The sequence below is a fragment of the Quercus robur genome, chromosome 3 (assembly GCF_932294415.1).
Source record: "Quercus robur chromosome 3, dhQueRobu3.1, whole genome shotgun sequence".
Lineage (NCBI taxonomy): Eukaryota > Viridiplantae > Streptophyta > Magnoliopsida > Fagales > Fagaceae > Quercus > Quercus robur.
The window spans coordinates 25,289,478-25,361,566 of NC_065536.1; the positions used below are offsets into that span (position 1 = coordinate 25,289,478).

Below are 72,089 nucleotides of genomic sequence, written 5' to 3' on the forward strand. Positions count from 1 at the left end.
TTTTTCAAAAAGATTTTCATGTTATGCTGTTTTCATTTTTTTCCTTTTCTAAAAAAGATTTTAGTTTGTACCTTTTTACGCTAAAATTGGGTTTCATCATGTACTTTTATTTTTGTCCAAAATACAAAAAGACTCTTGAGATTTGGTCAATTGCAAACATAGCCCTCTCTCTCTCTCTCTCTCTCTCTCTCTCTCTCTCTCTCTCTCTCTCTCTCTCTCTCTCTCTCTCTATATATATATATATATATATATTTATTTATATAATTTGACCATTGATATTGAAAGCAACTAAGATGAATTTCAAATGTTTACATGACTTGTAATTTGTAATTTGTATTACTGGCTTTCTCTCTTATAGTTTATGAACCATCCCTTTCATGGGTTGTTTACCCACGTTGTGTCGCATTCATCGATCGTAAATCATATTAATTCTCTTATATTTTATAATTTATGAACATTAGTAGCAAACTCATGCAATGTGTAGGAAAATATAATAATTTTTTTTTAAAGTTTTATATAATGAAACATATAATGTACTTTGTATTCAACAATAATAGATAGTGCATATATATGTGTATATATATATATATATATAAAGTAATTTAATAAAAGATTTAAATTGCATAATTATAGTATTGTTTTATTAAAATGGAGAAAATTTACTTGTTTTTTTGTAATATACTATAATTGATTGATTAATTTGAAAATATCCAAGATGTTTTTTTTTTAAATGTATATTGCTATTTCTTTTTTTTTTTTGGTCAACAAGATACATTAAAAGAAAGACTAAGGCAGAACAAAATTCCCAGGACACTGCCTGGCAACACTAATCCCATTGTGATCAGCCACCACAAGCTCACATAAATCCACAGGCGGATTTTCATACAAAACACAATTCAAAAACTGGTTAGCACCTTTCCTAGCAAGCTTATCCGCACACCTATTAGCCTCACGGTAATAGTGTTTAATCCTAACTTGAGGTATTTGAGAAAGAAGGAACCTGCAGTCCTCTAACAGAGGGGCAATAGCGATATTTGAATAGTGGGAATCACCTAACATATCCACCACAACCTTAGCGTCTGACTCCACCTCAACCATGGTCAATCTTCGGTCAATACAGAGCATCAATCCGTCCCGAATGGCCCACAGCTCCGCCACTAAACTCGTCGCTACACCAATCTTCCTAGAGAAACCAGCAACCCAATTTCCAGCCCAGTCCCGAATAACACCTCCTCCACCCGCAATTCCCGGATTTCCCAACGCCGACCCATCGGTGTTTAATTTCATCCAACCACACTCCAGCCTAACCCATTTAACAAAGTTTGTCACCTGATTCCGAATACCATTGGTTGGGCTAGCACAAAAGAAGAACTCCAAAGCATAATCGGAGATACTCTTTGCTAACCTTGGGTTCAAAGGACGCCTCTTGAACACAGCTTGATTCCTATTCTTCCAAATCAACCACACGGCAAAGCAAAAAGTTATTTTCCATGGAGGAAAATATTTGCTGTGAGCTGTATCTGATTTCCCATTGAGCACCATCCAATCTTCAAAATTTGATGAGAAGAAATCCCTGTCAAACCCCACTGCTCCCAACTCGTCCCAAACTGACCTTACCTTCTCACAATTCCGAAGAGCATGAATAATAGACTCAGGCTCCTTACGGCAAAGCGGACATAGCGGGTCTATGTTCATACCCCTGCCAACAAGACATTCATTGACTCCAATACTGTTATGGGCACATTTCCACAAGAAGAACTGAATCTTTGGAAGAACATTAAGCTTCCAAATCCAACCTCCATTAAAATTTGGTAGCCGGTCCACCCCCACTGCCATATTGTAAGCACTTTTCATATCAAAGTCACCCCTCGGCGAGCCCTTCCACATTAATCTATCCTTACTGCTAGCAGCGAGCGCATATGGAGTCGCTTGAATCTCCATTTTTATGTCTTGGGGAATGACAAAAGGAATACTATCCCAGCTCCACCCTTCCAAGGAGGCAATATCCTTTACTTTCCACTCGGCCACCCCCCTAGGAAGAGGGCCTTGAACCAGCTGTCTAAGAGGTCCCTTTTGGGTCCAATTATCAAACCAAAAACTCAAGTTGCTATCTCTGCCAATCACCCACCTAGAACCTAGCCGGAAAAATTCTGAGCCTTTTTTTATCCCTTTCCAAGTTGGAGAACAAGGAAGGCTGCTAGGATTCCTAGAATTAATTCTTCGAGACGAGCAATATTTTGCCTTAATCACACGAGCCCAAAGGCTTTCATTTTCGGTATGAAACCTCCAATTCAATTTAGTTAGCAAAGCAAAGTTTCTGCCTTTAGCACTTTGCAACCCAAGACCACTTACTTTCTTTGGAATAGTCACCTTATTCCACCCCACCCAGTGGATTTTTCTAGCTGATTCAGACGACCCCCATAAAAAATTCCGGCTGACCTGGTCAATACCCTCCAGAACCTTGTTAGAGAGAAGATTACATTGCATGACATAGGCGGGGATTGTTGAAGCCGATGCTTGAATGAGAACAGCACGACCCGCAGGAGATAGCAGATTGGCCTTCCAACCTGCCAATTTTTGCTTAACTCTATCCAGAATGAAACTGACATCCAAAGGAGAACCTGGGTGTTTAATGGGAATCCCGAGATATTTACCTAGATTTGAGGTTGATGAAAACCCCAAAACGTCGCAAAGCGACTCCCTACTATCTCTATCCACATTTGGAGAGAAGAAAACCCGAGTCTTCGCTTCACTAATAGTTTGGCCAGTTTTATTGCAGAAGGTATCAAGGGCATCTCTTATGGCCACACAATTGCCAACATCAGCTTTAGCAAAGAGCACCACATCATCAGCAAACATGAGGTGGGAGAAAGGTAACCCACCTTGCGAGGTTCTCACTGGATTCCAAAGCTTCTGGCTGCATTTCCCATCTATAAGATGACCAAGATACTCCATGCATAAAATAAAGAGGTAAGGAGACAAGGGGTCCCCTTGTCTAATTCCTCTTGAAGGAAAGAAAGGATCGAGCCGGCCACCATTAAAAAGCACAGATGAAGAAACCGAGCACACACAACTCATGATAAGATCAGTTAACTCTGTGGGCAAATTTATCTCCATAAGCCTTTCTCGAATGAAACTCCATTCTAACTTATCATAGGCTTTTTCGAGATCAATCTTAATTGCCATGTACCCTACGGCACCCTTCTTCCTACTTATCGAGTGGATTAACTCTTGGACAATAATGGCATTATCTACCCCTTTTCTACCAGGCACAAAAGCCGATTGGAGAGGGGAGACAAGCTTCTCCAAGTGAGGTCTAAGGCGAGCTACAATAATCTTTGTAACGATTTTATAAACTGTGCTACAAAGACTGATTGGCCTATAATTCCCAAGAGTTTCAGGCCCTTGAATTTTTGGAATAAGAACAATGTAAGTCTGGTTAAGATACTCTGGCATAGTCCTAGAGGAGAAAATTTGCTTAACTTCCCGGACTACCGAATCTCCCACTGTTGGCCAAAATAATTGGAAAAATCCCGCATGAAGCCCATCCGGGCCAGGAGCTTTATTCGCTTTCATTGACCATAACCCAGCCTTAATCTCTTCATCAGTTACCAAATCCCACAAACTATCTCTTTCCTCATCATTTAGGCTAACTTGCCCTGTATGGAATTGACTAATCTGCCAATTAGAAGAGGTATGGGAAGAAGCATAAATGTCACAAAACCCCCTACGAATAAACTCCATTACCTCCACCTCACTGTTTATCCATTCCCCCACACTGTTTTTAATGGCAGTAATCCTGTTTCTATTTCTCCTAACTAACGCAGAAACATGGTAAAACGCCGTGTTACGATCCCCTTGCACCATCCAATTCACCCGAGATTTAAGAGCCCACAAATCGTGCTCTTGGTTAAGAATCACTTCCAACTCTTGAATAAGCATCTTTTCAAGCTCTAAAAGGTAACTTGAAGGCCTGGTAGCAATAACCCTTTGAATTCCATTCAACCGAGCTCTAATCCGATTCTTCTTAGCAAAAATATTGCCAAAATGCTTCCTATTCCAGTCAGAGGCATTAACAGCAAATTTCTTAATGGCTTCATGAAGACGAGTGGGCTGCCCCCACGCTTGAACAACAATCTGGGGGAAAGAAAGATCTGAAAGCCAATACCTTTGGAACTTAAAAGGCCGGTCAAGATGGACCCTATTATGAGGCATTGTTTCCAATAACACAGGGCAATGATCGGAATGGCATCTGGTGAGATGCGTAACTCTAGCTTCCGGGAAATTTAGAAACCAGTCCGAATTCACAAAGAATCTGTCAATCCTCTCCTGAATGAGATCCTGAACTTCCCTACCATTCGTCCAAGTAAACGTCGGGCCAGAAAATCCTAAATCAACCATGTTGCATTTATCCAGACAATCCTTAAATAACAGAGCCCGATTTATGCTAACCATTCTACCACCAAACTTATCCGCACCAATAAGAGGTTCATTAAAATCACCCGCAATGACCCAGGGCATCTTATGAAGATCAGCTACGTTAGATAAATTATTCCACAAAATACATCTTTCAGCACTTCTAGGACTAGCATACACAGCAGAGAACAACCAGCTAAAGTTAGAAGAGCGTACCTTTACGGTAGAGTGAATTTCTTGCTCCGAGCTAGCTAGAAAGGACACCTCAACTCTCTCTGAATTCCATAAAAGCCACAGCCCCCCAGCTCGACCAATAGTTTCAGTATGAATTGCACCGTCAAACGGTAACCTATTTGTGATAGCCCGAGCTCTATCTCCACCAATGTGGGTTTCTGTAACCACAAAAATAGCAGGATCATGTTGACGAACAAGATCATGAACATAGTCTTGAAAATTGGGCTTCAAGGCACCCCTACAATTCCACACAATTATATTCATAACTAACAGAGAGACAAACCAACAGAATTCCTCAAAGGGAGGTATGACCCACTCCTCTGCCTTCTTCACAATCCATTTGCTCCGCCACACCATGGCCTGTACCCGGCCTCTCCACAACCCCCACATTATTTCCACACACAACTTGGTCTCTTGGAAAATTCTCTGTCCCTCCTGGATTAGCTTTAATAAGAGAAGACTCACTTTCTCCTTCCTCCACCGTAACAAAAGAAGCTTGAGCTTCCATGGCCGCTTGAACTTTAGGCTGGTACTTCTCTTGACAAAGGTGGCTCGGATGGCCATTTGGGCTAGAGCTCGACGGTTTCCCAAGAGAATCAGCTCTGAATTTGAAAGTCGCACTCCCATTAGCACTCTGTTTATTCAAGAAGGAGCTCCTCACAGCTGTAGCCGCACCTTTGACTGAATAATTCCCAGCCTCTTTATTCGTCCCAATTAAAGGAGCCCTGCTCCTTGCAATACCTTTCTTACCCCTGATGGATAGGCTTGACTTGGCAGTTGGATTATAAGACTCCACATGGGACAGTCCTGCACTCTGGCTTGTGTGATTTGGCCTATTTGAAATTGACCGAACCACATTGGCCATTTGGGCCTCAAATGGGCTAAGCTCCATTGCTACTTTCCTCTTACCTTCCCTCTGAACAACATCAGTTGGCCTAACATTATTTACCCCATGCGTCCTATGAGTGCTCAAATTAGTGGAGGCCAAATTTTTTGTCGCCTTGTTCCCATGCCTTCTACGTGTTACCATAATCCACGGACCATACACGTCCTTTTCACTGTCCACCATCACGGCCTTTTCACTGTCCACCAAGGACGTGCCCGACGTGCTACCTGTGTTGTCAGGAACATGCATTTCGTCTCCTTTGTTCGCCGGTACATCCTTCATCTCCCCGGTCTCCCTTGCCCGTGAATCATCATTCCGAACAACATATGGGCAGTTTTCACGATGGTGGCCAATCCTACCGCAAGCAAAACATAACCTCTGTATCCCTTCATAGCACACAGGTTGTTCCTTTCCTCCAATGAGAAGCGCTGTAGTAAGCGGTTTACCAACGTCCACTTGAATGCATAGACGAGCAAACCGTCCCCTGGATTCACTAGCTGTATGAGTATCAAGTCTTAACACCTTGCCTAACGCACTTCCAATGAGTTGAAGAGCTTCGACGTGGTAATATTCAATGGGAAGCTCGTTCAACCTAACCCAAACAGCCACCGACGAGATATTTGCTTCGGCAGGTTTAAAATTTGGTTCCCATGGCCTAATAGACAAAAAGTTTTCACCTATAAACCATGGACCATTCCTAAGCACCGCCTCACAATCCTCTTTGACGGAAAAAAGGACTAGAAAAAACTCCTGTCCAAGGTCTACGCAATCCAACTTACCCACTGGTTTCCAAAGCGACAACAGTCGGCCATGGAGGAATGAAAACCCAACAGCTCTACCATAAACTTTAACAATAAGACTTTTGCACCAAGGAGTCCGAATACGGGCTTTAAGCTCTTTCGAGAATGGAACGGCGACAAGGCCTTCTCGGAGACCAGACCTTTCTGAATCTGAGTCCTCGTCTGCCTCCATAAGTTCAGTGAAGTTAAAAGCTTGAACATAGGCCCCGGGTATCTCTCCCACGAGCTTATCTCTGAAAGACAGAGGATGTCTAGAAATCTCCGGTTTCAACGGAAGGGAGGTCTGGCCGTCCCTCAGATGGCCCTCGAAGTCGGCATGGGTTACGTCTTTCACTTTTTTGTTACTACGAGCTAACTCTGCTTCTTCCTCTCTAGAGAGAATAGGCGCACTCGTACTCATAGTTGTAGGACACGGATGCTGTATATATATATATATATATATATTGCTATTTCATGGAACACATGAAACATGCTACATTAAGTTTAGAATTGCAGTATTTGTTTTCTCAAATATAAGTATAATTCCTATATTATTATAGCATGCATGTTATATTAAGTTTATAATTTCTTATGTTATTGGGCCTTGTAGCCCAGTGGCACCCGGTGTTCCTGTATACCTTGAGCTCGGGGGTTTGAGCCCCTGCATATTTACCTAGCAAAAAAAAAAAAAAGTTTATAATTTCCTATATTAGTGTGTTTATTTGTTGCGGAATGCAAACTTTAAATAAATATACAACCCAACTGTAGGTACATTCTCAAGGTTCAGAGACACAATCATACAGACACACACATGCACAATACTTGGAACAACACGAACCAACTCATGTGATTAATTGGTTTGGGGGACTTAAGAAAATTTAATGTCAAATTGCAGATACTTCGGGCATAAATTTCTTCCTTCCAAAACTCACTGTCTGAAATGATCAAGTGCAGAGTTGCCGAGTCCTTTTGAGACATAGCAGAGAGCATATTCCTTCTCCGATGTTTCCCTGTATAAAGGAGGATTGTCATCTGATAACAACTCTTTTATTGGACCATAAAGCCGATTGAGCTGCATCTGCTTCTGCATATGATTGCTGAAGAAACATGCCACTGATATTCTAGGGCCTACTTGGTTGGCCAGGACTCTATGTGTCGCACTTATGAACTTGTCATTTGAGATAAGCTGCACCAAAACAATGCTGTTACATTCACATGTTTTATATTTGTATCAGATTTTGTCTTAGCTGCATTATCGAGAAGGTAAAGTAGATCCCAAATAAGGCAATGTAAGGGTCATAGAAGCTTCAAAAATTTTCATTCTTTACTTTTGCATGTTTCCTAAGCATTGGAACTTGTTTTTTTTTGTCAAAAAAGACAGATAGAAAGCGACAAAATTGTAGAATGATGTAACAGGTTTCTAGTGGATATTGTTAGTTTCCCTGTCCTTCAATGTCTCAGAACATCTTGGAAATCAAACAATATGTGGAAATTATGTGAGAAGTTCATTACATATAGGTGTCACATACAAAACTCATATTAATCATCTTTATTTGATAGGTAACGCATATTAATCAAATTCAAACGTCATAGCAAAGACAGTTTATGGGAGTAATTGGGAATCATTTGCAATATCACTTCTTAATAGATTGTTTCTTGTATGATGAGTAGCTGTACTTGCCTGAAAAAGGTCCCCAAGATTAACCACTAAAGCTCCTGTCACTGGAGGGATATCAACCCACTGATTTTGGTAAAGGGCTTGTAGGCCTCCAATTTGGTCTTGTAGAAGAATAGTGAAGAAATCAGGATCTGTGTGCTCACTGGTTCCCATTGTTCTGTTAGGCTCAGGGCATGCTGGATAGTAGTGACAGACAAGGCTGTGTCCTGCAGCACACTCCATCTCAGCCAGATGATTAGATCTGAGCCCCAGGCCCTCGGATAGTAACTCCAAGAGGGAAAGTCCCAGCCTCTTTACTTGCTGTGAATAACTGATTACAATGTCCCTGCAGTTTGTTTAATTAGAAAGCTATGCAATGGATAGATATCCAGACAATAATTCCACATCAAATTTTCACCATATGTGTTGTATCTGAAGGATGCCTTCTCAGGAAACACACATCAACTGCAATGTTATAATTATGTGGCTACTGCTGCACATCCTATTTCTTTTTATTTCAAAAAATCATCCATCTAAAATTGGAGAGCCCAATTTTGTACAAGGAAATATTGTTTAGTGATTGGAAAATTTTATGGATTAGACTAAGTGTCAATTTTTACACTTTTTATCAGAACAGAGGTTATAATATGATAATTTTTTATTGGCTAAAATGCAAATTGATACCTCTCAGTTTGATTGAAACTTATTTCAAACCTCTATCTTTACTTTCATTCAATTAAGTCCTCTAAATTTCAAATTTATTCAATTCAAGTCTTTTGTTCAATTCCGTTATAATTCCTTGGGAAGAAAAAACTGTCCGGGCAATTTATTTCTCAGAATTCTCACAGATTTTTGTTTTCTTCAAAATTCATCACTCACTTTTATCAAAAAAAAGTTGGAGTAAATCTTGGAAAAGGATCTCTTCGTCTCTTTTGTTGGGTTCTGGATATATTTTCTTCTAATGACACCTTATTGTTCCTCAATAAAATTTTATTTTAGGACCATATAGAGAATTTTTTTAATCTCTCAAAATGAAAGTTTTAACCATTCTATGAATCAAATATCCATCATCATATTTGGGAGCTATTTTTTATCATATTGCTGTTGCAAGTATTCAAAGCAAACTTGAAGCTCAAAGAAAGAGAACATGTTTATGCATATTACTCCACAAGGACTAGTAGTACCTGCAGACTGCTGGATATTCTTCAGGACTTGGAGCAACAGGAGCCATGGAAAAAGACAAAGTATCTCTCCAGTTAGCAAATTTTGCCTTATAAAGGTGATAATTACTCAAAAAATTCACGTTCTTTGGTACATCACGCGAGTAATACTCCCTTTTTACTTCAGTTTGTTGTTCATGAAATCTGCGAATTCCTTTGATCATATCATCCAGGACATCTTCAGGGATCCCATGATTCACAATCTGGAAGAGCCCCCATGTCTCTGAAGCATGCTGAATTTTCTCAACAACTTGTTTTCGTTGAACACCGCCTTCATGGATGTCTTTGAGGTCAATCACTGGAACCTGGAGGTGGGTTGATCCTGAATATGATTTCTCACATGAGAGTTCATCTGTTGGTATCACAAATATGGGAGGGATTTTCACTATCCCAGAGTCAACAAGTCCTTTAACACCTGCCTTAGTATCATCAAAGGCTTTCAGCTCTTTCTGTCTATCATAGTCCAAAACATCTTGGACTGAATTTTGGTTCAGATGGGTGTCCACCATTTTTTCTGGTAGTATTCTTTAGGTTCAAATTTTTGGAGTAAAAGAAACAATTTTGGAGTATAAAGGGACTCCAAAGTCCAAAATCTACAACCAACGTAAAACAGCTTTTGTTGACTACTTGATTTTTAGAGTGAATTTAATTGGCTTTACAGTTGAACACGTGGGGTACTGAGTCAAACCACATAAGGTGAGGTCTGAGGATAATGCCATTTTTTTTTGAGAAAAAGGACAATGCCATGTTTGTTGGGTCTTGGGTGGGTGAGGTGATATTTTTCTATATCTTTTTTTATTTGAGGCATATATTTTAATGGGTCTAGTTAAAGATTAAGTCATTCATTTTTGAAAATATTTTTTCAGAAATTGAAGAAATTGTCAATATTTTTATAATTTTCAAGAATTTTTTTTCAAAAATAGTTTGTTATTGTGTGCCTTTAGAATACACATTAGCAAAATCTTATTTTAATAAGCAAACATGTCATAATTAAATTGAATACAAAAATAAGTAATTAATAACACATTATATTATAGTCCTGTATTGGCAGTAATAGTTTTTGAATGCGCCTGTTGGTGCACTCCAGATTAAAAAAATCATCTTATTTTATTATTTAGTTTATTTTTGTTATTATTTATAGGTTTTATTGTATTTTTTAGTACTATTCATAAATTTTACTGTACTATTTTAAATAACTTTTACCTTTATCTACAGTACATTTAGCAAAAGTTTTTCAATTTCAACAAAATAAGCAGATCTCAAACAGACTCTAAGTCTACAATTAGTAACCTTAGTGGGGCCACTACATTTAATTTTAACTGACATACAAAAATAAATAAATAAATAAACTGCAATTAGATTTATTGAAGTAATTCTCCTTGTTCATGCTGTGAGAGCCAACAAATTGCTGAGATAGTTCAATTGTTGTCTTCATTATGCTAATGATCAATCATCACCATCAAAAAATCTTTCACAAGGATTAATATGTGCTCAAATCATTATATTCTGCATCATCAAGATGTAATCCAAACAGATTGAATACATTGACAAGAGAATCAACACCCAGAATGATCTAAGATGCTAATAGTGTCACCAATCGGAGATTATAAATTGAGTGATGGAGTTTATTTTCATGGTCAAGTTTTTCTTGAGCAGTAGATGAGGAGAGGAGTGAAGGTAAAGGTTATTAAGTAATGGCAGACAATAATTACCACTAATATATTAAGCGAATTCCTTTGTCCACTAATATACACTAATTTGTGGCAGCAAATGTCCACCTGTGTCTCAAATATTCAAAAAAAACGATTTATTACTATTGCAAGCATTAACTTTAATCTGAAAATTTTCTCAAAAAAAAAAAAACTTTAATATGAAAATCAATAATCTATTACAACATTGATGATAATTGCAATAGACTTTGACTAGTTCCTCAAACTATACATTCATAATACATTCATAAGAGCATCCACATCAATCCGTGGATAATCTTCCAAAATACAAAAAACTGCTCTTTTTACACATTTTGACCCAGAAATGCTCCACATCAGTACTGTTAAAATTGTGTAAAAATGTGTATATCTCTACACGAGCTACAGTAACTGTGTAAATATACACTGTTACTGTAGCTCGTCCATTTATTATTTTATTAATTTCCCGTTCGCTCCCTTTTTTTTCTCTCTCTTCTCCGTGCTCAACAAACTCAGTAACTTCCTCTCTCCTCATCTTCTTCTTTTTCCTCAGATGCACACAAACACACCCACACACAAACACATCTACACAGAAAAATCAACACAGAGATACACTTGCTTAAAAAAAAAAAAAAAAACAGAGATACACAAACACACCCACACACAAACAAACCCAAACGGAAAAACAAAAAAGAGACAGATCGGTGCTTATCGGAACGATCGGAGCTCGTGGGTTTCGCTTGATCGAAGCTCGTGGGTATGGGTCTTGCTTGATCGGAGCTAGGGAGATCGGTGCTTGTGGATCGGAGCTAGGGAGAACTGAGCTGTGGATCGGTGCTTATGATCGGAGCTGTGGATCAGTGCAGCTGTGGATCGGAGCTATGGATCGGTGTAGCTGTGGATCGAAGCTGTGGATCGGTGCAGCTGTGGATCGATGCTTGTGATCGGAGTTGTGATCGGAGTTGTGGATCAGAGCTGTGGATCGGTGCTATTGTGGATCGATGCTTGTGATCGGAGCTGTGGATCGTTGCTGTGGATCAGTGCTACTGTGAATCGATGCTTGTGATCGGAGCTGTGGATCGGTGTTGTGGATCGGTGCTTGTGACCAAGATGATGTGGATTGGTGCTTGTGACCGAGAGGGAGAGAGATGGGTATAGAGAGATAGACCGAGAGGGAGAGAGTGGGTATAGAGAGATAGAAGAGAGAGAGCAACAAATCAGAAAATATGGTAGAGAGAGAGAGAGAGTGCGCGTATAAAAATGGGTTAGTTGAGAGAAATAATAAAATAATTGAGAAATTGATTATTTAAATAAAAGAGGTGATAGAATAGATGAACTGATGTGGGTGTTTTGTAAAAGTGATGGTGTAAAATAGAAAAAGTAGGTTTTTCGTGTAAAATAGACGGAATCTTTTAGATGAGCTGATGTGAATGCTCTAACTCTATCATCAATGTAGAGAAGGTAAATATTTGATTAAAACCTTACATATTTTTTTGTATTGGTCCTCACCTGCCAGTTAATACAGATCAGATTCTAAGGAAAAGAACACACAAATTCACATCATTCAAAATCAGGATTACAACTGTCATCTTTTGATAGGTTCCTCTCTTCCTCCTTATTCTCTCTCTCTTATTTTTAGTTTCAAGGGATGGAAAGCTGCAAAGTATGGCTTAGCATCAGCATTGGTTAGTGTCAAAACTTTAGCAATTTGACACCATAAAAAATTATTTTATCTATTTTATCACTTTATTTTACAAAACACTTAACATCAATAATTTTATTTTAACATTCAACACAATAAAATAGTATAAACAATATAATAAAATTATATATTTACTACAATAAACAACAACCACCACTACCAACACAATAAAATAATATATCTTTTAATAATTTTTTTGTTAAACCATCTTAGCTATGGTGCACTGTAGCTCAGTAGCAAAAAATTATGCCTTTTGCTTCACTGATGCAGCCCAGTTTTGCTATATGTTGATGGTAAATTTAGTTTTTTAGCAAAATGCCTCCACCACTACTAATGTTTGGTTTCACATATCTGTCACATTTCTGATATGTTTTCACACATCTATCACCCTTCTTCTTCTCTTTCATTTCATTTCATATATAGTGTGTTTCTTTGTTGTGGAATGCATTCCAATTATTTTTTTTTATTCAAACAACCTCCCCAGGTATGTGAAAATGGAAAGAAAAATTATCATTAAAAATGCTAATCAAATCTATAAATACCCAAACAAAAAAAAAAAGTAGAATGATCACAATTCAAACAAGAGAATGCACGAGTTAGTGACTAGTTCTAAAGAAATCTTGGACTCACATGCTTTACAATACTAGCAGTGTGATAAAATATACAACCCAACTATAGGTACATTCTCAAGTTTCAGAAACGCAATCATACACACGCACACACAATACTTGGATTGTTATTGATTCTGTTTCGTTCCAGCTAGAACGGCCGGAATATTTCATACCAGCATGCAAACCGGTACCATAATACCCCCTATTCCACCTCGGGTCAAATTTCGGCCTATTTCAGGGCGTTCCGGCCATTCCAGCCGATTTCAGCCAATTTCGGCAAAAATACAAATTTCGGCCGGTACTGGATTTTGGCTTTAAAAAAAAAAAAAAAAAAATCCTACCATCTTCTTCTTTTTGGTTACGGACCCTTCTTCATCATTTTTTTTTTCTTCTTCTTCTGGGTTTCAAACCCTTCTTCTTCTTCTGGTGGGTTTGGGACGCTTCTTCTTCTCTTTTTGATTTTTTCTTCTGGTGGGTTTCGATCCTGTTGCCAATCTGCCTTTCCTTTTTTATTTGTGTGTTGTACAGGTAATGTATGTGACTATTTGTCAGCCTCCTTACTATTCCTTAAATGCTGTCTTTTTTTTTTAGGAAGTATGCTATGTACTTTGTTTTAAATTTTTATTTGTTCTGTTTTTGCCGGCCCACTACTCTTCTATTTTGTCATTTGTGTTTTAAAATTTGAATTTTTTCTTTGTTTTGTTTTTGTGAGCCCCACGTGACTAACAATAAAAATGAATGTGCCAGCCTTAACCCTCTTCCACTGTTCCAATTACTAATATTAACATCAAGTTTTTTTTTTTTTTTTTTTTTTTTTTTTTTTTTTTTTTCATATTATTACTCTTATTATATTAAATAAATGATTGAATTGATACTTATTATTATTTGGGCTTAAAGATTACATATTAGTTGAAATATGTACTTATAACTTCTTTAAAACCCTTAATAATTTATATAGGTTTTTTTTATTAATAATATATATTTTTTTATTATAAAATATATTTTTTTATTATAAAATAACGTAACTTCGAAACACCCTAAAACGGTACGCCGAAATAGGCTAGTATTGAAATATTCCGTTCTAAAGGGCAAACCGAAATGGTACCGAAACGGTATTCATAACATTGCTTGGAACAACACAAACTAACACGTGATTGATTGGTTTGGAGGACTTCTAAAAATTTAATGTCATATTGTAGATACTTTAGGCATATATTTCTTGATGTGGGAGATGCAAGAAGATTATTATTTAATATTATTTATGTTTGCAAGCCAATTGTATTTTTATATTTTAGGTCCTATTAGTTTATTGGGCTATTAGTATTTTAATTTAGAAGCAATGTTATTTTTGTAATAAGGCAATTAGGGTTTTCTAGCCAATTAAAACTAGGATTTAGCAATCCTTTATAAGCAACCTATTATACTCCTTGGGAGATAGTTGATATTTTGACGAATGAAAAAAATGGCCGTTTGGTCTCTCTTTTGGTTTGGTGCTGACTCCAGGTCTACCCTAGGTGCTGACTCCTAGTTGTTTCCCTGCTTGGTGTTGACTCCAAGTCAAGCCTAGGTGTTGACTCCTAGGTCATATCCCTTTATTTTATTGTTGTTTCAGTTTTGTTCATGTTGACTCCTAGGTCATATCCCTTTATTTTATTGTTGTTTCAGTTTTGTTCTGGTTGTCCTGCATCATATTTGGTATCAGAGCAAACACCAATCTGTTTGAAGCATCGTCGCAGTCAATCCAGATCCCAAAAAAAAAAAAAACCTCTATTCACTGATTTTTTTTTTTTGCCACTAGAAGGTTACCCAACAAACCCCACGGCCAGACCTGGTCAGGTTCTTTCAAGAAGTTTCTTCGCATGCCACCACCCATTAGAAAGCCAAAGCTGCCATCCCTCGTCTATCAGATCGCACCTTAGTAAGCCCCACCACCATCCTCTTCTTGATATTGCGCCACCATGACCCTCAATTGCCCAGCACCATGCCTCCGCAATCCCTCCATAAACTAGCGATTCCATCTCAAAGGTAACAATGACTAGCCTTTTATTTAATTTTAAAAAAAAAAAAAAAAAACCAGCACCTTATTTTTTGTTCAAACTCTTCCGGATCATTTTTAATTTGCAACCCCACAGTGTTTTCCCACTAAGAACAACTTGACCCAGCCCATCTAAAATAAAGAACTCAAATTGAAACCCATTAAACTACCTGACCCAGCCTAAACAACAAACTCATTGTACACTATCACACAAGCCATATCGCCACTAGTAACATAAACAAACCCTTGCCTGACCCATTTGTTAACAAGCCCAAAGCCCACATTTTACAATACCAGTTTTCTTTTAAAAAAAAAAAAAAATACAAGACCCAACCCACGAAATCCATACCTATCAACCAGCCCAATCCCAGCAAATATCCGTCCAGAGAACATCACAGCAACTCAAGTTCTTGTTCCAAGTGCCAACTATTTGTTGAAGCACTATTTTAGAGAATCATGGTAATATTAGAAGCACCTTATTTTGATGGTTGTAATACTTATCCACGAGCTTTTGTCAATTGGATGAATGGGATGAAGCAATTCTTTGAGCAAGCAAATTTTGCAGATAACAAAAAGGTTAGGTATGCCAAGTTGAAGTTAAGAGGTAAGGCACAAAGGTTTTGGGAGAATCTTGAATATTTCTACTATATGAGGTATGAACCTGCCACTAGTGTGTGGGAAGATATTAAAGAAAAGCTTTGTGATGGGTATTTGTCACCATACTTTCGAGCTAAGTATCTACCCCAATCTCAATGTGGTACCTTTTCAAGTTGAAGCAAATACAATGAATCCTTATCCCATTTCATGTCCTCAATGCACTTTTGAACAATCTATCAAGGAATTATCTACCAAGGAATTAAAGAATTATCTGTAAGCTCATGAAAGATGTTCAAGACAGGATTACTCAGATGAAGCAAATGAAGACTCAAACTGATTCAATTGGGAAACCAAGGATAATTGATCACAATGAACTTATTGCTGCCCCCATAGAAGACAACATTGATGATGATATCTTTTGTCGTGGAGAATCCTCAAACAACACCAAAGCCTAATGTTGACATAGACGTACATGCCTCGACAAGTGTTGCTTTAACATGCGTGCAAAGAAATGAATTTATTGAAGAGCAACAAGGTGAAGAGATGGTTTCTAAGGAGAGTATTATGTTAGAGGGTGCACATGATGTGATATTGGAAGCTAATGAATCTGCTTTTGATCATCCTTCCATGGTACATGAAGACAAACAGTTTGCTAAAGTGGAGAAAATGGATAACATAGTACTTCTAATGGTTCAAGATAAGATTATGTTAATTCCACACATTGATTTTGTTATTTCAGAAGAGTTCGCAATGATGGAATTCAAGGTTTTTCTTTTCCCTGTGCTCCCTAGGGTGATTCCAGACTTGAAGCAAGTGTTACTTGTCAACATCCTAATCCTTCAACGCTTTAGAACTAATTAGGGTTTCTTAGCCAATTAGAATTAGGGTTTAGCAATCCTTTATAATCAACCTATTGTACTTCTTGGGAGATAGTTGATATTTTGATGAATGAAAAAAATGGTCATTTGGTCTTTCTTTAGTCTTGTGCTGACTCCAGGTCTACCCTAGGTGCTGACTCCTAGTGGTTTCTCCGCTTGGTGCTGACTCCAAGCAAAGTTTAGGTGCTGACTCCTAGGTCATATTCTTTTATTTTATTATTGTTTCAATTTTGTTCTGGTTGTTCTGCGTCATTTCTTATCTCCCTACTTTAGTTTTCTTCCATCCAAAATTCAAAGTCTGAAGAGAGCAAGTGCAGCGTTGCCAAGTCCTTTCAAGGCATAAGAGAAAGCATATTCCCTCACCAGAGTTTCCCTGTATAAAGGAGGATTGTCATCTGATAACAATTCTTTTATTGGACCATAAAGCCGATTGACTGGCTGCTGATGAGTGCTGAAGAAGCATGCCACTGAAATTCTAGGGCCTACTTGGTTTGCCAGGACTCTGTGTACAGCACTCTTGAAATTGTCATTTGAGATAAGCAGCGCCATAAACAATGCCAACATTCACATGTTTTCTACCTGTATAAGATTTTGTCTTAGCTGCATTATATAGATAATAGAGTAGATCCCAGACATGCTAATATATTTTCCTGCCCACTCTCATGTTAGGAACATATATATATCAACATTGGGAAGTTTGAACTCCTTTTTGTTCACGAAAAAGACAGATTTGGAGTGGATATTGTTAGCTTCCTGTTCTTCAAATTCTCAGAACATCTTGGAAATCAAACAACAAGTGGAAATTCTGTGACATGTTCATCTAATATAGGTTGACATGTAACACGCTAAACTCATATTAATCATCAATTCAACAATCATAACAATGACAGTTTATGGGAGTAATTGGTAATCATTTCCATGACTTCTTAATAAATTGTTTCTTCTATGATGTGTAGCTGTACTTGCCTGAAAAAGGTCTCCAAGATTAACAACTAAAGCACCAATCACTGGAGGGATATCAGCCCACTGATTTTGGTAAAGGACTTGAAGGCCTCCAATTTGGTCTTGTAAAAGAATAGTGAAGAAATCGGGATCTGAGTGATTGCTGGCTCCCAGTGTTCGGTTAGGCTAAGGGCATGCTGGATAGTAGTTACAGACAAAGTTGTGTCCTGCAGCACAGCCCATCTCAATTAGATGATTAGGTTTGAGCCCTAGTGCCTCGGATAGTAACTCCAAGAGGGTAAGTCCCAGCATCTTTACATGCTCTGAATAACTGATTTTAATGTCCCTGCATGTTTTATGGCAAGAATTAATGCTAAATAAATACTTGTAATTATTATAATTTTGATTCTCATGGTACACTCCTAGAATTTTCAAAATCATATGCTTTTTCTCTTATTTTGAAGATACCATTGGCTGGAAAATAGTTCTACCACCTGCTTTGATTAATTCTATATAGCCATATATTGTTAGTTACACCTTATAACTACTCCAGGCTTTGTACCCTGCTTTTAAACTTATATCTTAAAAGCAACTTTCAGCTGAAATGCTCATTTGACAAACTGACATCAAGGGTGATTGCTCAATTGAACTTGATTCATTGTTACCCCATTCTTCCAGTATCTTGTTGGTTTTACGTAGTTTAAGCTTTATTCTTTTGTAATGAATATCATCCTTTTTATTGGTCTTCACTTAAGAGTTCAGTAAAATGAGTATTCTTTACTAATTAAAAAGCATTTTAAAACATCTTTCACTTGCTTGAACTGCAGTCTGTTTAAATAGAATTCAACTTACCAAATCTATGCAATGGATAGATGTACAGAAAATTATTCCACATCAATTTTTTTACCAAATATGTAATATTTGAGTAGGATGTCTTTTCAGGAGTTGTTTAATTCACCTTACTTAGCACCAGGAAATTCACATCAACTGCAATGTTACCATTTATGTGAGGGCTACCTCTTCCTCGCCAATTCTTTTTATTTAAGAAAACATCTATCTGAAATTGGAGAGCTCAATTTTGTGCAAGACAATATTTTTTATCTGATGGGGAAATTTTTATGGATTAAACTGTTAAACTTTACACTAGCTATCAGAATATCCTAATTTTTTTCATCCTGAACTTTCCATGATGAGAAAAGATAATTTTCTGAGAAGAAAAAACTGTTTTGGAAATTTATTTCTCGGATTTTTCATAGAAGTTTCTGTTCTCTACAAAATTCATCACTCAAATTTTATTAACGAACAGTTTAGTAAATCTTATAAAAAAAATTGTTTTGTCTCATTTGTTGAATTCTGGATATATTATCTTCTAATATCTTAAACTCCTTATTGTTCCTCGATAAAATTTTATTTTAGGAAGCTTTTTCTTTTTCTCACTCAAAATGAAAGTGTTAACCATTTTATGAATTAATATCCATCATCATATTTGAGAGCTACTTTTAAATCAATCTTGAAGCTTAAAGAAAGAGAAAGTGTTCATGAAAATCAAACCACAAGGCCCAGGAGTACCTGCAGGCTGATGGAAACTCCTCAGGATTTGGAGCAACAGGAGCCATGGCAAAAGACAAAGAATCTCTCCAGTTTGCAGCTTTTGCCTAATTAAGATGAAAATTACTCATGTATCTAACGTTCTTTGTTGCATCACGCGAGTAATACTCCCTTTTTACTTCAGTTGGTTGTTCATGAAATCTGCAAATTCCTTTGATCATATCATCCATGACATCTTCAGAGATCCCATGATTCACAATCTGGAAAAGCCCCAATGTCTCCGAAACACGCTTAATTTCCTCAACAACTTGTTTACGTTGAACACCACCTTCATGGATGTCTTTGAGGTCTATCACTGGAATATGGAGGTGGGTTGACCCTGAATATGATGTCTCACTTGATAGTTCATTTGTTGGTATGACAAACATTTGAGGGATTTTCACTATCCCAGTGTCAACAAGTCCTTTAACACCCGCCTTAGTATCATCAAAGGCTTTCAGCTCTTTCTCTCTATCATAGTCCAAAACATCTTGGACTGAATTTTGGTGCAGATGGGTGTCCACCATTTTTCTGACAGTATTCTTCACCTTCACCTTTTTTTTTTTGGTTGATAATCAAGAGAGATCTTTTACTGAAAACAAGCTGCCAAAACAGCAACACAGAGTACAGCAAACAGAGAAATCATTGAATTCCCTGTTGCAAGGAGTGTTGGAAATTGATTATGGAATTCAGCCCACAATGTAAGCCTGGTTGGGAGAAGGTAGTTACTTGGGCTACAAACAATTGAAAAGGGCAGAGCTTTAAAGGCTTTAAATTGTAAACTTGGTTTGGGGGCTAAGTTTTAATGATGAGAACAAAGGAATTTTCTGTAGATGGAGATTATCTTTAGACTTTCTTAGGTCTTGTAGGCCCTCTTGTTTAGACCAATGAGCAGGTATTTTGTTTTGTGTTTGTTGTCATATCAGCTTCTTGTATTCTGTGTTGCTGTTTCTCAGCTTGCTGTACTCTAGGTTCAAAGTTCAAAAGAAACCACCTCAACCAGTGTGGCACTGCGTGATGACTACTTGATTTTTAGAGCTAACCTAATTGGCTTTAAAATGGAACAGGTGGATACTGGAGTTAAACAGGGCGTGGACAATGTGATGTTTGGTAGGGTGAGGTGAAATTTTTCTTGATCTTGTTTGAATATTTGAGGCATATATTTTAAAAAGCAAACAATTCAGAATTAAATTGAACACAATAAAAAACACATTAAAGTCCTGTATTGGCATATCATAGACCATGGAAAATAAAATTACTGTTTGCTAACATGTTTTTACCAGCAATAATTTATGAATAAGTCTGCAATTAGTAATTCTCAGTGAGACCAATACATTCAACTAAATTTTCAAAAAACAAAAAAAAAACAAAAAACTGCAATAAGACTTATTAAATTAATTCTCCTTATTTCATGCTGTAATATTGTTGAGATAGTTCAATTCTTGTTTTCATCATGTTCATTGTTAGTCATCACCATCACAAAAGCTTCACAAGGATTACCATTTTCTAAAATCACTATATTCTGCATCATCAACATGCAATCAATATTCTCACTAAGCATTTGAATACTGAAAAGATTGAACTAATATGCAAGAGATTCAATACCCAGACAATAATTCCTCAGTCCACTAATATATTAGGCCAATTCTGTAGTCCACCTTTGCCTCAAACATTCAAAAAATGATTTAGTTCCATTGAAAGAATCATATGAACAAGTTTACAAATGGCTAACTTTAATCTGAAAGTGAATAATCTGTTAAAACATTGATGATGATTGCAGTAGACTCTGAGCACTTCATCAAATTACACATTCATAACTCAGTCATCAATGTCACAAAAAGAAAATATTTGATTAAAACCTAGTTGAATTTGTATTGGTCCTCACTAGCAAGAAAAAAACAAATAAAGTTCTAAGAAAAGAGAACACACATCACATTGGACATAAACATTGGACATATGGAGGAAACAACAACTTTGTATAGCTTGATATACTAAATGAAGTTTTATAAGGAAAAATAAGGCTTCCCTTATTCTTTGCAGTGGATGGGATATGGATCGAGGTGAAACATGATTATTTTGGGGAACAAAGTTTCTCTCTAAACTAGTTTGGAGAGAAACTCTTCAAACTTCTCATATATCTCTTTTTTTTGTGTGAATTTTGAAAATCTAACCGTTAAATTTCATGTTCTTTAGGTTCTTAACATGCATATCAAATTTCATTCAAATCGGATGTTATTTACTATTCGATTAATAAACTTATGTTTTATATATAATTTTAGATCATAAAAATTTGAAATTTTAATATTCGTTTGATGATATAGTAATTGATCTTTGATTTTCTTGAAATTTTATAAGCATTAAGGATATAATAAGAACATGCAATTCAACGGTTAAATTTTCAAAATTCGCACTCAATATAAAAATATATAAAGAGTTTGTAGAGTTTCTCTCTAAACTAATTTGGAGAGAAACTTTGTTCTATTTTGGGATATGTGTTGTACTCATGTCGTCTCCAATGTTTGCAAGCCAATCCTATAAGCATTCTGCACTCATTTTTAAATAAACTAACACTAATTTGGAAAAACAGCAAAAACCTCCGTAAATTATTTTTCTTGTTCAAACCTCCGTAAATTATTAGTTGCACTTGATTGTCAATCTTTCAGTAGTCCCACCCACCAAAATAAAAATTCCCACGTGTTTTATTTGAACTAATCTACTTTATATATACGTAGCTTAGTCATATCATCTCCTACCTTTGTCAACGTTATTTGGCCATAAGGGTGACAAGATCACAAGAACTCATCCAAAAAAAGAAAGTAATAAGGTGACAAGCAATTGTGGGGTTCTTTGTCTTCTTCTCGCATCAATTATACTTTTTAACCAAGGTTTTCAGACCCGGACCGTTCATTAAACCGTTAAAGGCAGAGGTTCAAGGTTTTTGAGGTCGAACCGAGGTCGAACTGGGATCGAACCGTGATGACGTCATAATTAATTAAATAATTAATTAAAGCCTAAATATAGATATTAAATTTATAAAACTAGCAAAATTGACAACATATTTATATATGTGAGGGAAATTTAATGATTTTCAAGCATATATTTAATAATTAAATAAAAAAGTTAATAAAATAAAATAATAACCATGAAAACATTAAAATTTATGATTAATTTTTGAAGTAAAGTTGAATATATCTTTGAAGGATTTTAATTATATTTTTTTAATTCCTTGTAAGATATGGATAATTTAATTAAGTAGAATAAAATTGTAAAAAAAAAAAAAATTGCTAAGGGGTTGGATCACACGATTCTCACCGGTTCGTATGGTCCAACCCCGGTTTTAGCGGTTCATAGAATTAACAAAAAATACGGTTCTTTATGCTTAAAAAACCGGTTTTCATCTCGATTTTCGGTTTTCACGGTCCAACCTCCCGGTTCGGTCCGGTTCTGAAAACTATGTTTTTAACTAGATTAAAGTATCTTCTCTTAAAAAGAAAAATACTAGGATAAAGTACATTTTTGATCTTTAAAAGTTTAAATTTTTACGGTTTAAATTTATTTACGGTTTAAATTTTTTATCTTTCTCCTTCATGCATGTTTTATCTATTTTCCTATTGACCATTTGTGTTTTAAAATTTTCATTCTCTTGAAGGACAAACAAAAAAATGTATCAAACAACAAAACAAAAAATCAATCAAACATGAAATGCCAAAATGAAAATTTATAAATGTAAAGGGCCAAAATAAAAATAATATCATGTTTATTTTGAGGACCAAAAGTGCACTTTCATTTTTTTTATTTTTTTTTATTATTGTGGGTACTTGCCCCTAATTAATCGGTATTTGTCCACTTTGGGGAGCCAGTCCCTCACGGTTTTGTCACGAAAGGGTGGGAGCTAAGGATTTTTGCCATGAAGTGATTGACACCTAAGCTCACCCTAGTCCCACATCGCCTAAGTAACCCTCCCACTCATGGTTTATAAGCTTCTGGAGCGACCGTGTGCTTAGTAGTAGTACACTCATGGTCGCTCCAAAAGCTTATAAACCATGAGTGAGAGGGTTACTTAGGCGATATGGGACTAGGGTGAGCCTAGGTGTCAATCACTTCATGGCAAAAATCCTTAGCTCCCACCCCATGTGCTTAGTAGTGGTACACTCATGGTTGCTCCAGAAGCTTATAAACCATGAGTGGGAGGGTTACTTAGGCGATGTGGGACTAGGGTGAGCCTAGGTGTCAATCACTTCATGGCAAAAATCCTTAGCTCCCACCCCTTCGTGACAAAACCGTGAGGGACTGGCTCCTCAAAGCGGACAAATACTGATTAATTGGGGGCAAGTACCCATAATTATTATTTTAAGCACTTTCATGTCAATTATATGTGTAATTTTCTTTTTCAAAAAGATTTTCATGTTATGCTGTCTTATTTTTTTTCTTTTCCTTTTCTAAAAAAGATTTTAGTTTGTACCTTTTTACGATAAAATTGGGTTTCATCATGTACTTTTATTTTTGTCCAAAATACAAAAAGACTCTTGAGATTTGGTCAATTGCAAACATAGCCCTCCCTCTCTCTCTCTATATATATTTATTTATTTATATAATTTGACCATTGATATTGAAAGCAACTAAGATGATTTTCAAATGTTTACATGACTTGTAATTTGTAATTTGTATTACTTTGATGGCTTTCTCTCTTATAGTTTATGAACCATCCCTTTCATGGGTTGTTTACCCACGTTGTGTCACATTCTATGGTTGTAAATCATATTGATTCTCTTATATTTTATAATTTATGAACATTAGTAGCAGACTCATGCAATGTGTAGAAAAATATAATATAATATATTTTTATTTAAAGTTTTATATAATGGAACATATAATGCACTTTGTATTCAACAACAATAGATAGTGCATATATATATATATATATAAAAGTAATTTAATAAAAGATTTAAATTACATAATTATAGTATTGTTTTATTAAAATGGAGAAAATTTACTTGTTTTTTTGTAATATACTATAAATGATTGACTAATTTGAACATATCCAAGTTTTTTTTTTTTTTTTTTTTTTTTTTTTTTTTTTTTTTTAATGTATACTACCATTTCATGGAATACATGTAACATGTTACATTAAGTTTAGAATTGTAGTATTTTTTTTTTCTCAAATATAAGTATAATTCCTATATTATTGCAGCATGCATGTTATATTAAGTTTATAATTTCCTATATTAGTGTGTTTATTTGTTGTGGAATGCAAACTTTAAATAAATATACAACCCAACAGTAGGTTCATTCTCAAGGTTCAGAGACACAATCATACAGACACACACATGCACAATACTTGGAACAACACAAACCAACTCATGTGATTGATTGGTTTGGGGGACTTCTGAAAATTTAATGTCAAATTGCAGATACTTCAGGCATAAATTTCTTCCTTCCAAAACTCAGAGTCTGAAATTATCAAGTGCAGAGTTGCCGAGTCCTTTTGATGAGACATAGCAGAAAGCATACTCCTTCTCCAATGTTTCCCTGTATAAAGGAGGATTGTCATCTGATAACAACTCTTTTATTGGACCATAAAGCCGATTGACTGGCTGCATCTGCTTCTGCATATGATTGCTGAACAAGCATGCCACTGATATTCTAGGGCCTACTTGGTTGGCCAGGACTCTATGTGTCGCACTTATGAACTTTTCATTTGAGATAAGCTGCACCAAAACAATGCTGTTACATTCACATGTTTTATATTTGTGCCAGATTCTGCCTTAGCTGCAATGTCGAGATGGTAAAGTAGATCCCAAATTAGGCAATATAAGGGTCATAGAAGCTTCAAAAATTTTTCATTCTTTACTTTTGCATGTTTCCTAAACATTGGAACTTGTTTTTGTTGTCAAAAAAGACATAGAAAGAGATGAAATTGTAGAATGATATAACAGGTTTCAAGTGGATATTGTTAGTTTCCCTGTCCTTCAATGTCTCAGAACATCTTGGAAATCAAACAATATGTGGAAATTATGTGAGAAGTTCATTAAATATAGGTGTCACATACAAAACTCAAATTAATCATCTTTATTTGATAGGTAACTCATATTAGTCAAATTCAAATGTCATAGCAAAGACAGTTTATGGGAGTAATTGGGAATCATTTGCAATATCACTTCTTAATAGATTGTTTCTTGTACGATGTGTAGCTGTACTTGCCTGAAAAAGGTCCCCAAGAATAACCACTAAAGCTCCTGTCACTGGAGGGATATCAACCCACTGATTTTGGTAAAGGGCTTGTAGGCCTCCAATTTGGTCTTGTAGAAGAATAGTGAAGAAACCAGGATCTGTGTGCTCACTGGTTCCCATTGTTCTGTTAGGCTCAGGGCATGCTGGATAGTAGTGACAGTCAAGGCTGTGTCCTGCAGCACACTCCATCTCGGCCAGATGATTAGATCTGAGCCCCAGGCCCTCGGATAGTAACTCCAAGAGGGTAAGTCCCAGCCTCTTTACTTGCTGTGAATAACTGATTACAATGTCCCTGCAGTTTGTTTAATTAGAAAGCTATGCAATGGATAGATATCCAGACAATTATTCCATATCAAATTTTCACCATATATGTTGTATCTGAAGGATGCCTTCTCAGGAAACACACATCAACTGCAATGTTATAATTATGTGGCTACTGCTGCACATCCTATTTCTTTTTATTTCAAAAAATCATCCATCTAAAATTGGAGAGCCCAATTTTGTACAAGGAAATATTGTTTAGTGATGGGAAAATTTTATGGATTAGACTAAGTGTCAATTTTTACACTTTTTATCAGAACAGAGGTTATAATATGATAATTTTTTATTGGCTAAAATGCAAATTGAACCCTCTAAGTTTGATTGAAACTTATTTCAAACCTTTATCTTTACTTTCATTCAATTTAGTCCTCTAAATTTCAAATTTATTCAATTCAAGTCTTTTGTTCAATTCCGTTATAATTCCTTGGAAAGAAAAAACTGTCTTGGCAATTTATTTCTCAGAATTCTCACAGAGATTTTTGTTTTCTTCAAAATTCATCACTCACTTTTATCAAAAAAAAGTTGGAGTAAATCTTGGAAAAGGATCTCTTCGTCTCTTTTGTTGGGTTCTGGATATATTTTCTTCTAATGACTCCTTATTGTTCCTCAATAAAATTTTATTTTAGGACCATATAGAGAATTTTTTTAATCTCTCAAAATGAAAGTGTTAACCATTCTATGAATCAAATATCCATCATCATATTCGGGAGCTATTTTTTATCATATTGCTGTTGCAAGTATTCAAAGCAAACTTGAAGCTCAAAGAAAGAGAACATGTTTATGCATATTACTCCACAAGGACTAGTAGTACCTGCAGACTGCTGGATATTCTTCAGGACTTGGAGCAACAGGAGCCATGGAAAAAGACAAAGTATCTCTCCAGTTAGCAAATTTTACCTTATAAAGGTGATAATTACTATAAAAAGTCACGTTCTTTGGTACATCACGCGAGTAATACTCCCTTTTTACTTCAGTTGGTTGTTCATGAAATCTGCGAGTTCCTTTGATCATATCATCCAGGACTTCTTCAGAGATCCCATGATTCACAATCTGGAAGAGCCCCCATGTCTCTGAAGCATGCTGAATTTTCTCAACAACTTGTTTTCGTTGAACACCGCCTTCATGGATGTCTTTGAGGTCAATCACTGGAACCTGGAGGTGGGTTGATCCTGAATATGATTTCTCACATGAGAGTTCATCTGTTGGTATCACAAATATGGGAGGGATTTTCACCATCCCAGAGTCAACAATTCCTTTAACACCTGCCTTAGTATCATCAAAGGCTTTCAGCTCTTTCTGTCTATCATAGTCCAAAACATCTTGGACTGAATTTTGGTTCAGATGGGTGTCCACCATTTTTCTGGTAGTACTCTTTAGGATAAAATGTTTGGAGATTTAATCATCTAAATGACTTTAGAGTGGAAAAAGTGGGGTACTGTGAGTCAGACAACATAAGGTGAGGGGTCTGAGGACAATGCCATGTGTTTTTTTTTGTTTTTTTTGAGAAAAAGGACAATGCCATGTTTGTTGGGTGGGTGAGGCGAGGTGATATTTTTCTATATCTTTTTTTTATCTGAGGCATATATTTTAATAAGCAAACATGTCATAATTAAATTGAATACAAAAATAACTAATTAATAACACATTATATTATAGTCCTGTATTGGCAGCAATAGTTTTTGAATGTGCTTTGGTTTTAGATTAAAAAATCAATTTATTTTACTATTCAGCTTATTTTTGCTATTATTCATAGGGCTCAGTGTACTTTTTAGTACTATTCATCTGTTTTACTGTACTATTTCAGGTAATTTTTACTTGTATCTACAATATTCTTAAGCAGAAAATTTTCAGTTTCAACAAAATAAACGAATTCCAAACAGACCTTAAGTCTATAATTAGTAATCTTAGTGGGGTCACTACATTTAATTTTAACTAACATACAAAAATAAATAAACTGCAATAAGATTTATTGAAGTAATTCTCCTTGTTCATGCTGTGAGAGCCAACAAATTGCTGAGATAGTACAATTGTTGTCTTCATTACGCTCATGATCAATCATCACCATCAAAAAAATCTTTCACAAGGATTAATATGTGCTCAAATCATTATATACTGCATCATCAAAGTGTAATCCAAACAGATTGAACACATTGACAAGAGAATCAACACCCAGAATGATCTCAGATGCCAATAGTGTCACCAATCGGAGATTATAAATTGAGTGATGGAGTTTATTTTCATGGTCAAGTTTTTCTTGAGCAGTAGATCAGGAGAAGAGTGAAGGTAAAGGTTATTAAGTAATGGCAGACAATAATTACCACTAATATATTAGGCGAATTCCTTAGTCCTCTAATATACACTAATTTGTGGCAGCAAATGTCCTTTACCGGAGTTAAACCGAGTGTGGACAATGTGATGTTTGGTAGGGTGAGGTGAAATTTTTCTTGATCTTGTTTGAATATTTGAGGCATATATTTTAATAAGCAAACAATTCAGAATTAAATTGAACACAATAATAAACACATTACAGTCCTATATTGGCATATCATAGACCATGGAAAATAAAATTACTGTTTGCTAACATGTTTTTACCAGCAATAATTTATGAATAAGTCTGCAATTAGTAATTCTCAGTGAGGCCACTATATTCAACTAAATTAAAAAAAAAAAAAAAAAAAAAAAAAAAAAAAAAAAAACCTCTGCAATAAGACTTATTAAAGTAATTCTCCTTATTTCATGCTGTAATATTGTTGAGATAGTTCAATTCTTGTTTTCATCATGTTCATTGTTAGTCATCACCATCACAAAAGCTTCACAAGGATTACTATTTTCTAACATCATTATATTCTGCATCATCAACATTTAATCAATATTCTCACTAAGCATTTGAATACTGAAAAGATTGAACTAATATGCAAGAGATTCAATACCCTGACAATAATTCCTCAGTCAACTAATATATTAGGCCAATTATGTAGTCCACCTTTGCCTCAAACATTCAAAAAATGATTTAGTTCCATTTAAAAAATCATATGAACAAGTTTACAAATGGCTAACTTTAATCTGAAAGTGAATAATCTGTAAAAACATTGATGATGATTGCAGTAGAATCTGAGCACTTCATCAAATTACAAATTCATAACTCAGTCATCAATGTTACAGAAAGAAATTTTTTGATTAAAACCTAGCTGAATTTGTATTGGTCCTCACCAGCAAGATAAAACAAATAAAGTTCTAAGACAAGAGAACACACATCAATTAGAAACAACTAGCTAATATCCCGCGCGATGCGCGGTGAAATTTGATAAATTTTGTAAGAAATTATTTTTGACCCATTAATTTCATGAATACTATTATTGTTAGACATACTTAATATATGAGGTTTTTTACTAAAACTAAATTCAAACTAAACACATTGGGGGGAAAGTTCTTCTAATTCATGCAACCAAGAAATGTCACTAGATCATAGTGAAATTGTCACCTACAAACCTATTGGTTCCTAGGTGTCTTTCTTGTATTATTGATGTTTTATATATCAATTGGCTATAAAAACTTCTAGAATTTCATGATACAACAATAGAAAATATTAATGTCATGATGATACAATAATATCATAATTTAACCTCCAAATTTTAATTGAAATAAAAGTAGCCAAAAATAGATCTTTACCAAGTATACGCATCATACAGAAAACCAAAAATATAAATTGGCACATAATATGAAAAAATAAGCCTAAATATATTACAATGCTACATAAGTAAAACCGTATACATAAAATCTAAACAAAATATTTAAGACAAACGTAATATTTTGAAAATTAACATACCTCTTAGCAAGAAAAACAAAGATATTGTGAGAAAATTATGAAAGTTTAATTTTTAAGTACAATGGAAATGGGGATTTTTATTGGAGAAATGTGGAGATAAATAATATTTGCCAAATTCATTGAATTTGACTCTTGCAATTCTACATTGAAGTTAGTCTTATGCAGAAAATTGAAAAGTTTTTTTGATTTCTACATTTCCTATGACTTTTTAGATCCATCCGTATCAATTCAAAGCATGTAAAGTTGAAAATGTATACAAATTCTTTGAATTTTATTCCTATATTTCCCATGACTTTTTAAATCAATCTGTATCAATTCAAAGAAAGTAAAGTTATAAATGTATACAAATTCTTTGAATTTTATTAATACATTGAAATAAATGCATTTGCCATTACTTAATAGTTTGACGTAAATGCTAAATTTAGATGAGGTGGAAGCCTAAATGAGAAGGATGTCATATAATGTGCCACTTGATAGAATCTCATATTTTCCCACATGAAGTCTCTACTTATATATATATTGATGTAAAGACAAATAATATTTGTCCAATTCCTTGAATTCGGCTCCTGCAATTATGCATTGAAGTTAGTCTTATGTAGAAAATTAAAAAGTTTTTTTGATTCTTACCTTTCCTATGACTTTTTAGATTCATTCGTTTCAATTCAGAGCATGTAAAGTTATAAATATATACAAATTTTTTGAATTTTATTCCTACATTTTACATGACTTTTTAAATCTATCCGTATCAATTCAAAGCATGTAAAGTCATAAATGTATACAAATTCTTTGAATTTTATTAATACATTGAAATAAATGCATTTGCCATTACATAATAGTTTGACATAAATGCTAAATTTAGATGAGGTGGAAGCCTAAATGAGAAGAATGTCATACAATGTGCCACTTGGTATAATCTCATGCTTTCCCACATGAGGTCTCTACTTTTTTATATATATATTGATCCACAGAAGATAAAATTTTAGATATAAATAGGGAAGCATTTTCTTAATATAAAAGAAAAGAAAAAATGGCAAACCTCAAGAAAAGTGGGCCATAAACATTGGACATATGGAGGAAACAACAACCGCAAAATTGAATCTTCATTCTGTTGTGGGTCCAGACCATGTGAAAGCTAAATTAATAAGCATGTTAGCCAATTTTAAGGAAGAGTCCTATGTCAAGTCATGTTTGGAGTTTGAGAAAAGAAGTGAGGCGGTTGAAAATGTGACAAAGAATAGCCGAGAGAGTAAAGCACTGTCGCCTTTGAGAGCAAAGAAAATAATGATATTTTCTTTAATCATGAAACATACACAAGAGGATTGATTATTGTATTTTAAAACCGAAACCAAACTGGAATCAGAGAAATCACCCGAAATTTCAGTTGGTCAATTATTCTTACACCCCTACACATTACAGTCCTGTATTGGCATGTCATAGACCATGGAAAATAAAATTACTATTTGCTTACATGTCTTTACCAAGAATAATTTATGAATAAGTATACAATCAGTAACTCTCAGTGAGGCCACTACATTTAATTAACTTATCAAAAAAAAAAAAAAAAAAAGAATACTGCAATAAGATATATTAAAGTAATTCTCCTTATTTCATTCTGCAATATTGTTTCGATTCTTGTTTTCATCATGTTCATTTTCAGTCATCACCATCACAAAAGCTTCACAAGGATTACAATTTGCTAAAATCATTGTATTCTGCATCATCAACATGTAATCAATATTCTCATTGAGCATTTGGATACTGAAAATATTGAACACATTGGCAAGAGATTCAATACCCAGAAGGATCACTGATGTCAATAGGGTGGCTAATTGGAGGTTGATTGGCCAAATACCGGCCTGCTGGGGAATTATAAATTGAGTGATGAAGTTTATTTTCATCAGTCTGACTTTTTGTTGAGCAGTTGATGTGGAGAAGAGTGAAGGTAAAGGTGACTTAGTGGCAAACAATAATTCTTGAGTCCAATAATATATTAGGCCAATTCTGCAGTCCATCTTTGTCTCAAACATCCACAAAATGATTTATTTCCATTGAAAGAATCATATGTGATAGTCCAAGAATATATTGACCCATTTGGTAAATTAATCAATTAATTACCTAAGTAAATTAATTAGATTCAATTACATGTAATAAGCGTGGTAGCACAAATAAATCACCAACTAAGCTAAATGCAGTGGAAAATAAATTTGACACAGGTGATTTGTTTACGAATGGGAAAAACCATCGAAGCAAAACCCCATCGGATGAATTTAAGGTCACCACTCCCGAAAATCCACTATTATCAAAACAAACGGTTACAAGTAAAAGGAATCCTAGTACCTAATACCAACCTACAGTTGAACCCTTACCCCAATACCCAATTAGACTTGTAATGTAGCGGCAATCTCTCCTTTCAATGCACAGCTCCTAGTACGTGACTAACTAATGATACACGGATCCTAGTACGTGACTAACACACTAACTTGAGGAAGATGTTGGCTGCAAAGTTTTTCATTTTATCCAACAATGAAGATCAATAAGCTCCTTGGTTACAAAACCTTTAGGGCAAAAACGCAGTAGCTTATAGAGAGAATATGATGAACTAGGGCAAATTGTCTCCGGTCACAATATGCATATATTATCACTTTGCATCAAATTGCATCATTGTGATGTCTCTTAAAATAATCTTTATATATGTCTAGGGTTATGAAAAAATAAATCTTACACAAATACTCATGAATATGCGTGAAATCATATCTAAAAATTCTAATTTCATAATTCTCGACAGATACAGCTTCTATCAAGCTTCAAAATTAAATCTCAATAGATATGATTCTATTGAGACATTTGTCGAGTTTTAGTAAATAGCACTTCTTCACTTGTTTCTTGGTCAAACTTGCATGACTTCAATACTAAACTTGAACACTTGTTTCTTGAAGTACTAAACTCATCCTAGATATATCCAAATATAAGTAAAGTGCGTTTTTTCAAATGATTAGCCAATTTACATAACATATGTCTCTAATAATCTCACATATGTCCTAACAATATGAACAAGTTTACAAATGGCCCACTTTAATCTGAAAGTCAATAATCTATTAAGACATTGATGATGATTACAGCAAACTCTGAGGACTTCATCATATTGCACATTCATAAATCATAACTTAGTCATCAATGTTACAGAAATAAAATATTTAATTAAAACCTAGCTGAATTTGTATTGGTCCTCACCTTCCAGATAATAAAAAATTTAAAAAAAAAATTCTAAGAAAAGAGAACACACAAATTATCATCAATTAAAAACAATCTGCAATAGATAAATTTTTAAATATAAATGGGGAAGCATTTACTTAATATAAAAAGAAAACAAAAAACGGTAAACCTCAAGAAAAGTGGGTCGTAAACATTGTACAGTACACAACAATAGCAAAATTCAATCTTCATTCCTGATTGTGCTGAAATTTAACAAGAGGGGAAAAAACTATTAGAAACATAAATTGTATCATATGATAAACTGAAACATTCATATAATACTAATTAAGGTAGTATACTCAATCACTCTCAAAAAAAAAAAAAAAAAAAAAAAAGAAGAAGAAGAAAGAAAGAAAGAAAGATATATAGTATACTCAAGTGGGTTTCAATTAGCACAACTGGTAAAATCTCTGATAATTGAATAAGAGATCTGGGGTTCAATCTCTGCTATCATCAGAAGCAGACATCATAAGTTGAAACTCTCTCTCAAAAAAAGAAAAAGAAAAAGAAAAATAGAAGATAGTATAGTCAAGGCATGTTTTATGAACACAAGTATAATGACATCAAGTGAAAGAACTAGGGTTGAGCTAAACCAAACTTTATGGACAAATATAGATTGGATATGTGAAAAAATAGCAAATTCTGAAATTCTAAATCCTTCCTAAGGATCAAAATATGGGTGGCCCCTAGAATTTCCAAAAAGGGGATCATTTATGTAAAATTCTGTATAAGAATACCAGGACTCTTAGTATAAATAAACCCCATTACAACCCAAAATAAACATTGTGGAACATAGCATATCAATATTCATTTCTATTTTCTCTCAATCTCAAACAGTTTTTTTCTATTTAACTATCAAAGAAAACAATGACAAGGCAATCTCATTACAAAAGTTAAGAGAACTTCTAACAGACTTATCTTTATGAACAATTAATGAAATGATCAAATGGTTACCTGAGGTGATAAGCTCCCAATGCAGGAGATAAAGAGACGAGCGTTGGTATGGATTGTTAATTAGTGGTGGAATGGTGGATGAAAGAAAGGTTGAATGTTAGTAGTACGTACCAAGATTTGCAAACATATCCAACTCTCACCGCAGACTTGGCTGTGGAAGTTTTGGGATATATCGAAGAAGATGATTTTTATAGTTAGAATTAGTAAGCTCTGTCTTGTTGATGTTGTTGGTTTTCTCAACATCTCACAACTTTTCCTCCTTTAATCAAATCCCTCCTCCAACTGTCTAACTTATGCCTTTTTTTTTTCTTTTTTCTTTTTTTTTTTTAATACTATAGATTTTTAACCAATAGCTTTGTTCCATAAACGATTGTTATATATCGGCCAATACAGCAATTAATTTTTAGAATAAGCAAGATTCCTAACTTTTTTGTTGGAGGGTGGAGACTCGCGACAAGTGGCTTTTCCAGATTTTTTTGATTTTTTACTGGGCTGGCTCAATAACTTTGAGGGTCTTTGGCAAAAATTTTAAGCAGGTTTTTTTATATTTAAATATTAATCAAATAATATATATATTAAATTTTTTTATTTAATGAGAAAATATTTATAGATAAATAAAACAAAATTTATAATTAAAAATGATAATTTAACTAAAAATAAAATTTAAAGTATAGAATAATAGAACTTGGTTATTAAATTTTTTTTAAGTCGTGACCACTTTAAAATTTAACTCTGCACAAATAAAAATTAACTTAACATATGGTTCAATAAATTAGTATGACTATAATACAAAAGAGTTGATATGATATATATCGAATTATTAAGTGGGAAACTGTGTTAAAAAAAAAAAAAAAAAAAAAAAAAGAGGTGAGAAACCGTGTTGTATAACTATGGGCTGCATTGCACAATTGCGCACTGTGCAGATCAGCAGATGTCCAGCGTCCAGCCTGTACTCTATCATCCTATGGCTAAGTTTTAAAGTAAAAATCATGCCCCATCATAGCAGAAAAAAAGAGGGGCAGAAAAGGGTCCTATCATAGCAAAAAACGTGTCTCATGATGGGACTCCCATCAAATTGTGCAGTGAAATAAACTAAAAATATATATAACTTAAGTTAAATAAATAGAAGAGTCATCATCTTCATTTTCGGAAAGACATAGAGGAGAAGAAGATTACCTCTGATAGCTCTGAATTGCAGGGAATCAACAAAGAAAAATTTTAAGCTAGACTGACTGAGTGAGTTTATGAAAAAAAATCAAGAATCAAGGTGAAAATGAAGAAAAGAAAGGTAAGAAGATAGATAGAGAGGCAGCGAGATAGAGAGATGAGAGATTTTTGTTTTTGCTTTTGAAATTTATAATCTCTATTTTAGCATATTTCAAGACAATTACGTTGTATTATTAATGAATTTGTCTAGTATTAATTTTGATTTTAGCATATTTCAAGAATGAGTTAATAAATTTGTCTCATAACATTTAAATTTGTTAGCTAAAATTTGACTATTTTTGTTTTTTTGTTTTTTAATTTTTTACATTTTAGGATATAATGGGGCATTTTTAATGCATTTTATTGACCAATAAAAATGCTTAAAATTTTTTTAATTAAAATATATAGATAAATAGATTATATATATAATTTCTTTTACAATGGGGCCTTCTTTTATTTGGGGGCCTTAGAGCATCTCCAACGGTTTGGGCATCCGACTCTAGTAGCTGAAATTTGGAGAATGAGGTGCATTGTAAATGCTCCAACAGCTTCGGTAAACATGAATTTTTTTTTTGGCTAAACAGTAGCCCATCAAGTTTGATAGGCTACTATTCATTCTTCAAATACATTTTTTCTATTATAATAATGATCTGTTGTATAAAAAAATGTTAGAAGATGTGTAGTTGTTAAAAAAAGAATAAATAATGAATGAAAAAATAATATTTAAATGAGATAGAGAATCTGTTGGAAGTGTATTTGAAAAAGTTGGTAGGTAAAAGCTAAATGTCACTGTTCATTCTCCAAACAGTATAAAAATTTGGAGAAGCTGTTGGAGATGCTCTTAGGCGATTGCATCAATTGCATCACCTATTGAGCCGGCCCTGATTTTTTATTTTTTCTAGTGGCACATCTATAGAGCCTATGCAAACTAAAATATTGTGATATAAAATATGGATATTAGGTCAAATTTATGCAAAAACGCAAGAGCCCAAGTAACTTCTTGGGCATATTTCCTAGCCCCAATTCCTTGTATATGTTCGATCTTCCCCATGGTACCAATTAATTCACTTCATGGACCGAACCCAAGAACCCAAGGATTTTCTTCACAATATAGGTAGTAATGAAATTTCTTTACCTCACACAAAGGGTTTGCAACCCTATTTCTCTTTCCTGCATGAATCTATTCTTTCTTTTTTTTTTTTTCTTTTTTTTTTTTTTTCCTTTTTTTGAGAAAGTTTCAACTTATAACATCAGCTCCTGATGATAGACAAAAACCACAATTGGTTTTTGGTGTAGACAGAATTGAACACCAGATCTTTTATTCAATTATCAAAGACTTTACTAGTTGAGCTAATTAGAACTCACTATATGAATTCATTCCTAAACACAAAAGGACAAGATCTTTTGTTACCTTATATATATGTTTTAATGGTGTAAAAGTATTTTTAGTACAGATGTTTCCAAAAAAAGTATTTTAGTACAAAGAATCTTTTACTCTTATGAGTTCAATGGGTGAGTTACATAAGTATGTTTGGGAAAGGTAAAAAAAAAAAAAAAAAAAACCTTTTTGTGTAAATAATTCAACTTTTAATTTGTTTTGGAAATAAGTTAGATGCTTTTTGTCACACATACATATAACATAAAAAATTATTGAAACTATATTTTTTTAATAAATATTATGGAAAAAAGCTACTAAAAACTGCAGGGGAATAACCTTCTCATTCTTGGTCAAAGTATATTTGATTATAAATCTCTTTAGAAGAATTTCCCAATTAATGAGGATAATAAAGGTGAGAGAGAGCGACTACTCTATTTGAGAGTAATCATAGTAGTTCCTTACTTCCAGTACCGGTTAGTAAACAAAAATTATTTTTCACTTGTCTTAAAAGTATGATGCCATATTTATTGACATGATTGAAGTATAGTTCTTTTGATATTTTTCTTCCATAACCATATAATGTTCCTATTTTGTTTTTTTAACGAGACCATATAATGTTCTTCATTAAGTAAATTAATTTTCTAAGTTCACCATTTTCACAAAGTATACAAGTTACGTTAAATTCTCTTACTAAATTTAAGGGTAAATTGCAAATTACATCGTTAAAGTTTGGGATGATTGGATTTTACCTCCTGAAGTTTCAAAATTTCAATTTTAGGGTGTTTGGATTTTACACCATGACGTTTCAAAACTTTGATTTTACCCCCTAAAGTTTAGGGTTGTTTGGATTTTACACCCCCAAATTCTAATACTTTAAGATGTAAAATTCAAACACTCTAAAACTTTAGGAAGTAAAATCTAAACACTTCTAAAATATAAGGGGTAAAATCCAAATTATGAGACGTTAGGGCGTAAAATCAAAATATCACAAAACTTCAGAGGGTAAAATCAAAATTCTGAAACTTCAGGGTGTAAAATCCAATTACCCCCGAACTTTAGGGATGTAATTTATAGTTTACTCTAAATTTAAACACATGATTATAGTAAAAACAAGGCATAGGATAGAACTTGTATCAAAACTTTTATCCTTTTCACTTATTAAAGTGACATGTTGTAAGTGGTGAAAAATACAAATAATGCTAGTAGTGAGCTCATGTGAAAAATAATTAAAGTGATTATTCATCTCTTGTAACTTGCAATCTCAACAAGTTGTGAAACAATTATAGTTGAAGTTGTATTTATAGCAAAGTTGTAAATGTAACAGTCCTCTCCTCTATAAAGATAAATTTGTTTGTACTTCATTAGTTAATATAATCATGTGGGCTTAGGATTTCCTACTTTGAGTCGTTCTCAGCACAGAGACTCAAAATAGTTGTTCCTTTTTCTCTCTCTCTTCCTGAATCACTCTTTTTTCTCTACTCTCTATTTTTTTGAGAACCTTTCAACAACCATTTCCCTTTCCATCTTCTCATAGTCATAGTTCTAGATTAGTGGAGAGATCATGATTACTGCCATAGTTAGTATAATTGGGGGTCCAATATCATCAGTTATAAGTGGATGGTTAGGTGGGAATGGAATGTAACGAATGTGGCCTTGGAACTTGGTTCCAACCCAAGTAGGAATGCTTGGTAGTGATGTTTCCTGGCACTGCCGGACATGCTAGAGTAGGCTTGACTCATTCTTTTGTATCTAATAGTGGTCGTGACTTTTATTCCCACTTTTGGGACAAGCTGATGATATGTAATTATATTTATTTAGACTTCCATTCTTTTGTGGCCAATGGTTCTTATAATTATTGCATAGAACTCTGACTTACTTTGGGAGTATCTTTAATGAAATTATTATGAAAATTCTTGATGTTGGTATTTGGTATGAATTATTTGGATTGAATAGTCAAAAAGGAAAAATTTACAAGTATCTTTGAGTTGTATTTCTCAATGTTTGGACCCTTTTAGGTTTGGGGCGTCACACACACACACACACACACACACACACACACACACACACACACACACACACACACACACACACACACACTCTCTCTCTCTCTCTCTCTCTCTCTCTCTCTCTCTCTCTCTCTCTCTCAATGCAGAGATATTGTGCTTTGAAGCTGCAACTCTTTGAATTGAAGTTCATGCTCGTGCTTGTGCTAGTCCTTGTTTGGTGAATTAATTGAAGAAAATTTGTGGTGGTTTGGAATGGGAGCGGCTCACCTCCGGTTTTTATTTCTCCTGTTTCCTCCCGTTTTTAAACAGATGAATGACATCTGGCATACCAACCATCCAAAGGTAAAAAAAAAGCCCACGTCTCTCTCTCAATTTGTGCGTCGCTTTCCCTTTTCTTTTTCTATCTCTTTTTACAGCTACCCATCCTTCTAATGGAGCTTTCTGGGCTATCACACACCTCAATCTCCCTTCTCTCATTTTCCCTTTCTCTTTCTCTTGTTTCTCTCTCTCTCAAAAATCTTTGTTCAGATTTTTTTATTTATGCTCCGTTGAAGATTTAAAGATTGAAGGGGTTTTCAAAATTCACAAATCTCTCAATTCCTCAAGTTGAACATCATTTTAAAACTAGAGAAATAAACACAACAAGAAGAGTGAAAATCATTCGATTTTCACCATCTGAAAAGCAAAAAAAGAAAAGAAAAAACACATGCACATCTGAAAATTTTCAACGATGATAGATACCGACAGAGAGGGGGATACGAAATCTGAAAAATTTTGTGGGTAAGCTTTTAATGAAAAGCATCTGAGATTTGAAACCTCAATGACGGAAAAAGCTCACTGATTTCGAACTTGATTTGAAAATCGAAAATTGAAAACAATTGATTTTCTTGCAAGCACACGATAGGGTCATCAATGGTGAGATTTAACTCTTCACAGATGGTTTGGGACTTTAGTTTGAATAATATGGTCGGTTTTGGGCTTTCCATTTATGCTCTACATTTTCAGTTTGGCGTTGTGATGCTGCATAGTTGCAGAGTGGTGTGGTGATGCTGCACAATTGCATAGTGAGAGAAGAGCCAGAGAGAAAAGGAAGAGGCAGGTAAGTCACTGTTGTATTTTTCCAAGTTGGCTTCTTTTTTTTTAATCGTTGGATCAGTTTGCTTCCAAGTGTCATTCATCTATCTAAAAACGGGAGGAAACAGGGGAAATAAAAACCGGAGGTGAGCCGCTCCCGTTTGGAATAGCAAGCAATTTGGGGTTGACTGTGTACCTTATTTGGAGTTTCATTTTTGTATTCAGTTGATAAAAGGAATAATATTTTTATGTGAGAATGAGGATTTTATAATGACTTCTCTAAGCTCCAAAGAATTTTTTTTTCCCTTGTTGTGTTGCTGGAAAAACGTGGGAAAAAAAGGAAGGAAACTGAGTTTTGAATACTAGTTCTTAATCCTGTTTGGTTCTCGAGAAAGCAAAGGAAAGAAAATGAAGAAAAGAAAATTTCACATTTGTTCAAAATAAACAAATTCCTAATCTTTTATTTTATTTTTTAAAACTAAAGACATGTGGTAGCATATGTGGCTACTTAGGTGGCATAAAATAAATATTTTAATAATACCATTAGCCACGTTAGCTTTTTTTCATTCACCATTTAATGGCATAGACTATTTAACACAATATCAAAATATTAGGGATTAAATTGACATATTTGAAACGTTAAAAATTATTTGGACATATAAGACAAACATTAGGAACCAAAATTCTAATTTGCCAAAATAAAATAGATAAAACGAAGAAAGTAAGAGAAGAGAGATGATCTTAAGGGAATTGGGAAGAGACAAAAAATGAGAGAAAAAAAGAAAAAAGACAAGAAGAGTGACTATGCATGAAACCTGATTGGTTGGAGAACATATGGGTGGGTGAGTAGAAACTTATGATTTCTTTTTCTTCCTTTTTCTTGTTTTTTTACTTAATTTAGTCAACATATAATTATAAAAACTAGAAAGTGAAAAAACAAAAAACAAAAGCAAAAGTTTGAAAACTTTGTTTTATTGAAGATACCAGGCGAGGGGGAAAAATACTCATCTTTGTCGTGGTGTGGTGTCAATGCCATGAACCAGACTTCTTTTTTTTTCTTTTTTCATTTTTTAATATAAAGCTTCTTTAGATATACTTTATTTGATATAATAATGGTAAAATGAATTGTTATAGTTAAAGTGTTTAGCTCAAATGTCTGTTTGGTCACCAAGTTTAAACAATAATTTTCACATTTTAAATAACATTACACAACTTTTACATACTTTTCACCCACATGTATTTAAAAAAACTCTAAACAATAATTCTCAAACTACTCTACCAAACACCCCATCTATTAAGAAGGGTGAGATGAATCAGATTCAACTCACCTTCCCTATTGATATAACTATTGAATTATATATATATATATATATATATATATATATTGTTTAATTTCAAAAGTTGACATAACTTGTACCCTTGTAAACTGTAAAGTACGTACGTAATTATGATGATTTATTTGGAATGGTACATAGTACTACTATACAGAGAGGACGAAATTTCCAATTATACAATGATTAGTTCACGCGTTTAGAGCATCAGCATCAAAGAATGCTATGCTATCCTATTTTACCATCTCAAAAAGTTACTTTATCACTTATACCATACCATTTTACAATACACCCTACATAAAAAAACTCTATTATTTTACTTTTTCATTAAAATATTATTTTTTAATCTTTCTTTATTATTTCTTTCACATCACCACTTTTTTTTTTAGCTAAGCATCTATTCCAACGGTAACATTTTCCTGGGCTTTCCAACTATAATTTTTTTTCCAGACTTATGACTATTCCAACGGTAACATTAATATCTCCTCCTACCACTCTCAAAGAACCAGACTTATCTAGACCTCAGCCACTAATTTCCTGCAAATACCACCATTCCATTTGACTAGAGAGTAGTGAGAGAAAAAGTGGCAATCAACTTTTAACGACTGAATTGTATCTACAAGCATCAAACCTACTTTTATCTGATATAATTATAACGTTAAACAATAACACTGCACCTAATCTTGCCTTTGATTTGCACTTTCAAGACTGAAATATATGTATCTAGTGACAAGGACCTCTGACTGGTAAAAATTCATTATTAGATAAAAGAATGAGAAGTGATCAATACAGGTTATAAAATATATCCTCAATTCTTTCATCACCAATTCATACACAAAAACTCAGGAAATGCAGAGGCAATACAGGTGATTTATTAATTTAAAGACGAGCAAAATTGGCTGATTTTTCTTATCGATGTCAGTCTACATATGGAAGCATCTAACCATTATTACGCAACCTCTATATGGATTTATACTGTCTCTAAAGGACATATATCTTCACAACCTTCCACCCACACGTAATAAGTGTCAGTTTAATACAAGTATGTTTAAAATTTTCAATGTTTTGGAGAATCTGGGCTGTAACTCTTTTGAGCACATCACAGGCATATTAATCCCTGACTAACCGTGTTGTGCAGAGATAAGAGACCAGCAAGGAGCAGAAAGCACACAGAAGAGATGCTTTGTACATATGATAAAACAGACAGCTCATGTTCTCCCAATATCAGCTCATGGACGACACTAAGAACAATATTCAAAGAAATCCAAAGCATGGTAAGCCCATCCACTGATCAAATTGACACTAAGAACAATATTTTTAGTTTATACACACCTGTAAAAAAAATCATATTCCACCGAATTTTATCTCAAATATAATAAAATTTCATGCTTTTCAACCTAAAATTTATGAAGGAAAAAAAAATTAAGCTAAACTTTCAGGAGAGTATAATACACCACTGTAACTTTCAGGAGAGTATAATACACTTTGGAAAGATGGAAAATTACACTTTCATTAAACAATAAACTCTAATAAGATCTGGAAGCTGGCCAAGGGGCAAGACTATACATAACTATAAACAATAAACGCTAAAAATCCATTAAACAATAAACTCTAAAAATCCACATACATATATATAAATGCAATCCACATACATAACTATAAATTTTGTCTTTATAAGACTCATATATATGTCAAATTACAATAAAACACCACAAGCATAACTCACACACTTACTAAGTTCCTACAACTCCCCTTGTAATTGCCATAAATGCTCAACGAGGTCTGTCTGAAGTTGAGAATGAATTTTACGGTCTCGAATACATTGATGGGTTTCAATGAACTCCGTAAATGTATTTGTGTTCTCCCGTGACATTTGTATGGTAGGATTGTCATCAATTTGCTCATAATCTAATTCCACCGCTTCGTTTACATCTCGCTCATCCTCAACGATCATGTTATGAAGAATTACACAAGCTTTCATGATGTCTTGGAGCGTTTCAGCATGGAAAAATCTTGCAGGTCCACGCACAATTGCAAATCTCGCTTGAAGAACTCCAAATGCACGCTCTACATCCTTCCTATTCGCCTCTTGGGCTTGTGCAAATAATTTTTTTTTTTGTTCTCGTGGATATGGAATTGTTTTAACAAATGTTGACCACTTCGGATAGATGCCATCGGCAAGATAGTATCCCATTTTATACTCATGACCATTGATTGAGTAATTAACTGCAGGAGCACGTCCTTGTTCGAGCTCAGAAAATATAGGAGACCGTTCTAATACATTAATGTCATTATTTGACCCAGGTAACCCAAAAAACGCATGCCATATCCAAAGATCATAAGATGCCACTGCTTCCAAAACAATGGTTGGCTCATGAATGTGACCAGAGTACTGACCTTTCCATGCAACTGGACAATTTTTCCATTTCCAATGCATGCAATCAATGCTCCCTAGCATCCCTGGAAATCCACGTCTTTCCCCATTGGCTAAAAGTCTAGCAATATCGTCGTTGTTTGGAGACCTCAAGTATTCCTTGGAGAAAATATCAACCACCGCTTTAACAAATTTTTTTAGACTTTTCATTGCAGTGGATTCTCCAATCCGCACATACTCATCCATAAAATCAGCTGTAACTCCATACGCAAGCATCCTAAGTGCAGCTGTTATCTTTTGAAGAGAAGATAAACCCCATTTTTGGGCACCATCTCTTTTTTGGATAAAATAAGATTCATAAGTTTCTACCCTAGATTGAATACGGAGAAAAAGGGATCGACTCATCCGAAATCTCCTCCTAAATAAATTAGGAGGATATACTGGTGTGTCAGCAAAGTAATCGAGATAAAGTCTTTTATGGCCTGCCAAACGATCACGTTCGATATACCGACGACGTTTACGTTGTACTGTTGAACCTTTAAGAATTCGCCTCATTATCTCATCCTCGTCTGAGTCGTCAAAAAGCAACTTTTTAAAAAGAGAGCGACCCATAGAGACAACCTTGAAGACAACAGTGTTAGAGAACATAAAACTGAATGATATCTACTTTAGTCAGCCAAACAAAAAGAAAAAGAAAAAAAAAAAAAGATAAAACAGCCACATAAACAGCAATAAACAGCTACCAGAAAAATTAAACACACTGAAATAGCTTAAAACAACATCAAAACAGCCCCATAACAGATTTTGACAAATTCTGCCACTGAAATAGACATAAAACAGCCACATAAACATCAATAAACAGCCACATAGACAGCTACCAAAAAAATTAAACACACTTGTTAAAGTGTATTATGTGACAACAACTAGGTGCAAGTTTATGCCTTCACACTTACTAGATGGAGAAGAAACAAAGAACTGTGAGAGAAAGAGAGAGAAGCTGCACTTGTGGTGCAAGTTTGTTTTGGTTTTAAAGGGGAAGGAGTGAGTGAAGGGTATTTATATGGGGCGTGCAATTGTGGAGAGGAAAAGATTTGGTCAAATTCCCTAGCATGGACAACTAGGGAGTGAAGGGTTGAGTTCTTATTGTGGTAGAGGTGTCCCACACCTTTTCATGTAAAGAACACATTGTTTTGGACTTGCTTTAACATCTATAATAATAACAACAATACTAGCAATAATAATGACAATACCAATATACCATTCCCCTACATAAAAATTGATGGCATATGATCTCACTAGCTTGAGGTGATGGTTTTCCCCACAGAATATGAGGTATTAGATACCTGCAATCGTTACACAAGGTAACACCTTGTCTTATATACAGACAAGCTTACACATCACAAGTAAACAGAAATTTACAGAACTTTGGGTGGTGCATGTATAATGAAATGTGTTTAAATTTCCACACCAACCAGTCCTTTCAAGTCTCGGACTATGTCAGCAAATAATATTCATATTCAATGAATTGACAATAATCTAAAGCAAGTGAACCTTAAGTATTTTCTCCACAAGAGCCTCAATTTCAGGATCTTTATTTTGACTCTTCCTTTAGTTGTTATAGGTTTCTCCATATCTTTCTTCTAAAGTCTAAATTGCTAAAGTCCATGCTAATGCAGTTCTCTAGGGCTATTTGTACTTCCTTTGTTTTTTAATATAGTTTCATTTGTTAATTATGTTTTTATTTCACAAACTGCGGTGCTTGCCTTTTGAAGTAACAACACATTTTCAGTAAAAGGTATCTTTAGCATTGGTTTTGTTGGGGTTTAGGTTTCGTTTATTATATATTTTGCAGTGTTTTGTTTTTTGTTTTGGACTAGCTTATGGCAGCTCTAACATGTTGGTCTACTGGTCTCCTTTCTTTAATCTTAGTGTTGGAATTTGTCTACTTAATCTTTATCTTTTGTTTCACCAAATCTCTCTGTCTCTCACACACACACACACATTGGCTGTGATTAAGTCTTTCTTTTCATTTTATTTTAAATATTGTGACCATCAAGAGAAATCTCCACAATGTGTCACCATTCCAAATTTTTTGCTAAAATATGTACCATTTTGCATAGATCATTGACTGGTCAAGTGTGTCACGTTGGCTCCTAAGTCATGGGTTCAACCATTCAAGGATGAGCAGACAAGAAAATCAGATTTTAGGCTGAGGAAATTATTTCACTAACCACTACTAGAAGTTAGTTGAAGGCTTTGTAAAGTTGGGTTTCAATATTTTAGTAACATTATGTATGTGTTTCATAATAATGCCAAAAGACTAAGCCACTTAATTGACACCTACCTTCTTCTCAAAAAAAAAAAAATAATTGACGCTAACCAATGTATATGATTCAGAAAAAGACTAATAAAAGTCTGAAACTCTAAATAGAAACTAGTTCCAAATTTAGAAATTTTGTGTCAACATCCATTGATCAGAATCTTCTTCTTGAAATTTAAATGAATCAAATAATCAGGCATTTTGGAGTGGATATCATCAAGAATGTGAAGAAAGTAACATCAAATAAAATTTAAGATAATGTCTGCCTTGATAACCCTTATATTGGACAAGTTGCATCCAATTGAATCAAGTCATCTGGACATTATCACAAAACATAATGATAATCCATGCCGTCTGATAAAAATAGAGTGGGAGATCTAATTGTCACTGAAGTTAAAAGAAATAATTGCAGTAGATCATGGATGGAATTAAAAAAAAAAAAAAAAAAATTAAGAACACTAGCCAGGAAAATTAAGGAGCTTGTAGGATGGCTATATATCTTTCCATTGATTTTTTTCCTTTTGATCAAGGGGGAAAAAGAAAGCATTTGAACTGAAATCCTTTGTATTTTGAAGTCAATGCTATAACTACAGTTTGTTTAACTGGATGAAGTTAAGAACACTAGCCAGGAAAATGTTAGGCTACTGTTTTTGACAAAGTTTTTAACTTGATGATTAAAGTTGACAGTGTTAGCATGACTAACAGACTATGGCAAATTAGTCCAGCCCGCCACAGCATGTTAATCATCATAATATATGGACTTAAGGTCCCAATGGAAGATAACAAATCTACATGTAGACTTAGTGTGGCTAGCATGTTGACTTAGTGTGGGTTGGTAAGGATTCCATCGCTCATGAAAGGTTTCTCTTTGCCTTTTGCTTCACTTGGCTTTCCTACTTCAACTGTACAAATTCTTGAAAGTTTTCTCTCATTTCATTTTCATCACCTCCAAAAACAATTTTAGTAACTTCCATAATTTATTATCTCTCATTTCTTCCAAGCTTAAGTAAATCTTTCATTACCAAGGTCTGCACAGTTCCATCAAACATCTTAACTTTTACTGTACCTATTCTCAGAACCTTTATCTTTACTATTTGCTGCAGCAACTGCTGCATCCGCAGACTTTAACTTCTGACTACATGACTTTTCTTAGACTCCTCTAACTTTAGGGCAGCCCATTCCAGCAGGCAAATAACTATCAGAAAAAATTAAACAGAAGTATAAAACTGACAAAAAAAAAAAAAAAAAAAAAAACTGAAAGTTGGAACAACCAATTGGTAGAAGATATGATATCAAACATAGAAAATACATAAGTTTTTTATATACGCAAAAATGATGTGATTACATAAGTGGCACAACCTACTGCCAATTGATCAAGTTGGAACAATACATCATCTACATGTTCCAAACTTATGCTCAAAATAAGCCACTACCAAAATAAGCCACTACCAAAATGGCATCTACATATGCCAAACCCCAACCCTAAAATAATTTACTACCACAATAAGGTTACGACAAGACATCTACATGTTCCTTGGGTCAAACCCAACTTGTCTTGCAAGGATTTGATCCTTGAGATTTTCAAAATAAAGTTTTTCCTTGTCATTCATGCTACTTGTATCCATAGTCATTATTCTTCCCTCCTCCCTAATAGTTTCAAGACGAAGCCTTTCCGCTTTGATGCGAAGAGCCTCTTTATCTTGTTCATGTGATGCTTCAATATAGCGCAATTTTTTTTCCAAATAATCATCAAAGCCCTTATCACCATCTATCCTCTTTCGCTTAGCCTTTTCGGCTTTTCGACCAATTGGTCTCTCTAGCACCACTGTATCATCATCATTGCTATCAACTTGATTGACTGAACTTTGAGTTTGAGGGAGCCCTTTTGATCTTTCCTTAAGCATACTCCACTTTGGTTGGTTCTTCAACACAACCCAACAATGTTCAAAAGCAAAAGCTACCTTTTTGCCGGTTTTTGAATTTGGTGTAGCTTGATATATATCCCTTGCTTCTTTCAACTAAATTTTTTAAAAATTAATAAAATAATTAGTGTCTTGAAACTATAAAGGAAATTAATATCTTTACACTATGGCAATATAATTGATACCTTGTCCTCATCAGTCGTACCGCTTTTATTTCGGGCTTCAACTTTCGCCATGAACCCAGCAAACCTACTTGTCTCCCTATTAATATTTCCCCATCGACTTGATAGGGAGGTACTAGTACGTGTGGTTCCATAAGTATTATTCTTGCAAAAAAACTCCCAAACTTTCTCCCAAAATTTGTCACCCTTTTGATCAGTACCATGCACAGCATCCATGCCAATGTTAAGCCATGCAGCGATGAGGAGGAGGTCCTCATCTACACTGAAGTTGCCACCACGTTTTGTTGGATTAGGGGTGACAATTTCAACTTCCGGTATAGGTTGGATGGGCATTGAAGGATTTTGAGACCCACTTAAAAATGGTTCCACAAAATCGGAATCCCCTTGTAAGTAATTACCATATTGTTCAATGTGTTCTTCTAAAACCATCCCTTTTAAACAGGGAATTTAAAACAGTTAGTATATGAAGTAAATTAGTGTATGAAGTCAATTCTTATTTGTATCTTTACAATCAATATAAGCTAATATTTACATATGTGAGCAGCAATGTGTAGTATTGTGAAAGTGAAGTCAATTCTAAAACCATCCCGTTTGCTTGTTTTTATTTTCGGGTAGCTGTGCATCTTAGAATCTACTTGTGTACTGTACTTCAGTTTTTTTAAAAAAAAAGCACTGTCAATCTGATTTCTAACAACACTGTCAATCTAACAACACTGTCAATCTGATTTACATGTATTGAAGCTACATTGTCAATCTAACGACACTGTCAATCTGATTACTCGTGCATACTGTACTTTAGTAGCTACCCATGTATTGAAGCTATATTTCTAACAACACTCTCAATCTGATTCTTCGTGCTAGTTCCCCCTCTCTGTACAGCATACCATTCTGCACAGCATACCATTCTACCATCCCTAGCAAATTCAGTTACTTTTATCAGAAAATTGTCAGAAATATTTTCATTTCGGAATCCAAATCTTAACAAAATCAGCCTAAACCATATCCAACCACTAATTTGCCACCCTTTCCCAATTCAACTACAAGCTTACTATATCCAAAATTCAGCTCAACAAAGCTCTAAGCCTCCAATGGTTGTAATTTTAGTTAGATTATATGGTTGGATGAGTTTGATCAAGGTTTAGCTGGTTTTGGTTGTGATTTGGACTTGGATTATGGAGCAATGGTGAGGTGGTGGAGTTGAGAAATTTGAAATTAAGCTGAAGGAGAAGATAGTTCTTGCTGAATGAATTGTTATCGTTTCGTTTAGTTTGACTTTTGGTGAATTTGTTTTTATTATTTTTTGTAATTTTAGTAAATTATATGCTTGGTTGAGTTTAATCAAGGTTAAGCAGGCTTCGGCTGTGATGTGGACTTGGACTATGGAGCAATGGTTAAGTGATTGAGTTGAAAAATTGAAATTAAGCTGGAGGAGAAGATAGTTCATGTTGAATGATTTTTTTTTTTTTTTTTTTTTTTCTAATTTTTAAAAAATTGGGATAGACAACAATCAGGTTTACTAAGCATTTCTTTTTTTTAGTTCGAGTTTTGGTGAATTTGTTTTTATTATTTGTTGTAATTTTAGTTAAATTATATCCTTGGTTGAGTTTAGGGACGGATCTAGGATTTAAAGTTAGGGGGGACCGAAGTATAAGGGGAAAAAAATTGTGTGAAATTTTTATTATATTATTTATGTCTTTTTATCTTTGTTACTCACCCACGGCCCCAAACACCCGGTTACTTACCCACTAGCAGCATTATGAATTTTTTTGAGCATTCTAAACTCACACTACCATACCACTGATAATATCAAAAACACATTAAAAACATCCATATTTCAAAAGACAACATTTGCAATGGAAAATTATTATTTACCTATCAAAAAAAAAAAAAAAAAAAAGACAAAATTAACCAGCAATACCCAAACTTCTTAAATCCTAAATGGACCTAATCCAAAAGCCAAGCAAGCAACATTACAAAATCCATATAACGACAAACATAGACCCCAAAAAACCACATTATGAATTTATAATGCGCTACTAAAACACTTTTCCTAACTTTAGGATTTTTTTTTTCCTGAATTACTAGCCTCTGTAAGTTTGTTTGTGCATGTTCCTATTGTTGCCCCCACTACCAACAAACAGTTAAACAAATAAAATATTCTTTACATCCCCTACTCTCTGTACAGCATACCATTCTGCACAGCATACCATTCTACCATCCCTAGCAAATTCAGTTACTTTTATCAGAAAATTGTCAGAAATATTTTCATTTCGGAATCCAAATCTTAACAAAATCAGCCTAAACCATATCCAACCACTAATTTGCCACCCTTTCCCAATTCAACTACAAGCTTACTATATCCAAAATTCAGCTCAACAAAGAGAGGGAAACTTACTGGTATGGAAGATGAACCTGAGCAAATTTTTTTATGATGCTAATCCCGTGCCAGAGAGCGAAAACCCGTCGTTGATGAAGTTGAATCTCTGCAAACATCAACAACAAATCTTTGATCAAAACCCAAACACAAACACAAGCTGAATCCCTCTTTTTCTTGCAGAGAGAGAAAAGAAACACAAACAAAAAAACTCTAATACATTATCAAAACCCACCTTACAGTTAGCACCAACACCGATGGAGCTGAATCCCCCACACCGACGGAGCTTAGTTGAACCTTGAGTGTCGGTTTGAAGAGAGAGTGATAGAGTGAAGAGTTAAATGGGTACTATCTAGAGTGTTGGGTTTATGAGATGAGTGAGGGTGAGGGTGAATCGGTAAAGGGATTTGGAGATGGGTCTGATTAAATCGGTTGAGGGTGAGGGTGAATCGGGATTTGGAGATGGGTCTGAGATGAGACGCCGTGTGAAGCGTCGGCGATGGAGATGGGTGAGGGTGAATCGGTTGAGCTTCAGCGAATCCACATGGTGTGTGATGTTGATGTTGATGTTGGGAGGAGTATGCTGTTTGGGTCTGAAGAGAGGAGAGAGCTGAAGAGAGGAGAGAGCAGATGGAGAAACAGAACAAAGAAGAGAGAGAAGAGCACTGAAGTACCGTGATAGTGGAGAGAGAAAGTTCAGCGGGAAAAAGATAGAATAAAATATATATTTTTCTTTTACCATTGTGCTACAGTACAATTCTAAGTTTAGAATTGTACTGTAGCACTATTGCAAAAAATTTTGCAATAGTATGGTTTAGCATTGTTTGATGCAAGTACTTTTATCCTCAAAAATGTTAAAAATGCCTTAAATATGACTTTAGCATTTTTCAATGCTAGTGCTCTAATGGATTCATTATTCATAAAGGTAAAATCATATTTGTAAAGGATGTTATTATATGTCAACAATGGTATGTGTAGTGTTCAACAAAAGACCTCCAAGAACAACTTTAATGTTGCAGCCGAACTGCCGAAGTGACGCTTCGTTCAATATTTAATTTTTTTTTTTTTTTTGAGAAAGTTCAATATTTAATTTTTGGAAGTGAAAATTTTGGAATTGTCTGAACGTGCTTACAACATGTCACATCAAAATTATTACACAAAAGTGTATGGACTTAAATACCTTTTTTTTCCAAATGAAAAGCACGTTCTTTTTGTGGTCACAAAAAAAAAAAAAAAAAAAAAAAAAAAAAAGTAAAAATCTCAACTCAAAGATCTGCCCTAGTATTTATTTATTTTATAAAAACAAGATATATATATGCTCTAGTACTTTGAATAGCTTGATATACTAAATGAAGTTTTATAAGGAAAAAAAAAAAAAAAAGGCTTCCCTTACTCTTTGCATTGGATAGGATATGGAGGTGACACATGATCAGGGGCGGCAGCACTTGAAGGCAGGATGGTCACCACCTTGACCTGAATTTTATTTTTTATATATAATAATTTAAAATTTTATATTTGTCTACCTTTCAAAAAAAGTTAGGAACATCCTATTTTTTTTATGTCAATAAAATTAAATTTTGCTCCATAATTTGTTTTACTTAACAATATATTGGGGCTTTCAAGCAAAAAGAAGACCAAAAATTATTTTGAACTAAAATCTGAAAAAAAAAAAAAAAAAAAAAATATTATAACATAGCAAGCCTAAATGCCCAATAGATCCTAGGAAAAAAGTCCAAGATCAATATTTTTTATTAAATTATGTAATTTATACTTTTTAAAAAACACCCTACAAAAATTCTTAAAGCCACCACTTCACATAATTATTTTAGGATATGTGTTGTACTCACTTCGTCTCCAATGTTTGCAAGCCAATACTATAAGCATTCTGCAATAATTTTTAAAGTAAACTAACACTAATTTGAAAAAATAGCAAAAACCTCCATAAATTATTAGTTACACTTGATAAATCACGTCAATCTTTCGGAAGCCCCACCCACCAAAATAAAAATTCCCACGTGTTTTATTTGAATTAATCTCATATATATATATATATATATATATATTAATAATTACGTAGCTTAGTCATATCATCTAATACCTTTGTCAACGTTATTTGGCCATAAAGGTGACAAGACCAGAACCCATCCAAAAAATAATAGTAATACCTTTGTGGGTTTCTTTGTCTTCTTCTCGCATCAATTATACCTTTTTTTTTTTTTTGGTTAGTGTTTATGGAGGGGATAGAACCCTGTGTTGGTAGATCATTAGGAGATTAGGTACCACCTGGGCTAGAAGGCCCGGTGGTCAATTATATTTTTTAGCATACTAGGATAAAGTGATAAAGTATAATTTTGGTCTTTAAAATTTAAAATTGTTTTCATTTTGATTATTTACAATTAATTTTTTTTTTTTTTTTTTTGCTCCTTCATGCATGTTTTATCACTTTTCCTATTGACCGTTGTGTTTTAAAATTTTCATTTTCTTGAAGGACCAAACAAAAAAATGTATCAAACAACAAAATAAAAAATCAATCAAACATGAAATGCCAAAATGAAAATTTATAAATGTAAAGGGCCAAAATAAAAATAATAACATGCATACTTTAAGGCCCAAAAGTGCACTTTCATTTTATTATTATTGTAGGGTCCTTGGGTCCGGAAATTCACTATTTGCTCATATATTAGGCCTACGGTCCAAGCCAAGAACGAAGATCTGCCCTAGGAGGAGATGTCTTTGTCAGAGGAGATTGCACTGATGAATAGAAGGTGGGGTTTGGTCCTAAGGGCTTCGAAGAGTGTGCCAAGGATAAAAACTTCCTCGGCCAGACTTGGCTAAGGTCCTAGAAAATGGATCGATAGCAAGGATGACAACCCCTGAAATTCATTTGGGGCGGACGAGCACTGTAGAGATATAAGATAAGGATGAGTACCAAAATATCTGGGAAGAAAGCTGCTACCTCCGCATTAAATGCACTGCAGCTAATCCCCTGGCCGCGTTAATATAGAAGTGATACCTGAACAGTGTATTTCAGCCTTACAACTACTACTTGAGAACTTATGAGAAGGGCTGATGGGACAAGTATCAGCCCTAACCATCTAACATACAGATAGATGGTGGAGGTGAAAAAGGAGGAGAGTATAAAAGAAGAAGGAGAGAACAAGAGTGGGGGATTGGAAATTTGAGAGAAGAAATACTGTAGCAATCCACAATCAAATTTGTAACGCTATCTAAGAACATTATATTAGAACTATTGTCCTCGAACTTTGCCGATGACGTTTTTTCTTCATTTCATAATAGTCCATTTTTATCTTTTACTCATCAAGCCTATCTATATCGTTGTTTGATCAACTAAAACCTAGTTTTCCAACCCATTCCTCTACAAATTCATTGTTTTGGACTTCTTGGGCCTAAGTCCATCCACATGCTGGGCTAGGAACTCAAGTCGGGTCCTTACAATTATTATTATTTTATGTGCTTTAATGTCAATTATATGTGTAATTTTCTTTTTCAAAAAGATTTTCATGTTATGCTGTTTTCATTTTTTTCCTTTTCTAAAAAAGATTTTAGTTTGTACCTTTTTACGCTAAAATTGGGTTTCATCATGTACTTTTATTTTTGTCCAAAATACAAAATGACTCTTGAGATTTGGTCAATTGCAAACATAGCCTCTCTCTCTCTCTCTCTCTCTCTCTCTCTCTCTCTCTCTCTCTCTCTCTCTCTCTCTCTCTCTCTCTCTCTATATATATATATTTATATAATTTGACCATTGATATTGAAAACAACTAAGATGAATTTCAAATGTTTACATGACTTGTAATTTGTAATTTGTATTACTTTGATGGCTCTCTCTTATAGTTTATGAACCATCCCTTTCATGGGTTGTTTACCCGCGTTGTGTCGCATTCTTTGGTCGTAAATAATATTGATTCTCTTATATTTTATAATTTATGAACATTAGTAGCAGACTCATGCAATGTGTAGAAAAATATAATATAATTTTTTTTAAGTTTTATATAATGGAACATATAATGTACTTTGTATTCAACAATAATAGATAGTGCATATATATATATATATATATATATTTATAAAGTAATTTAATAAAAGATTTAAATTGCATAATTATAGTATTGTTTTATTAAAATGGAGAAAAATTAACTTGTTTTTTTTTTTGTAATATACTATAATTGATTGATTAATTTGAACATATCCAAGATTTTTTATTTTTTATTTTTTTTAATGTATATTTCTATTTCATGGAGCACATGTAACATGCTACATTAAGTTTAGAATTGTAGTATTTGTTTTCTCAAATATAAGTATAATTCCTATATATATATATATAAAGTAATTTAATAAAAGATTTAAATTGCATAATTATAGTATTGTTTTATTAAAATGGAGAAAATTTACTTGTTTTTTTTGTAATATACTATAATTGATTGATTAATTTGAACATATCCAAGATTTTTTATTTTTTATTTTTTTTAATGTATATTTCTATTTCATGGAACACATGTAGCATGCTACATTAAGTTTAGAATTGTAGTATTTGTTTTCTCAAATATAAGTATAATTCCTATATGGTGAAAATGCACTTTTGGTCCCTACATTTTGGGCCTATTTACAATTTGGTCCCTAAATTGATTTAGCTCCTAGGTAAGTCCCTGATTTTCAAAAATCATTTTTAAAATAGTCCCTACCATCAACCCAGTGACAGAAAATGTTGAGGTGGCAAACAGAGGTCCTAGCTGTCAAACCCATTTATTAAAATAATAATTAAAAAGCTAGCGTGTCCCTCTTACACCCACGTGACACTACCATCTCATCCATGTCAGCATTTTAATCAATAAAATAAGCCACATCAGAAAATTAATCAATTAAAAACACATTCCAGCACTAAAATAAATCAAAAATCATATATATTTAATTAAAAAAAAAAATTTCTTCATGTTCTTCAATTGTTCTTCATGTTCTTTCCAAATCAAACCCAGCAACAAGAACTCAAACCTGTCACAAGAACACAAACCCAGAAACCAACAACTCAAACCCAGATCACTAGGATATAAATGACAACAACAAGAAAAAACCCAAATTCAACACCTCAGAGATCATCAAACCCAACACCGTCAGATCTACTTCAAATCAAGACCATTGAATTCTTCATGTTCTTCCCCAAATTCTAACACAATCAACACCAAATTCTGCAGCACATCAAACCCATAAACCCAATAAACAAACCAATCTCCAACAAACCCATAAACCTATAAATTTTCTTGGGAAACAAACACAAAAAACCCAATAAACATACATTTTCTTGTTCTTCCCTATTCTTCATGGCAGAAACCCATCTTCCCCACAGCCACACCGATCTCCACCTCCATTACGAACCACCCACCCCCACGGTAACCCAGAAAAACCCAGCCACCTCCAATGAAACCTATAAACACGAATCCAAAACCCACAATCCAAGACCCATGGCCACACCGATTTCCATAGCCACACCGATCTCCACGGCCACAACCCACCCCAACGAAAACCCATAAAAACCCAATCAAACCTACTACCACCATTGTCGATCAAACAAGAGAGAGGGAGAGAGAGTATCCTGTTGATTGCAACAACGATGGTTGAAGATTTGAGCTTCGAGGATGATCAATAGCGATGGTTGAAGATCCGAGCTTCAAAGATTCGAGGATGGCAACACTGACGACATCATTCGTGCATCTCGTCTCCTCAACACCTAGATTTGCATCCTCAAGGTCCTCTCTCTCTCACTCTAGCTAGAGTTTCTTCAGCAATACCATGAAAACTAAAGTAAGCCTCTTGATCCGTTTGTTTTCATATTTTTTAATTTTTTCATTTATCTATGCATTATAATTTTAATTTTATTGATCGATTTATGAAAAACAAATTCCAGTTTTTATATCTATTTTAATTTTAATGTAAAGCTATCTTTTTCAAAAAATATATATGATTTTTTATTTATTTTAGTGCTGGAATGTGTTTTTAATTGATTAATTTTCTAACGTGGCTTATTTTATTGATTAAAATGCTGACATGGATGAGGTGGCAGTGTCACGTGGGTGTAAGTGGGACACGCTGGCTTTTTAATTATTATTTTAATAAATGGGTTTGGCAGCTAGGACCTCCGTTTGCCACTTCAACATTTTCTGTCACTGGGTTGACGGTAATGACTATTTTAAAAACGATTTTTAAAAATCAGGGACTGACCTAAGAGCTAAATCAATTTAGGGACCAAATTGTAAATAGGCCCAAAATGTAAGGACCAAAAATGCATTTTCGCCTTCCTATATTATTGCAGCGTGCATGTTATATTAAATTTATAATTTCTTATGCTACTGGGCCTTGTAGCCTAGTGGCACCCGGCGTCCCTGTATACCTTGAGCTCAGGGGTTTGAGCCCCCGCATATTTACCTAGCAAAAAGAAAAAGTTTATAATTTCCTATATTAGTGTGTTTATTTGTTGCGGAATGCAAACTTTAAATAAATATACAACCCAACTGTAGGTACATTCTCAAGGTTCAGAGACAATCATACAGACACACACATGCACAATACTTGGAACAACACGAACCAACTCATGTCATTGATTGGTTTGGTGGACTTAAGAAAATTTAATGTCAAATTGCAGATATTTCGGGCATAAATTTCTTCCTTCCAAAACTCAGTCTGAAATGATCAAGTGCAGAGTTGCCGAGTCCTTTTGAGACATAGCAGAGAGCATATTCCTTCTCCGATGTTTCCCTGTATAAAGGAGGATTGTCATCTGATAACAACTCTTTTATTGGACCATAAAGCCGATTGACTGGCTGCATCTGCTTCTGCATATGATTGCTGAAGAAACATGCCACTGATATTCTAGGGCCTACTTGGTTGGCCAGGACTCTATGTGTCGCACTTATGAACTTGTCATTTGAGATAAGCTGCACCAAAACAATGCTGTTACATTCACATGTTTTATATTTGTATCAGATTTTGTCTTAGCTGCATTATCGAGATGGTAAAGTAGATCCCAAATAAGGCAATGTAAGGGTCATAGAAGCTTCAAAATTTTTCATTCTTTACTTTTGCATGTTTCCTAAGCATTGGAACTTGTTTTTTTTTTGTCAAAAAAGACAGATAGAAAGCGACGAAATTGTAGAATGATGTAACAGGTTTCTAGTGGATATTGTTAGTTTCCCTGTCCTTCAATGTCTCAGAACATCTTGGAAATCAAACAATATGTGGAAATTATGTGAGAAGTTCATTAAATATAGGTGTCACATACAAAACTCATATTAATCATCTTTATTTGATAGGTAACGCATATTAATCAAATTCAAACGTCATAGCAAAGACAGTTTATGGGAGTAACTGGGAATCATTTGCAATATCACTTCTTAATAGATTGTTTCTTGTATGATGTGTAGCTGTACTTGCCTGAAAAAGGTCCCCAAGATTAACCACTAAAGCTCCTGTCACTGGAGGGATATCAACCCACTGATTTTGGTAAAGGGCTTGTAGGCCTCCAATTTGGTCTTGTAAAAGAATAGTGAAGAAATCAGGATCTGTGTGTGTAGGGAATTTAATCTAAAATCCCCAACCTATGAGGAACAAAATAAATAGAGAAAACACACGTCAAAGAAAATAATCACACGCACAAGACAATATTTACGTGGTTCGGCAATTTGCCTACGTCCACAGAGTTGCAGGGATTTCACTATTATCAGGGAAAATACAATAGTGCACAAGAACACTCTCAAGAAACCCAAATCCCAATTACACCCAAGCACTCTCTCACAGAAAAATAAGAATAGAAGCTGACTGCCTCTCTTTTCTCTATTTTTCTCTCATGCGGCTTGCTCACTAGGTTAATTGGAATTTTTCTTGAATCTCTCTTTTTAATCTCACAGCAGCCCTACAAATATGATATATATATATATATATATATATTTGTCAAGGTCGGCTGCCTTTTTGGAATTGCTAATCCTTGTGAGATTCGGTCAAAGAAGGACTAACTTAAATAGGACGTGGGCTTGTGGCAATTCAAGCCACACATGGCCCACTTCAACAAATCTCCACCTTGGCTTGAATTGATCAAGCTACACAAGCAAACTCCTCCATCAGCTCCACCTTAGCCCTTAAGGGCTCACAAGCTGCAAACATCAGCCACAATCCTCCATAACACAATCCCTCATCCCTGCAACTCATCCTCCTGTCCTCAAGCTAGAAGACCAATTGAAGCTGCGCACAGCTTCAACTTCTCAATAGTGACACCCTTAGTCAACATGTCTGCCGGGTTCTTAGATCCACAAATCTTCTCAAGCATTACCAGCTTATCTTCAACAAGATAACGGATAAAGTGGTATTTTGTCTGTATGTGCTTCGACTTTGAATGAAAAGCCGAATTTTTGGCAAGAAAGATTGCACTCTGACTGTCACTGTGTAGAATGCCCATCTTCTGCTTCTTACCCAATTCATCTAAGAAACCATGTAGCCAAATCATCTCCTTTCCAGCTTCAGTTGCTGCAACATACTCAGCTTCTGTACTAGACAAAGTAACAATCTTCTGTAGATTTGAAGCCCATGATATAGCTGTACCACCCAGAGTAAAAACAAACCCAGTAGTACTTTTTCTACTATCAATATCACCAGCAAAATCAGCATCTACATAACCCTGCAGTTTCAAACTTGCACCTGTGAAGCAAAGACATGTATCTGATGAACCCTTCAGATATCTCAGAATCCACTTGACTGCCTCCCAATGCTGCTTTCCAGGCCTACTCATGAATCTGCTCACAACTCCCACTGCATGTGCAATGTCTGGCCTTGTACACACCATAGCATACATCAAACTGCCAATAGCTGAGGCATAGGGTACCTTGCTCATATGGTCCCTTTCTACTTCTGTCTTCGGTGACTGTTCTTTGCTTAGTTTGAAATGACTACCCAAGGGTGTGCTCACTGGTTTAGCTTCATTCATGTTGAACCTGCTGAGAACTTTCTTCACATACTCTGACTGTGAAAGTTTCAATGTACCATTAGCCTTGTCTCTAATGATTCTCATACCAAGGATTTGCTTTGCAGCTCCCAAATCCTTCATTGCAAACTGTTTGGACAATTGCTTCTTCAGATTATTAATCTCCTCAATGCTAGACCCTGCAATAAGCATATCATCCACATACAACAGTAATATGATGTAAGAATTGTCAAAAAACTTAACATAGCAATAGTGATCAGCTTCACATCTCTTGAACCCAATCCTGTGCATAAAACTGTCAAATTTCTTGTACCACTGTCTAGGAGCTTGTTTTAGGCCATACAAGCTCTTTTTCAGTTTGCATACTAAATTCTCTTGTCCTTGAGCAATGAACCCTTCTGGCTGAATCATGTAAAGGTCTTCCTCCAAGTCACCATGAAGGAATGCTGTCTTCACATCTAATTGCTCAAGATGTAGGTTTTCTGCAGCCACCATTCCCAGTACCAGTCTGATTGTTGACATCTTCACAACTGGAGAAAATATCTCTGTGTAGTCAATGCCTTCCTTCTGCTGGAATCCTTTAACAACTAATCTGGCCTTGTAACGTTTGCTACCATCATGCTCATTCTTTATTCTGTATACCCACTTGTTGTGCAAAGCCTTCTTTCCTACTGGCAATTCAATTAGTTCCCATGTTTGATTCCCCAACAAGGAATCCATCTCATCCTTCATGGCTAACTCCCACTTGCTTGAGTTTTCATCTTGCAAGGCTTCATCATAACACTCTGGCTCACCACCATCAGTCAACAGGAGATAATTTAAAGTGGGTGAATAACGCTGTGGAGGTCTAATGTTTCTGGAAGATCTGCGGACTTCAGCTACAGGTGTACTCAGATCTACTTGTGAATTTACATTCTCCTTATCTTCTTCACCCCTTTTCTGGACAGTACCTTCAGTCAATTCATCTAAGTTGACAAACTCAGATTTCTTTTGATCTATCCCTGTAATATCTGACACTACAGTTAACCTGTCCTTGTACATAACCTGTTCATTAAATATCACATTTCTACTTCTGATGATTTTCCTGTTTTGTTCATCCCAAAACCTATAGCCAAATTTCTCATCACCATAGCCAATGAAAAAACATATTTTAGACTTTGCATCAAGTTTACTACGAGCATCAGAATCAATATGAACATAAGAAACACAACCAAAAACTTTTAGGTGTGAAAACTTTACCTCTTTACCGCTCCAAACCTCCTCAGGAAGTCTGAACTCCATGGGAACTGAAGGTCCTCGGTTTATCAGGTAAGTTGCAGTGCTAACAGCATCAGCCCAAAAAGTTTTTGGTAGTCCAGCATGCAACCTCATACTCCTAGCACGCTCATTGAGAGTTCTGTTCATGCGCTCAGCCACACCATTCTGCTGTGGTGTCCCAGGAATGGTCTTCTCCATCCTAATTCCCTGTGCAGCACAATACTCACTGAACCCCCCATCTATGTACTCTCCTCCATTATCTGACCTTAAACATTTTACTTTTAAACCTGTTTCTGTCTCAACCATGGCCTTCCACTTCTTAAAGGTTTCAAATACATCTGATTTATTTTTCAGAAAATAAACCCATACCTTTCTACTTGAGTCATCAATGAAAGTGATGTAGTACCTTGAACCTCCAAGGGATGCAACCGGAGAAGGCCCCCACAAATCAGTGTGTACTAACTCCAATTTTTCAGCCTTCGGTGTCCTGCCAATTTTCAAGAAGCTCACCTTTTTCTGCTTTCCTAAGATGCAACTTTCACACATGTCAAAATCAATGGACTTCAATTCTGGTAATTTTCCTTTTGACAGCAGCATCTTCATCCCTTTCTCACTCATATGACCAAGTCTTCGGTGCCATAGGCTTGTATCAATACTTGCATCAGCAACTGCAATTGTGTCTCTTGGACTTGAGGTCATGTACAGAGTACCGGTTTTCTTTCCACGAGCCAATACCCTAGCTCCCTTTGTAACCTTCCAAGTACCACCAACAAATAGTATTGCATGTCCTTCATCATCAAGTTGTCCAACAGAAATCAGATTCCTCCTCAGGTCAGGAATATGTCGAATCTTCTCCAGTAACCAAACAGACCCATTGGGCAACAATATTCGAACATCTCCCATACCCACAACATCCAAGGCTGAACCATCAGCCAAATACACCTTACCAAAATCACCTGCAACATAATTCTGTATGATTTCTCGGTGTGGAGTGGTATGAAACGAAGCTCCTGAATCCAAAACCCAATCATCAAGTGGACTGTCTACTGCAAGAAGTAATGCATCCTGTACCTCTTCTGTTACAGTATTAGCAGAATCATCTTCATTCTTCTTCTTAGGACTTTTGCATTGATTCCTAAAGTGACCTGTTTTTCCACAATTCCAGCATTGTACTTGTTGGCCTGATCTAGATTTACTTCTGTTCCGATTAGAATTTCTGGATTTTGATCTGCCCCGATTTGAATTTCTGTTATTACCTCTGCCTCTTGTCTCAAGGTTTAGGGCAGAACCAGATCCTGAGGATTCACCTGCATCTCTTCTGCGAATCTCCTCAGCTAGAATTAAATCTCGTATATCATTGTACTTGAGTTTTTCCTTTCCTGTAGAATTGCTTACTGCCATCCTCATTGCCTCCCAACTGTTTGGCAAAGAAGCCAAGACGATCAGAGCACGAATCTCATCATCAAAATCAATTTCTACAGACGACAATTGATTTGTGATAGTATTAAATTCATTCAGATGTTGTGCTACTGATGCATTCTCTGCCATCTTCAGATTGAACAGTTTCTTCATCAAGTGCACCTTATTGTTTGCTGACGGCTTTTCATACATACCAGACAAAGCTTTCATCAGATCTGCTGTGGTCTTCTCCTTTACAACATTGTGTGCAACAGACCTAGACAGAGTTAACCTGATAACTCCTAGTACCTGTCTGTCAAGAAGAGCCCATTCCTCAGCCTTCATAGCCTCAGGTTTTTCCCCTAGAAGCGGTTGATGCAATTTCCTCCCATAAAGGTAATCCTCAATCTGCATCCTCCAATACGCGAAGTCTGTGCCATCAAACTTTTCTATTCCAGACGCCTTTCCTGCTTCCTCTGTCATTGCTCCCACTCAAACCTAACCCTAGGCTCTGATACCAGTTGTAGGGAATTTAACCTAAAATCCCCAACCTATGAGGAACAAAATAAATAGAGAAAACACACGTCAAAGAAAATAATCACACGCACAAGACAATATTTACGTGGTTCGGCAATTTGCCTACGTCCACAGAGTTGCAGGGATTTCACTATTATCAGGGAAAATACAATAGTGCACAAGAACACTCTCAAGAAACCCAAATCCCAATTACACCCAAGCACTCTCTCACAGAAAAATAAGAATAGAAGCTGACTGCCTCTCTTTTCTCTATTTTTCTCTCATGCGGCTTGCTCACTAGGTTAATTGGAATTTTTCTTGAATCTCTCTTTTTAATCTCACAGCAGCCCTACAAATATGATATATATATATATATATATATTTGTCAAGGTCGGCTGCCTTTTTGGAATTGCTAATCCTTGTGAGATTCGGTCAAAGAAGGACTAACTTAAATAGGACGTGGGCTTGTGGCAATTCAAGCCACACATGGCCCACTTCAACAGTGTGCTCACTGGTTCCCATTGTTCTGTTAGGCTCAGGGCATGCTGGATAGTAGTGACAGACAAGGCTGTGTCCTCCAGCACACTCCATCTCAGCCAGATGATTAGATCTGAGCCCAAGGCCCTCGGATAGTAACTCCAAGAGGGTAAGTCCCAGCCTCTTTACTTGCTGTGAATAACTGATTACAATGTCCCTGCAGTTTATTTCAAAAAATCATCCATCTAAAATTGGAGAGCCCAATTTTGTGCAAGGAAATATTGTTTAGTGATGGGAAAATTTTATGGATTAGACTAAGTGTCAATTTTTACACTTTTTATCCGAACAGAGGTTATAATATGATAATTTTTTATTGGTTAAAATGCAAATTGAACCCTATAAGTTTGATTGAAACTTATTTCAGACCTCTAACTTTAATTTCATTCAATTAAGTCCTCTAAATTTCAAATTTATTCAATTCAAGTCTTTTGTTCAATTCCGTTATAATTCCTTGGGAAGAAAAAACTGTCTTGGCAATTTATTTCTCAGAATTCTCACAGAGATTTTTGTTTTCTTCAAAATTCATCACTCACTTTTATCAAAAAAAAGTTGGAGTAAATCTTGGAAAAGGATCTCTTCGTCTCTTTTGTTGGGTTCTGGATATATTTTCTTCTAATGACTCCTTATTGTTCCTCAATAAAATTTTATTTTAGGACCATATAGAGAATTTTTTTAATCTCTCAAAATGAAAGTTTTAACCATTCTATGAATCAAATATCCATCATCATATTTGGGAGCTATTTTTTATCATATTGCTGTTGCAAGTATTCAAAGCAAACTTGAAGCTCAAAGAAAGAGAACATGTTTATGCATATTACTCCACAAGGACTAGTAGTACCTGCAGACTGCTGGATATTCTTCAGGACTTGGAGCAACAGGAGCCATGGAAAAAGACAAAGTATCTCTCCAGTTAGCAAATTTTGCCTTATAAAGGTGATAATTACTCAAAAAAGTCACGTTCTTTGGTACATCACGCGAGTAATACTCCCTTTTTACTTCAGTTGGTTGTTCATGAAATCTGCGAATTCCTTTGATCATATCATCCAGGACATCTTCAGGGATCCCATGATTCACAATCTGGAAGAGCCCCCATGTCTCTGAAGCATGCTGAATTTTCTCAACAACTTGTTTTCGTTGAACACTGCCTTCACGGATGTCTTTGAGGTTTATCACTGGAACCTGGAGGTGGGTTGATCCTGAATATGATTTCTCACATGAGAGTTCATCTGTTGGTATCACAAATATGGGAGGGATTTTCACTATCCCAGAGTCAACAATTCCTTTAACACCTGCCTTAGTATCATCAAAGGCTTTCAGCTCTTTCTGTCTATCATAGTCCAAAACATCTTGGACTGAATTTTGGTTCAGATGGGTGTCCACCATTTTTCTGGTAGTATTCTTTAGGATCAAAATTTTGGAGTTGGAGTAAAAGAAACAATTTTGGAGTTTAAAATAAGTTTAAATGGACTCCAAAGTCCTAAATTTACAACCAACGTAACGCAGCTTTTGTTGACCACTTTATTTTTAGAGTGAGGGTGGTTTGGATAGAGTTGAAAATATTATAGCAAAATAATTTTTAAATGTGTAAATAGTACTATAGGATCCATTTTTAAGAAAAAAGTTGTTGAAAAATGAAATTTATAGGTTTCATGAACAGTGTACGGGATCTACTGATATGCATTGTTCACAAGAAAAGTCAACAATCACAGCTTGAAAAAAAAACCAAAAAAAACAAACAAACACAAATGGAGACGCAGACACAGACACAAGATGCAAAAAACAACGCACATTGAATTTAATTCAAGGGGTATCTCATGCACCTAGGACATGAGACCTGTTGTAGGGCCCATCTACATGTTAGAGGCCGGTCTCATGCCCTGGCACATGAGAGATTTAATCATTTAAATGACTTTAGGGTCCGTTTGGATGGAGGAGTGGAAAAGTGAGAGGATGGAAAATTGTGGGAGGATGGAAAAGTGAGAGGATGGAAAATATTTAGTTTTCCCTCTTGTGTGTTTGGTTAGAGGGGTGGAAAAGTGGGAGGGTGGAAAACTCTTTTGTTTGGTTGGAGAGAAAAATGGAAGGATGAAAAATGTAATTTATATAAATTGACTATTATACCCTTATTACATAATATGTAAGAAATAGATTTATTTGTATTTATTACATAATATTAAATTTATCACATCATATATATAAATTTATATTATTATTTTTATTATTATAATGTAAAAACTAGATCAGGTCATGTTGAAAAAAAAAAAAAAACGTTCACATCACATTGAAAAAAAAAAAAGAATGTTCAGGTCACGTGGAAAAAAAAAAGAAAAGAAAAAGAATGTTTCAGGTCACGTAAAAAAAAAAAAAAAAAAAAAAAAAAGGAAGAAGAAGAAGAAAGAGAACGTTCCGGTCATTGGAAGGCATTACTGTAAAACTGCTTCAGTGCAGTTTTTCCCCTTTGTTTTCCTCCCGATTTGGGAGGAAAAATTTTGTGGGCCCGGGAGAGAAAAGTTTCTCTCGGTTTTCCACTCTTCTGATTTTCCCCTCATTCCCAAACAGTGGAAAACTGAGTTTTCCACCCCATTTTCCCTCTTATATTTTCCATCCTCCCTATATTCCACCCATCCAAACACAGCCTTAGGGTGGAACACGTGGGGTACTGTGACTCTGTGAGTCAGACAACATAAGGTGAGGTCTGACTTCTAAGTTCAATGCCATGTGTGTGTGTGTGTGTGTTTTTTTTTTTTTGGGAGAAAAAGGACAATGCCATGTTTGCTGGGTGGGTGAGGGTGAGGCGAGGTGATATTTTTCTCTATATCTTTTTTTTATCTGAGGCATATATTTTAATAAGCAAACATGTCATAATTAAATCGAATACAAAAATAACTAATTAATAATATATTATATTATAGTCCTGTATTGGCAACAATAGTTTTTGAATGTGCTTTGGCTTTAGATTAAAAAACCAACTTATTTTACTATTCAGTTTGTTTTTGCTATTATTTATGAGGTTCAGTGCACTTTTAGGTACTATTCATCAGTATCACGGTACTATTTCAGGTAATTTTTACTTTTATCTATAATACTTTCAACAGAAAATTTTCAATTTCAACAAAATAAGCGGATTCCAAACAGACCCTAAGTCTATTATTAGTAATCTTAGTGGGGTCACTACATTTAATTTTAACTAACATACAAAAATAAATAAACTACAATAAGATTTGATAAGGATAAAAATAGTGCTTACTCATATAAGGCATAAGCTGACAGTTTTAGATAAAGCCATCAGGCACAAGCTGACAGTTACGGGTAAAACCGTCAGCTTCCTTTGGTAGGTGCCAACAAACGAAGCTCTAATAGGGGCAATGTGGAGAGTACGCAAGGCACACCTAAAGGCTGACGCCATCAATAAGCTGACAACAGTAAGGCTGAAGGATGTAGGGTAAAGCTGACGACCCTAATGCAGGTTTACTTGCTGCCCATGATTGCATATATAAGGAAATGTCTTGTCCTCCACATTTGACGCTACTCAAAGGATTCCCATAAGAAAAGGATCCCACCAAATATGCCCAAGAAGACTCTTATAAGGAAAAGACTTCTACGCCAAGGAAGAGATGTTAACCCTCTACTACTATAAAAGTCCCAATACCCTCACTAGCCAAGGTAAGCATAATTTACCCCTCTCTAGCACTCTAGAGTTGTGAGAAGTCCTAACTTGACCTTCAGAGGATATTTGGCCGGCACCACACCGATGCTCTCTGCAAGGTCTTCTCTTTTGTGTTGTGCATGTGCTATTTCGAGTGTGCAAGTATCGTGTGGCTCACTGGTGACTTTTCCGGCATCATCAAGATTTATTGAAGTAATTCTCCTTGTTCATGCTGTGAGAGCCAACAAATTGCTGAGATAGTTCAATTGTTGTCTTCATTGCGCTCATGATCAATCATCACCATCAAAAAAATCTTTCACAAGGATTAATATGTGCTCAAATCATTATATACTGCATCATCAAAGTGTAATCCAAACAGATTGAACACATTGATAAGAGAATCAACACCCAGAATGATCTCAGATGCCAACAGTGTCACCAATCGGAGATTATAAATTGAGTGATGGAGTTTATTTTCATGGTCAAGTTTTTCTTGAGCAGTAGGTGAGGAGAAGAGTGAAGGTAAAGGTTATTAAGTAATGGCAGACAATAATTACCACTAATATATTAGGCGAATTCCTTAGTCCACTAATATACACTAATTTGTGGCAGCAAATGTCCTTTACCGGAGTTAAACCGGGTGTGGACAATGTGATGTTTGGTAGGGTGAGGTGAAATTTTTCTTGATCTTGTTTGAATATTTGAGGCATATATTTTAATAAGCAAACAATTCAGAATTAAATTGAACACAATAATAAACACTTTACAGTCCTGTATTGGCATATCATAGACCATGGAAAATAAAATTACTGTTTGCTAACATGTTTTTACTAGCAATAATTTATGAATAAGTCTGCAATTAGTAATTCTCAGTGAGGCCACTATATTCAACTAAATTATAAAAAATAAAAAATAAAAACTGCAATAAGACTTATTAAAGTAATTCTCCTTATTTCATGCTGTAATATTGTTGAGATAGCTCAATTCTTGTTTTCATCATGTTCATTGTTAGTCATCACCATCACAAAAGCTTCACAAGGATTACTATTTTCTAAAATCATTATATTCTGCATCATCAACATGTAATCAATATTCTCACTAAGCATTTGAATACTAAAAAGATTGAACTAATATGCAAGAGATTCAATACCCTGACAATAATTCCTCAGTCAACTAATATAGTAGGCCTATTATGTAGTCCACCTTTGCCTCAAACATTCAAAAAATGATTTAGTTCCATTGAAAGAATCATATGAACAAGTTTACAAATGGCTAACTTTAATCTGAAAGTGAATAATCCGTTAAAACATTGATGATGATTGCAGTAGACTTTGAGCACTTCATCAAATTACAAATTCATAACTCAGTCATCAATGTTACATAAAGAAAATATTTGATTAAAACCTAGCTGAATTTGAATTGGTCCTCACCAGCAAGATAAAAACAAATAAAGTTCTAAGAAAAGAGAACACACATCACATCAATTAGAAACAACTAGCTAATATCCCGCGCGATGCGCTGTGCAATAAATTTTGTAAGAAATTATTTTTGACCCATTAATTTCATGAATACTATTATTGTTAGTCAAACTTAATATATGAGGTTTTTTACTAAAACTAAATTCAAACTAAACACATTTGGGGGAAAATTCTTCTAATTCATGCAACCAAGAAATGTCATTAGATCATAGTGAAATTGTCACCTACAAACCTATTGGTTCTTAAGTGTCTTTCTTGTATTATTTATGTTTTATATATCAATTGGCTATAAAAACTTCTAGAATTTCATGATACAACAATAGAAAATATTAATGTCATAGTGATGCAATAATATCATAATTTAACCTCCAAATTTTAATTGAAATAAAAGTAGTCAAAAATAGATCCTTACCAAGTATACGCATCATACAGAAAACCAAAAATATAAATTGGCACATAATATGAAAAAATAAGCCTAAAGAAATTACAATGCTACTAAGTAAAAACGTATACATAAAATCTAAACAAAATATTTAAGACGAACATAATATTTTGAAAATTAACATACCTCTCAGCAAGAATAACAAAGATATTGTGAGAAAATTATGGAAGTTTAATTTTTAAGTACAATGGAAATGGGGATTTTTATTGGAGAAATGTGGAGACAAATAATATTTGCCCAATTCATTAAATTTGACTCTTGCAATTTTGCATTGAAGTTAGTCTTATGCAGAAAATTGAAAAGTTTTTTTTTTTTTTTATTCCTACATTTCCTATAACTTTTTAGATCCACCCGTCTCAATTCAAGAGTCCAAATCTTCTGTCTCACTTTTCCTACTCCACTCGATACTCCACCAATAAAAGCGTACCACGTGTTAACATAATTAATTAATTATGTTAACACGTGGCAAGCTTTTATTGGTGGAGTATAGAGTTGAGCAGGAAAAGTGGGATAGAAGATTTGGATTCTCAATTCAAAGCATGTAAAGTTGAAAATGTATACAAATTCTTTGAATTTTATTCCTATATTTCCCATGACTTTTTAAATCCATCTGTATTAATTCAAAGAAGGTAAAGTTATAAATGTATACAAATTCTTTGAATTTTATTAATACATTGAAATAAATGCATTTGTCATTACTTAATAGTTTGACATAAATGCTAAATTTAGATGAGGTAGAAGCCTAAATGTGAAGGATGTCATACAATATGCCACTTTACAGAACCTCATACTTTCCCACATGAGGTCTCTGCTTATATATATATATATATATATATATATATTGATGTAGAGACAAATAATATTTGTCCAATTCATTGAATTCGGCTCTTTCAACTATGCATTTTCCATGACTTTTTAGATTCATTCATTTCAATTCAAAGCATGTAAAGTTATAAATGTATACAAATTCTTTGAATTTTTTTCTTACATTTTCCATGACTTTTTAAATCCATCTATATTAATTCAAAGCATGTAAAGTCATAAATGTATACAAATTCTTTGAATTTTATTAATACATTGAAATAAATGCATTTGCCATTACATAATAGTCTGACATAAATGCTAAATTTAGATGAGGTGGAAGCTTAAATGAGAAGAATGTCATACAATATGCCACTTGGTATAATCTCATGCTTTCCCATATCTCTACTTATATATATATATTGATCCACAAAAGATAAAATTTTAGATATAAATTGGGAAGCATTTCCTTAATATAAAAGAAAAGAAAAAATGGCAAACCTCAAGAAAAGTGGGCCATAAACATTGGACATATGGAGGAAACAACAACAGCAAAATTGAATCTTCATTCTATTGTGGGTCCAGACCATGTGAAAGCTAAATTAATAAGCATGGTTGCCAATTTTAAGGAAGAGTCCTATGTCAAGTCATGTTTGGAGTCTGAGAAAAGAAGTGAGGCGGCTGAAAAAGTGACAAAGAATAGCCAAGAGAGAGTAAAGCACTGCCGCCTTTGAGAGCAAAGAAAACAACGATATTTTCTTTAATCATGAAACATACACAAGAGAATTGATTATTGTATTTTAAAACCGAAACTGAACTGGAATCAGAGAAACCACCCGAAACCCGAAATTTCGGTTGGTCAGTTATTCTTACACCCCTACACATTACAATCCTGTATGTCATAGACCATGGAAAATAAAATTACTATTTGCTTACATGTCTTTACGAGGAATAATTTATGAATAAGTTTACAACCAGTAATTCTCAGTGAGGCCACTACATTTAATTAACTTATCCAAAAAAAAAAAAATAAGATACTACAATAAGATATATTAAAGTAATTCTCCTTATTTCATTCTGCAATATTGTTTCAATTCTTGTTTTCATCATGTTCATATTCAGTCATCACCATCACAAAAGCTTCACAAGGATTACAATTTGCTAAAATCATTGTATTCTGCATCATCAACATGTAATCAATATTCTCATTAAGCATTTGGATACTGAAAATATTGAACACATTGGCAAGAGATTCAATACCCAGAAGGATCTCTGATGTCAATAGGGTGGCAAATTGGAGGTTGATTGGCCAAATACCGGCCTGCTGGGGAATTATAAATTGAGTGATGAAGTTTATTTTCATCAATTTGACTTTTTGTTGAGCAGTTGATGTGGAGAAGAGTGAAGGTAAAGGTTACTTAGTGGCAGACAATAATTCCTGAGTCCAATAATATATTAGGCCAATTCTGAAGTCCATCTTTGTCTCAAACATCCACAAAATGATTTATTTCCATTGGAAGAATCATATGTGATAGTCCAAGAATGTATTGACCCCTTTGGTAAATTAATCAATTAATTAGCCAAGTAAATTAATTCAATTCAATTACATGCAATAAGCGTGGTAACACAAACAAATCACCAACTAAGCTAATTGTAGCGGAAAATAAATTTGACACATGATTTGTTTACGAATAGAAAAAACCATTGAGGCAAAACCCTACAGGGTAAATTTAAGGTCACCACTCTTGAGAATCCACTATTATCAAAACAAGCGGTTACAAGTAAAAGGAATTCTAGTACTTAATACCAACCTACAGTTGAACCCTTACCCCAATACCCAATTGGACTTGTAATGTAGCGGCAATCTCTCCTTTCAATGCACGACTCTCAGTACATGACTAACCAATGATGCACGGATTCCAGTACGTGACTAACACACTAACTTAAGGAAGATGTTGGCTTCAAAGTTCTTCAGTTTATCCAACAATGAAGATCAATAAGCTCCTTGGTTACAAAACCCTTAGGGAAAAAATGCAGTAGCTTATAAAGAGAATATGATGAATTAGGGCAAATTGTCTCCAGTTACAATATGCATATATTATCACTTTGCATCAAATTGCATCCCTATGACGGCCCTTAAAATAATCCTTATATATGTCTAGAGTTATGAGAAAAGAAACCCTACACAAATACTCATGAATATGCGTGAAATCAAATCTAAAAATTCTAATTTCGTGATTCTCGATAGATACAGCTTCTGTTGAACTTCAACATTAAACCTCGATAGATATGATTCTATCGAAACATCTGTTGAGCTTTAGTAAATAGCACTTCTTCACTTGTTTTTTGGTCAAACTTGCATGACTTCAATACTAAACTTGAACACTTGTTTCTTGAAATACTAAACTCATCCTAGATCTACCCAAATACAAGTAAAGTGCATTTTATCAAAAGATTAGTCAATTTCCATAACATATGTCTCTAACAATCTCACATATGTCCTAACAATATGAAAAAGTTTACAAATGGCCAACTTTAATCTGAAAGTCAATAATCTATTAAGACATTGATGATGATTACAGCAGACTCTGAGGACTTCATCAAATTGCACATTCATAAATCATAACTCAGTCATCAATGTTACAGAAATAAAATATTTAATTAAAACCTAGCTGAGTTTGTATTGGTCCTCACCTTCTAGATAATAAAAAATTAAAAAAAAAAGTTCTAAGAAAAGAGAACACACAAATTATCATCAATTAAAAACAATCTGCAGTAGATAAATTTTTAAATATAAATGGGGAAGCATTTACTTAATATAAAAAGAAAACAAAAAATGGTAAACCTTAAGAAATGTGGGTCGTAAACATTGTACATATGGAGGACACAACAATAGCAAAATTCAATCTTCATTCTTGATTGTCCTAAAATTTAACAAGAGGGGAAAAAACTATTAGAAACATAAATTGTATCATATGATAAACTGAAACATTCATATAATACTAATTAAGATAGTATACTCAAATGGGTATCAATTAGTCCAACTAG

General features: G+C 34.6%; 4 protein-coding genes, 1 long non-coding RNA gene and 1 pseudogene across 11 annotated transcripts; 1 reads left to right on the forward strand and 5 right to left on the reverse strand.

Moving 5' to 3' along the window:
- Positions 1 to 7,008: 7,008 nt before the first annotated feature.
- Positions 7,009 to 27,219, reverse strand: LOC126717585 (1-aminocyclopropane-1-carboxylate oxidase homolog 1-like). Of its 6 annotated transcripts, XM_050419400.1 has the most exons (4): positions 26,682 to 27,219; positions 9,157 to 9,242; positions 7,997 to 8,318; positions 7,009 to 7,501 (listed from the first exon to the last, which is right to left on the reverse strand). In XM_050419400.1, exons 1-4 carry the CDS (start codon positions 27,138 to 27,140, stop codon positions 7,244 to 7,246), a joined length of 1,125 nt encoding a protein of 374 aa, XP_050275357.1. In that variant the 5' UTR covers positions 27,141 to 27,219; the 3' UTR covers positions 7,009 to 7,243. The 6 variants fall into 6 exon arrangements, with proteins under 6 accessions (XP_050275357.1, XP_050275360.1, XP_050275356.1 ...); XM_050419403.1 differs by lacking the exon at positions 9,157 to 9,242 and having other exon boundaries at positions 7,997 to 8,303; positions 26,596 to 27,218; XM_050419399.1 differs by lacking the exon at positions 9,157 to 9,242 and having other exon boundaries at positions 26,596 to 27,217.
- On the reverse strand, positions 16,995 to 19,768 carry LOC126717586 (deacetoxyvindoline 4-hydroxylase-like; annotated as a pseudogene).
- An 11,598-nt stretch (positions 27,220 to 38,817) lies between the features above and the next one.
- On the forward strand, positions 38,818 to 39,639 carry LOC126717588 (uncharacterized). The gene is made up of 2 exons (XR_007652658.1): positions 38,818 to 39,321; positions 39,412 to 39,639. It is a non-coding gene; the product is annotated as an uncharacterized LOC126717588 (long non-coding RNA).
- Positions 39,640 to 42,304: 2,665 nt separating this feature from the next.
- On the reverse strand, positions 42,305 to 44,852 carry LOC126717583 (uncharacterized). The gene has a single exon (XM_050419395.1). The coding sequence runs from the start codon at positions 43,831 to 43,833 to the stop codon at positions 42,553 to 42,555; it is 1,281 nt and encodes a 426-aa protein (XP_050275352.1). The 5' UTR covers positions 43,834 to 44,852; the 3' UTR covers positions 42,305 to 42,552.
- A 2,176-nt stretch (positions 44,853 to 47,028) lies between these two features.
- Positions 47,029 to 48,038, reverse strand: LOC126719440 (glutathione S-transferase T3-like). Its single transcript, XM_050421991.1, has 2 exons — positions 47,613 to 48,038; positions 47,029 to 47,523 (listed from the first exon to the last, which is right to left on the reverse strand). The coding sequence occupies exons 1-2, from the start codon at positions 48,036 to 48,038 to the stop codon at positions 47,029 to 47,031; spliced, it is 921 nt and encodes a 306-aa protein (XP_050277948.1).
- An 8,378-nt stretch (positions 48,039 to 56,416) lies between these two features.
- Positions 56,417 to 64,146, reverse strand: LOC126717584 (1-aminocyclopropane-1-carboxylate oxidase homolog 1-like). Of its 2 annotated transcripts, none has more exons than XM_050419397.1 (4): positions 63,513 to 64,146; positions 62,640 to 62,816; positions 57,427 to 57,556; positions 56,417 to 56,930 (listed from the first exon to the last, which is right to left on the reverse strand). In XM_050419397.1, exons 1-4 carry the CDS (start codon positions 64,055 to 64,057, stop codon positions 56,628 to 56,630), a joined length of 1,155 nt encoding a protein of 384 aa, XP_050275354.1. In that variant the 5' UTR covers positions 64,058 to 64,146; the 3' UTR covers positions 56,417 to 56,627. The 2 variants fall into 2 exon arrangements, with proteins under 2 accessions (XP_050275354.1, XP_050275353.1); XM_050419396.1 differs by having other exon boundaries at positions 62,640 to 62,831; positions 63,513 to 64,143.
- Between the last annotated feature and the right edge of the window lie 7,943 nt (positions 64,147 to 72,089).

What these genes read in the sequence shown, in the direction of transcription:
- LOC126717585 (XM_050419398.1), bottom strand. Translation starts at nt 27,140, where the DNA reads ATGGTGGACACCCATCTGAACCAAAATTCAGTCCAAGATGTTTTGGAC. An exon ending in GAATATCCAGCAGTCTGCAG is followed by an intron (nt 25,756 to 26,595) that starts GTACTACTAGTC and finishes AACAAACTGCAG; the next exon opens with GGACATTGTAATCAGTTATT. An exon ending in TTCTTGGGGACCTTTTTCAG is followed by an intron (nt 24,941 to 25,433) that starts GCAAGTACAGCT and finishes GTTTTGGTGCAG; the next exon opens with CTTATCTCAAATGAAAAGTT.
- LOC126717583 (XM_050419395.1), bottom strand. Translation starts at nt 43,833, where the DNA reads ATGTTCTCTAACACTGTTGTCTTCAAGGTTGTCTCTATGGGTCGCTCT.
- LOC126719440 (XM_050421991.1), bottom strand. Translation starts at nt 48,038, where the DNA reads ATGGTTTTAGAAGAACACATTGAACAATATGGTAATTACTTACAAGGG. An exon ending in GTACGACTGATGAGGACAAG is followed by an intron (nt 47,524 to 47,612) that starts GTATCAATTATA and finishes TAAAAAATTTAG; the next exon opens with TTGAAAGAAGCAAGGGATAT.
- LOC126717584 (XM_050419396.1), bottom strand. Translation starts at nt 64,057, where the DNA reads ATGGTGGACACCCATCTGAACCAAAATTCAGTCCAAGATGTTTTGGAC. An exon ending in GAATATCCAGCAGTCTGCAG is followed by an intron (nt 62,832 to 63,512) that starts GTACTACTAGTC and finishes AATAAACTGCAG; the next exon opens with GGACATTGTAATCAGTTATT. An exon ending in ATCTTGGGGACCTTTTTCAG is followed by an intron (nt 56,931 to 57,426) that starts GCAAGTACAGCT and finishes GTTTTGGTGCAG; the next exon opens with CTTATCTCAAATGACAAGTT.